The sequence below is a fragment of the Cibotium barometz genome, chromosome 1 (assembly GCF_041138505.1).
Source record: "Cibotium barometz isolate CiBa-2024 chromosome 1, ASM4113850v1, whole genome shotgun sequence".
NCBI lineage: Eukaryota > Viridiplantae > Streptophyta > Polypodiopsida > Cyatheales > Cibotiaceae > Cibotium > Cibotium barometz.
In genome coordinates, this window is record NC_141046.1 from 81,626,238 (window position 1) to 81,698,326 (window position 72,089).

Below are 72,089 nucleotides of genomic sequence, written 5' to 3' on the forward strand. Positions count from 1 at the left end.
CCTCTCAATTGTAGGACCCCCTTGACCGCACGGAGTTTGAGCAGGCGATTGCTATCCTACTTGGTTGAGAGCTCCAGGCCACGCCCATCACTCACATAACGGACCGCATGGAAATCAACATTTTGTGTCCATATCTTAAGGCCAAATATCGACCATGGCAGCTTGAGCATCCACCCAGAGAGCATAGCGAATACCATCAGCCACCCGTCGTTGCTTGCCCCATCACGTTTGAACTCATGGGCAAGCAGCCAGAGCCTGGAGGCACCCCTTCCTGCTCAAACCCTTCATCTAGGAAACCTACTGCAAGGTGCCCCGAGCACTCCGCATCAGCCTAGACTACCTACCCATAAGAATATGGTGGGCATGGAATTTATTCCACGGGGAGCAGACGCAGAACTTGAAGCTGCAATTCAATTTTTTGTGGTTCGCTCCTCCGACGACGTAGCAACCATGCACTGAAGACATAATGATCAAGCATTTCAATGAGTTGATCAAGTCTCAGACCCAGCCATGATAGTGCGACGATCAGATTTTTCAACTTGATCATCACGTTAATGGATTCCAAACTAGGACCATTACCATGAAGGCGCGCAGGGCTTGGCCTTCAACATTAACAAAGGGCCAACGCTAGATATTATGAGCGCATAATGTGGATACTCGCCTAGAGACTGCAAACATTTGAAGATATGATGGAGACTACATTTTGGACCAGCTATAGACTCTTCCATAGAGCCCCCTTACGCCAACCTTACGTCGTGACTTCATCCTAACATATTCGATCTACTACAAATAAATCCGGCTAGCTCTAAGGATAGACTTGAATTAGAGAGGGGCTATGTTAACCACTCTGGTTAACATTACTTTTGTAAGCGTGGCTACACTCCTTGTAATTTATCTTCTCTAACCGCGCTAAGCTCTTAATGTAAAAGAGCTCTACATGGGATGACCGAGCTTACGGGCTTATGTAATGTCGGTCATAGAAAGAAGTTGTACATAGAGCTAGGAATATTAGTTTTGGGCCACCCAATTGTAAATGGGCGGTCGGCCATTATAAACTATGAGCTCTTGTATATAAGACATTTATGAAATATGAAAAGGGACAATCCCATTAGTCTCATTTGAGTTTTTACTCCTCTCTCTCTCTCTCTCTCTCTCTCTCTCTCTCATTTGAGCTTGTGGATGTATGCTTGCTTGCTTGCTTGTTGGTGTGTGCTTGTAGGGATGGTGATGCTCTAGTTCTCTCTTTCTCTCCCCTCTCATTACTCTCTACTAAGTCCCTCTTAATGCATGCATGTGGCATGAGTTGAAGGTTGAGCTTTCCATATCTCCCTCCTTCTTGCTCTCTACCTAGCCATTGAATCTCTACTTGGGTGACACAAGTAGAGGTGGACTGAGCCCCTAGCGGCTTCACATTGAGGAGTTAACCCTCATGGCTAAGTGCAACTCTCTAGACTCGACCCTTGCATGTTGTTTCTTTTCTTCTCTCTCTCTCCCTCTTGTGTGCAAGGTAGTATGTTAGGATTAACAATGTCTAATCCCAAAAGCTAATATGAAGAGGGAAGGTCTTACCTCAGTAGAGGCAGTGTCTAGTGCCGTACAAAAGATTCTTAATTATAGAGAAAAAAATGTTGAATGGAGAGGATAGAAGTGAAGCCAGAACATGGCATGTTCTACTATTGGACTCAGAGGTTCAAAGCTAAGCATGATAAGAGGTCCAATCTACATGGCGCAGAGGCTCATTAATAGTGAGCATGGCTCAAAGGAAGATGCACATAATTCAAACACTCCCAAGCATGGTCCTTGGACTCAACTCAGAGGCCATGGGATCTGGTTACATTACCTCCCTGAAGAGCAAAGCCCCTTGAATAGAATCCATGTGAAAAAGCAGACTAAAAAGAAATGCATGTCATTTTGGATTTATAATCTGACCAAAGTACCCTACACAAATTATTGAGAAAATAAAAAGGATAAGTGGGCTTTAGAAAGCGTAGTTATCCCACTTTTCATCACTATCAAGAGACGATGATTCAACAACGAGACTACCATGGCACCATCTTTGTTTGTTGGGGGCTCTAGATCATCGTCTAAGTTAGTGTAAGAGGAAGTGGCTACTAGCTTAGCATGATGTTTTTCTTGTTGTTTACACATATTCTTGTGGCATTCGTCAATAGTGTGACCAAGATATCCCATACTTCTTTCACAGTTTTGGTCAAGTCAAGATGATGTAGGTGATTATCTGATAGGCCAATCCCTATTATTGCCAATGCACTCTCATTATTTTTCATCCAAGCTGCATGACGAGTTGCATCATTGGACTTGCTCAGGCTCTTCAATGGTAACAATATTCCACACACTTTCATGCATGAGAAAAAGCTGCATCTTTGTTTTTCATAGAGCAAACCCAGTGCCAGAGAACTTCTCAATGGAGATGACATATTTTTTGATGCCAATCGAAGCCATTGGTTTTCTTTCTGATGCACCGAGCTAGAGGCTTCCCGCACCTGCTTTGTGATGATGATGATGGCTTTAAACTTCACCCTTCATTAAAATTGTCAACCTTCTAAACAAACCATGTAAGTGCATGCTTCACCTATAAGCCGATTCCAACAGTTGATTCAAATAGCTCATTTGAAAGTTGACTCAGATAGATGATTAAGGTACGATGATCTCTTTGTTTGTAAAACTTATCATCAAACCCTTGATGACACACGGGAGCGATCCACAATCGCTTCTGTCAATGCTGATGAAGTTGACCACGACTCGATGAAAGTCATTGCTACACTTGATACCCTCCCAGATCGTAAACTCGGCATGCAATTTGTGCTCCTAGTCGACCAGTACCTTCATGAACCCTAAAAGGCCTTTGCCTCACTTTAACACCTTGAGTGTACGTGTAGATCCCCAACACAACACGCCAACCTTTGAGCATGGTTAGATTTCCCCTTTGTGGCATAAATATGCAAAGAAAACGTGCCTTGCTATCTCCCACAGGTAGCCAAAATCTTTTGCCATGGGAAACGTGGGTCTCCCTTGGCAAACCACCTCTTCACAGTGCCCATGCTAAAAATTAACTGCCTAGTGGATAATGTATACAAAGCCTTGGGTCTTTTACATAAACTGTACATACTATCTCTAACCCATTGGCTTGTAAGTTTTATGTGGTACCCATAGGTGAGACTCAAGAAGCAATCATCCTTGGGGAGGGAGATGGGTCAAGGATGCTCCAAGTACAATCAACTCAGCTGACAACACACCTACCCTCAAGCTTCCCAAGGGCAAGATAACAATGATTCTACGGGACAGGGAGTTCACCAAATCCACTCCTCTACCCGCACCATTTGCTTCCACAACGGGTACTCTCTCACCCCTAACAATAACTAGTAAGTCTTCCACCCCGCCCTTGAACTTCCACTAAAACTAAACCCACCAAGAATATGGATTGGACTCTCAACCAAGAATGATCTACAATGGTGGTGGCAAGCCCACATATATCCTATGGTCCACACCAATCTCATATTCTTGGAGGCATGGAAAACTCTTGGAAAACCCACACTTACACAAGAAAACACTTACATTCAAATTTCACATGAAATGTTTTTAATGAGTGATGGGTATTTCACTGTTCCTAAAATTTCTATAGGAAATAATGAGTTCGAGTGTAGATTTCATGTCATGGATGCAAGAGCACTCCAAGGCTAGATTATCATTGGAAAAGAGTAGATTGATGTCACTCACTGCCAAATCAATTAGCGAGAAGAAACGACCACCATGGAAGTCAACAGCAAAAAGGCCACGATCCTCTTGTGCCCCCAAGAGGACATCATACACACACCCTCACCCTCGACTACCCTTCTCCCTCAAGTCCCATCCTCATCACTAGCAGTCTCCCCTGTTTTACCACACCCTATGCCTCCCCAAAGCTGGTCAAAAGGGCACTGTTGACACCCTCCAACAATGACCATCAAGCCTCATCTCGTTGACATTCCCCCTCAACAATGACCATCAAGCCTCATCTCGTTGACATTCCCCCTCAACTCTATATCCTCGACCACCCACACCACAAGCACCTCAACCTCTTACCTTTATCATGACAATCAATGGTGGGTGCCTAAGAATCTTCTTATAGCTCAAGGATTCTATAATGGCTACACAAAACTCTATATCCTCGACCACCCACACCACAAGCACCTCAACCTCTTACCTTTACCATGACAGTCAATGGTGGGTGCCTAAGAATCTTCTTATAGCTCAAGGATTCTATAATGGCTACACAAAACTCTGGACCACAAAACGGCCATCTCCGAAACCCAAGTTCAAGAAGCAAACCAAGCTAACAAAAACCAACCCTAAGCCAAAACTTCAATGTTGACTAGCTCCTGACCACTTGCTGAGAGCACTAGGCTACTATGAAGGCAACACTCACCTCTGGCTCTCAAAAACTGCCGCATGTGCTCATCCACCACCACACAACAACTCCCCAAGGAGCTACGACACAAGGCCTAACAGCTGAAAGTTAGGCAACCCCAAGCACAACAAAGCCAACAACAATGGGTGCCTACCCACGTTGTCAAAGCTCAAGGCTTCCATGAAGGCAACATATACATGTGGCTCCCAAAGCCACAATCAAAAGCATGTCCTCAGCATCATCGATAACCTACTCATAGCTCTCACAGCCTCGTCAAACAAAAACCAAGAAGCCTCGTCAACCAACGGGCCTTCATCACTCGGTAATGATAGGTGCCCAAACATCTCTTAGACACCCAAGGCTTCAATGATGACAACTCCATCATTTAGATCCCATGGCAAAAGCCTCAACAATTGGTCCAAACCACACAAACCAAGCTAGTACCTGTCCAATCGACGCAAATGGTTGGCGACTAATGGGCAAGCAAGTCCCCTCTTCATCAACTAAATCCTATGGACTTGCCCACACACAACCCATGGGCACTCAAAAGCTCAAAAGGGGGGACCATGGTGGGTGCAAGCCTGGTCAATGGTACAACCCATCACCTAGATCTTCTTAATCACCCCCACTTCGCCCAATAACTGTGATTCATGCCTAATCCTTCCTACCCATACCCTCTTCGTATGCTCAACATCTCTGGATCCTCGCCATCAACTGCCACTCTTATCAACACAGGATCCCAGTTCCATGATCTATAATAACAGAAGAAGGATCTATAATAACAGAAGAAGGCAAACCACTGAAAGAAAAAGAGAGAAAACCACACCCCAATCACTCAACACCCACCACGAGAGCCAAGATACCCATTACGATGTCTTGATGAGATGCTAGAGCTACATGTACATCACCATCCAATACAGCATCTCGGAGTGCAAGCAGTTTCCATGTGAGTTACCTCCTTGTTTCTCCGGAATTCCCCCCTCGCTAATTGCTTACTAACACCATTTTTTTACTAATCCCTCATTCACGCCACCACCTACCACTTGGATACTGGTCATTAAGTATTCTGTGCTAGTCTAATAATTCACGTACTCTAACTCCTCTTAAGAGAATGTCCAGCTGCAAAGGCCCAAAAAAAAAGAAAAACTACCAAAAAACAAAATAAAGAGTACTACTGGGCACATACAAGAAAACAAATTCATCAGAGCCCATCAGACTAGCTAGATACTTAATTGTCAGTGCTCTAGTAACTTCTTTTCATCTTACTAACTCCCCCACCCCCTCTCATTTCTAGAGAGATAGGAGAACCAACCAAGTGCGACACTTCCTAGCATCCCTTGACAACCTCTTACCAATCACGAGGACGCGATCGAGTTTAGGAAGGGGAGTGTGTTAACCACATATTGGTTTTAACACATTCCTACAATAACTATGCCCACGCACTTATGTAATGGGTGCCCGGACTATATTGTAAATCCCGTCATTTGATGAGGGAAACGCCCTAAAGACACTCTCAAGTATTGAACTTTCAAGGACAGACAAGAGGATCTTGGTCAGTTGGCCAAACCATAGAGAAAAGCATTGTACTATGTTTTGGGCGCCTTGGGTCACTTACTCCTGGGTAGCCTAGTGGAAAAAGGCTGGAACTATAAAAGCCAATTTCTCTTGTTTGTAACTCATTCTCCCATGTATGCAATAGAAGTGGAGTGTTCTCTCTCCCTCTCTCTTGCAACTCTAATCTAGCATGTGTGGTGTGCTCAAGGTTAGGGTTTGGAAGTGATTAGTGCTAATCACTTGTTCTCTCATGCTTCCCTCTTGCTTCTTCTCTCCCTTTTGCTTGAGTGATTAGGCTACTATCGTGATGGTCTTCCGCAAAGATCCCACATGATCTTCGCGCGGCGAGAGAGGTTACACCACGTGTTGGATTAGCAACCGCCTCGGTGTAACAACGAGTGCAAGAGGATAGCAGTTGACGAGCGACTATGGTGGAGCTCTTGAGCATAGCTCGAGTTCGACGGATTGGTAACTTCCCACGACACATTAGGGTGAGCTTATCAGCCATGTAGCTACCACTAGCAACATAAACACAAAGTGTGGAGCACAAGGACTTACCTTTTGATACAATGCTAAAGGAAAGGGTGTTTAATAACAATGGGGTAGAGTATATTAACATAAGGGAAAAAGTAGATGAACTCATAATAAGTAAGGTTATTTTCAATAATCATGTAGATTAAGCCATTCAATTAATATAACCAAATTGATCTCTACAGCTCTGAAATATTCACATGAATCTCATCGATGAGATTGGGCATAATACCTCCACAAAGAACTAAATTCCTACTTGCCCCAACATTATAATAAAGTGCTAAAACCCTATCTTCTAAAATAAAGATCCTTAGCCACATAACAGGGATCCAATACTAAAATCCCCAAAGATAAAAATAGATATCGATATCTTTATTAGTACCGCCACCACCACCCACATCAGAAGATGATAAAGAGGGAGATAACCCTTACCACTATACTTATCCAATTTATTTTCCTCTTACATCTAATCTCATCCCTTCACATGCATCCACCCCTAACAATACTGATGTCTAACCTACTAACTTAGAATCTTCTTCTAGAGGGAGATAACCCTTACCACTATACTTATCCAATTTATTTTCCTCTTACATCTAATCTCATCCCTTCACATGCATCCACCCCTAACAATATTGATGTCTAACCTACTAACTTAGAATCTTCTTCTCTTCACTTTAACTTTCCCACACTGACACCTTGCCCTTGAGGAGTCACCGGATAGTGGGGCAAACAACAAGCTCTTTCACAAAGGTAACACTGCCCTCACACATTTCTTTACAATCATATTATCTTAACAAATATATTTTGAAAGAATTACCACTTGAAAAATATGAAGATTTGATAACGGTTAATAATCCAATGCCTGACATACAGCCAAAGTTGTTTTAATAAAGATAATTCCCTTAAACCCTATAACAAGAATTTTTGCAGAAGCTTACAATATAGCCCCCAAAAATATCCCTTAGATGCCACATCCGATTAGGGCCTCAATGCCAGAATGGGAAGAGCTAATGCCTCTGGCATGGGAAGGTTCATTGTGGGAGACTGTAGTGGTTGGTATGCACAAAGCTCACCAATCCATATTTATAGGATCTACTAGAGATATGGATGGTAATGTTTATGATAACGTATAGCTACAAACGATGGAAGAAGTAGCATCCACCAGTACACGCAAGGGGATAGAGAGAGTTGATGATAGCCCCAAGGTAGGGCATCCAACTGGAATCGGAATTGAGGAAAGAGTTCTTAGCCATTCAAGAATGGGCATCAATGACACTCGGAGTGGATCCATTCTACATGCCAATGAAAAGAAGGTTTTCTCTGACAGAGTTTGCAACAAAACAAAAAAAAGGAATCTCATGTTTGTTAACTTTCCTTTATTTAAGCCAAAAAGATTTAACAAGGGCTAACACTTCATTTGATCACTGAGTGTTAAGGGCTAACACTTTCTCTGAGCACCGAGCCATAAGCAATCCAAAATCCTCAAGAGGTGGTAGTAAGTGATTTTGAAATTTGAACCAATCAAAACAAAACAATCCAAATCTCCAAAGAGTTGGTAATCGATCCCAAATCATCAAAACACAAAACCTAACCCCAAAACTCCATTAAGAGTAATATATCATGAACCAATGGAAAAACATAAAAATAATGGTGGTGCCTAACTCCCAAGGGGGCCACAAACAACTTCATTGACACCATCAAGCACCCCCAAGGTTCAACTGGACCACCAAGATTTGTAGCATTCTTATTCTTTTGCACCACACCACAACATTAACGCACCAACAAAGTTGATGGTGGTGGCATCAAAGATATCATCATAGATGAGCAATCGATTTTCTTGATATCACTCATTATTCTCACAAGGTAGAAACACGTGAAGCTTCTACTTCAATTGTACATCTGTAACATAGTAATCTTATACTTGGGCATAATTTTAAAAAAAGCAAAAGGAATGGTGAAAAAAGGTCAAAGGAAACAATTGTGCTACAAAAGAGAATTCCTTTGAAAAAATGTCAAAGGAAAGCAGTTATGCTAGAAAAGAGAGTCTCTTCAAAAAAATGTCAAAGAAAGCAGAACATAAAATGTCGTAAAATAGTGAACTTGAGTGGGAGTAAAACTAAAGAAAACAACCTAGAGGAGGGCAAAAGAGCTAAAGAATAGTACTGGAGAAAAAACCCCAAGTCAAGGAAAAGAAAGGTTAAAAAATGTCTAAGATCATGTTGTTCATGTTGGATTCACATCCCCAATTCACATCGGATTTGACCACTCAAACCCACATGTCATCAAAATTACCCCTTCAATTGGGATGAGTCCATGCTAGTTTATGTCAAGTTGGACTTAACTTGGTCAAACCTAATATCTACCACATCATCAGAATCGCCTCCATTTGTTCATGCCAAAATTCAAATTCTAATCCATGTCGGTTTGAAATTGGACATGGTCACTTGTTTACAAAACCCACATAACACATGCAAGCAATCACATATTTAAAATCCCCTAAAATTAAAGCACATATTTAGAATGCCTCTAAAATTAAAGTTTTACATTTTTCTACATAATTGTTAACTCCCTTTTGTATTTTTACATTTTTGAATGTTGAATTTAAAGCTCCCTTATGTATATATACTTCAAATAGTTAGATTGTATGAGTATTTTTAGAATCCCCTATGTATGTAAATGTCACATGCAAGTTTTACATTTTTCTACATAATTGTTAACCCCCTTCCGTATTTATACACATGCAAGTCCCTCTATCAAAAAAACACCCCCTCCATGTGTCACATTTTTTTGAGACCACCCTGAGGTTTGAAACCATGATATTTTTCAATGTTTCAATTCACTCTCTACAAGCTACATGAACCCACTTATCCAACTCCAATCCATTGTGAGCTAAAGTTCCTTTATGCCAGTTTTGACTGGTCAAACCTATGATTTGCCACATCATCAAATCCATATTTGTTGGCTCACATCATGTTTAAATCTCTGCACTATGGAGCTACCACATCACCATCAAGGAACCTGTTTGACTGCTCACATGAGTGAAATCCAAATTATTGGGTAGACCGCTGATTTTACCCATTTTAACTTCGCATGAGCTAAAATTTTATTTTAAAAAAACATGTGTTTTTTTGTAAACGTGATTTTGAAACTCTATATTATTACATTGTAGAAGTCTATGTAAAACCCAACACCATCTTGATCTCTAAAGCAATCAAGGCGATGCCACATGCTTATAAATCATTAGAGTGAAGAAGATGCCCAAAAAACACATGGCTCTCTTTCATCTCTTTACATTACATAAAAGTGTGAAGGTGACCATTATCTTCATTCTTGGTTTCACAAACATAGAAGGGAAGAAGGATCGTGAAGTCCTCTTCTGTTCTATGTTTGTCTTGCTTCCATTTCTCTCCATTGAGTGGGGATAGAGAGAAGTTGAGCTGGTTTGCTTTTACTCACCTCCCCCTAAAAAACCCTTAAATTAAGAAAAACTAGGGTTTTTCTAGCCTCCGCAATCAAGGTTTATTTTGTAGAACCAAGTTCTTTAGCTTTCTCTTTAAGCCTAATTTTTCCTTTTGCAACCAAACCCCCACGTTGAACAACTTTTTAAAACCTTGCCACCACATGAACCAGAAGGTTGCATAGTGGATTGTATCTATCCCAACCTCTACACAATTTTTTTAAAAAAAATCCCCATCTTTTAAGCTTGATCTACTATTCCATAATGCTTCCTTCATGCCTTTCTTCATAGAGTCCTTGTTTGTGCTAAGTCCAACCCTCTTTTTAGTTGAGCACTCCACAAAAAAACATTTGTTTGTGCTAAGGCCAACCCTATTTAAAGTTGAGCACTCCACATAAATCATTTGTTTGTGTTAAGTTCAACCCTCTTTTTAGTTGAGCACTTCACATAAAACATTTGTACACTCACCAAATATGCAAGACTAACCAAATTTTCAGGACCCTCTTTTCACTTGAGCACTTCACATAAAACATTTTTACACTCATCAAATATTAAGGACTTAATCCTTGCGTAATGATCTCAAAGGAAGGCACTCACCAAAGATTAAGGACTGTATCCCTACACAAAGAAAGTACATCCAAAGATCTCAAGGGAAGGCACCTCCTAGCCCTAAGCTTGCCCAAAAGAAGCCAAAGAAAAGTGGCTAATGGATGTCCTAGATCCATTTCCCAAGACTGAAGTGACCACCAAAGGCGAATAATCTACTCGCATGATGTTGTGCAAAGTCAAAGGAGCCCTGGTCTAGAAATAGGTCAAGATTGACTAAAGAACTAATACAAAGTGACCTATCTATCAAAAGAATGCCTCTGAGTCCTCCACACATCGGAAGTAGCAACTTATCTTAATAAAATTGGCCTTGAGGACTCCTAGAAGAAGAAGAAGAAGAAGAAGGACTCCTAGAAGAAGAAGAAGAAGCCTAATACAAAGTGACCTATCTATCAAAAGAATGCCTCTGACTCCTCCACACATGGCGGAAGTAGCAACTTATCTTAATAAAATTGGCCTTGAGGACTCTTAGAAGAAGCCATGGGGCCCTAGATCTTCCACTCACATTACATTTCTTCATATATACATATGACATAAACAACAATATGGGAGGTGCTGATGTTGGATGACACGAAGAGAAGAGTAACCCTCGACAAGGAAGATTTTTGAAGATCTCTTATTCTCCCAATAATTCCTTAAAAGTTCTATAGGAGGTAGGGAGCCATGGTTGAAGTTGAGGACATCATCCCCACCCACAGGGCCTCAACACAAATGGAGGTAGGGAGTCATGGCCGAAGTCAAGGACATCATCCCCACCCATAGGGCCTCAACACAAATGGAGCCACATTTGAGGACATTCAAGGTTCTAGAATTAGCTAGCAGACTGAGAGCTTACTTTTTTAACGCACCCAAAACCCAAGGACCAACACAACTAAGTGTACCACTCACTATTTTGGCCAAGTTGCATGAAGGCAAGCTAGCTAACTACGCAGATATCTTCACTAATGAACAAACTCTAAGCCTCGTGTAGGAATCTGGCTATAAAGTCAACTTTGCCCAAATGCTAACCAAAGTTTTATGTCATGTAACGAGGGAGTATTTGCCACCTCCAATGCCTCAACCGTAGATGGAGAGATCTTGGAAAAACAAAATCTATTTTGATAAACCAAAATTTAGCCCTCCCCCCAAGTGACAAAGGATAGATACACCTAGCTCTTCAAGGACCCCATCCGAGATATCCCAAGGGGAGGCAAACACAACCACTTCCCCCTTCACAAGATTCACAACAAGAGCAGATCCACTCCCCCCCCCCCCCCAAAGCGACAAAGAACAAATACACCTAGCTCTTCAAGGCCCCATCCATACCCCAAGGGTAGGCATGCAGCCCTCCACAAGATCCACAAAGGGTAGGTAGGCACTCTCAGCCACGCCCCCCTCCACAAGATCCACAGCAAGAGTAGCCACCATCCCAAGGTTAGTTGCACTACAAGCCTCCCAAAGGGGCCATCCAAACCCCAAACAACTCTAAAGCAAGTCATTGATCATTGATTGATCTCTTGCCGACCATATAAACTCGCAAGATGCCTTCACATATCTAATGGACCATCTGTGGATCTCAAAAGTTGAGATCTAAAGGTGGGTCGAGCTTGCCAGCCATGTATGTATTCAAAAGCTATCTAATCCACTGACAATAAGAGGGCCATGATGAGAAGTAATATATGAAGAGCTTAAAAAGGCAAGACCATCTAAGAGATGCCTATGAGAAAGGACAACTAAGCTAAAAGACGAGCTCAAAGAAGTAAAGAAGGCAACCAACAAACTTGAGATTCAGTTTGGTGACAAACCATTGCCTCAGATGATACTCTTTTGGAAAGAGGAAGATCCCAAAGGATGAGAAGGAAAACTCCTTTGGTGGTAGTAGGATCACAAATAAGATCCAAAGAAGGACAATCTGAAGCAAGCTAAAAACAAGGGAAAAGGGACCAATGATGGCTCAAAGGTCAACAAAGCAAAGGTCCCAGCCTTGTCCTTAATATCCAAGAGTAGCAAATGACTTATCCTTTCTTGGGACCTTATCTCACCACCATCAAAAGCCCCTTCAACACAACCGAAGTCTGCTTGTTGACCTAATACTTGCAAAAGTTGTTTGCCAAATGGGAGGCTAACAACCCAAAGCACACAGTCCACATGGGACTGCAGCCCAAGTGGAGGCAGCCCTATCTCTTACGAGATGCGGGAAGAATACATAGCTATGCAAGGAGAAGTGGAGGCCGACCCAATGTTCTTGATATGAAGAGAAGGTGGTCCTAGTGCCCCTCCTAAAACTTTCCATACTTAAACGGCCCAAGCCACAACTTCGTAGGAAGTACAATAATAAATACTACACCAAGGTGTCCGTAGTAGCTACCTAGAGTTTCTCCCACCTCGTGATGGTTGGGTGGAACCATGTAATCAATGTCAATGGCCAATGGTATAGGCTCTCATGGATATACCTTTACCATATAGGCGAAGGCATGCATCGAATGCATTCGAAGAGGATTTCATGTGTGTGGCCGGCATGTGAGGCTTTCATGTGTATGGACATGACCATCTAAGTACTGAGTAGCCAACGACCAAAGCGGTTGCTTTAAAGGTTGCCCTGCCGAGAGCGTGTGGCCAGTCTTGCCGTGTTCTCAACAACAATACCTTCTCACTAAAGCTGGGGGATTATTGATGAGAATTGTGTACAGCAACTTTCTGAGGAGGATCTTGCTCAATGGAGCTTGCTTGCTCACTTACTTTTGATGGCGGCCGTCTTCCACTCGCTATGAGGTGAGTTAGCAGAAAATGACCTTGTAATTCTCTAATTTTCGAGCTCCTTGCAACTTCATTGGTGCCCTCCCTGCTTGCCACAACTCCTTTTAGAAGCTTTTGAAGCCTTTCATATGACTCTCGTGATGAAGGCTGATGCCACCTTTGCTTGGGTATGATGCCTCCCCCATGCATGGATATGCTGATTCCACGGGTCGTGTTTTCGATGCCTCCGATTCTTAGATGCTGATGTTACATATCATGTTTTTGACGCCTCCCATGCATGGATGCTGATGTCTCCAATGCTCGGATGTTGACGCCATCGATCATAGTCTTGATGCCCCTAATTGTAGACGACTATGATGCCCGTAATTGTAGATGTCGATGCTTCAAGTCACAGTTTCGATGCCCTTTATGATAGTGCTGATGCCTCATATCATGCCTTTGATTCCTGTTGGTGTTTAAGTTCTTGACTTTGATGCCATAACTTCTGGTTTAATCTGTTTGATCACAACTAGGGACACGTAGATGCCACAATGTTATGATTTGATGCATTTGATTATAACCACTGATGCTTGGATGCCACATGCCATGCTTGGATATTGGGAAATGAGATTGTAGCTCTTAAAAAAACTGGGGCAAATGGCTGGAACTGGCAACTTCAGCAGTCTTCGCCCTTCATGTGCAAGAATTCGAAGTGCTGGAGTGGGAGAAATGTTGGATCAGGGTGTTGTCTTGTCCAATAGGGTGTTACAGCCAAGCTTCATTTTAACAGGGCCTGTTGCTATCTTGTGGGACATTGAAAATTGTCCTGTCCCAGGTGAAGTCAATGCTGAGATGTGGCAGGAAACATACGCATGGCGCTTAGGGTCCTCAAAGGGGCTGTTACAATGTTCTCAGCTTATGGCGACTTCAATTGCGTAGATTGCGAGAAGGATGTCAGAGGACAGGGGTAAACCTGATTGATGTTCCTAAAGGCAAAAAAGATGCATCAGACAAACTCGATCAGCACCTATTCTCATGTGCTACGGAAGCAAGGGGATGTGGCTATGAATGTTGAAGTGGCATCAACCGAGCCATGGGTGCAACCGGGGGATCTGCAAGGATTGAAAGGTCAGCTTATGAGGCTTGTGAACTTGAATGGAGGCAAGCTACGTCTGTGCAAATCCCATCAGAATACTGTAAACTATTTGGGAGACCCCTCTATCTTTCTGAATATGGTTCCTCCAAACTAGTCCATTTGATAGAAAGGATGCCAGATGCCTTCTTTATAAAGGGTGAAGGTAATAGGAGAATCTTGTCAACGACAGGAGTGACATGGGTAAGTTTGAGAGTCGCATGGGAAATGCGACTCTCAAACGACAGGAGTGACATGGGTAAGTTTGAGAGTCGCATGGGAAATGCCACCGAAGGGTCGGGGCTGTTGGCATTATCATCTCCAGATTGGGCATATATGTGCATATTTCATGCTGTATCTGGCCAGATTTATGAGGCCATGCATTCATCTTATTTTAGATATTTTTCTGCTATTTTTGTCTATTTTTCAGACATTATTCTAGTATTTTTTGCATAGTCGGCCAGCCCACTGTTTTTATGCTGGCCGACCAGCTCTTGTCCAACCTATAAATAGGTGGCTTGGGTTAGCATCATTAGCACCTCGTTATTCAGCTATTGCTGTTGGTTGTATGCACCTACGGGCAGCCCTCGTGCTCTACTTCAGCAGATAACAAGTTTTCTACTTCAGTTCTTTTGCACATGTGCTTCTTTGCAAGATCTATTTGTTGTTTTTCTGTTTTACAGCCATTCTTTCATGGTATTTGAGCCCAGTGTTGCAAAGGGACCTACGTTTTCTACATCTACTGCTGAAGGCAAAGATCCACCGCATCTACATCTACAAAGGAGCTGCGTTTTCTGCTGTGGACCTGTGTTTTCCATTGTGGAGCTGCGTTTTTTTTTCCATTGAGGAGCTGCGTTTTCTGTTGAGGACCTGCGTTTTCCACAGAGGTGTTGCGTTTTCCACAAAGGTGCTGCGTTTTCAACCTGAGATCTGCGTTTTCAGATCTCAGCCCCGTATTTTGGTGCCGGCCTCTACAAGATCACCAACTTCTCTTCTCAGATTTCTTCCTCGGAATCTCATCTTCATCAGCTTTTCTCTCCCTCCCATGCCTTAGTTTCTATTACAGATACTTCTTTGTGGCATTCATGTTTTGGTCATGTGCCTATTGCCGCTCTGCAAAAGCTTCATTCCAAGCAACTTGTAAGTGGACTTCCAGAGTTGAGAGCTCTCCCACACATTTGTTCCTCTTGCATGATGGGGAAACATCACAGGGAGTCCTTTCCAGAAGAGGCTACACGTAGAGCTACTCGGAGACTTGAGTTGATCCATACAAACTTGGCTGGCCCTATGGAGGTTGAGTCCCTTGGCGGGGCCCGTTATTATATGCTCTTGGTGGATGACTTCACACGGAAGGTATGGGTGTGTTTCTTGGCACGGAAATATGATGCATTTGCCAATTTCAAGTCTTGGCTTCCAATGGTTGAGAACCAATCTCAAAGCAAAGTTTCATTCTTACGAACTGACAATGGTGGTGAGTTTGAACCTTTTGATGATTTTCTTACTTCTAGAGGCATCCAGCGGCAGACAACTGTTCCTTATACTCCCCAGCAAAATGGAGTAGTGGAGCGGAAGAACCGAACAGTGAAGGAGATGGCTCGATCCCTCTTGCATCATGCGAGTCTTCCCTCTTTCTGGGGTGAAGCTGTGGCTACCTCAGTTTATCTCATCAATCGCTCTCTCACAAAGGCGGTCGATGGGAAGACACCAGAGGAGGCGTTTTCTGGACATAAGCCCTCCGTCTCACACTTACGAGTTTTCGGTTGTGTTGCGTTTGTACATGTGCCAGGTCAAAAGAGGACTACACTTTCCCCGAAGTCGAAGAGGATGATCTTTACGGGATATAGTTCGAAGTCGAAAGGATACCGCTTTAGGGATCCTGCGTTGGAGGACATCATCATATCTCGTGATGCTCACTTTGATGAGACCCTCTTTGGATTTGATTCCTCTTCGCCCATGTAGTTTTCTGAGGAATTTGATCCATTTCCGCCCGATATCGGTGAATTTTCTTTGCTCCCATCAGGCACTTCATCACCCCCTGTGCCTCCGGTGACTTCGGCAGCGATTCAGCCCGCTGTTGCTACTATTTCAGCCCCTGTTTCTGCTGTTTCCAGCCCCATACAGAGTGCTGGACCGTCTTCCGGAACTTCTCAACCAGTCCGGACAGCCTCTACATCATCTCCCACACGCTCGGACATCTCTTCTTCATCCCCGGCTGCCCCGGGTGCGTCCATTACAGCTGCGGATACTTCCTCTTCCACATTTGTGAGGAGGGCTAGTCCACCCCGTTGGGTCCAGCAATTACTTTGGGATTTTGGCCTTTCTGACAGTTAGTTGCATGACCAGGTCTCTACTTCTTCATCCGGTCTGAGGAGATCTTCTCGGGTTCCCACGCCCACAGTGAATTATGCTCTTATGAGTACTTTGTAGACGATTGATGAGCCCGAATCTCCAGAGGAGGCCCTTGCCCAACCATAGTGGCGACAGGCTATGGAAGCCGAGATGTCCTCTATTGAGAGGAATCATACATGGGATTTAGTACCACGGCCTTTACATCGACGAGTCATCGGTGTCAAATGGATCTTCAAAGTCAAGTTTCATGCAGATGGTACTTTGGATAAGTACAAGGCCTGTCTTGTTGCTCGTGGATATGCTCAAAAGGCCGGCGAGGACTTTGATGAGACATTTGCTTCTACAGCCAGGTTTACTTCCATTCGTATTGTTTTGGCTCTGGTTGCTCGTTTGAGATGGCCTGTGTTCCAAATGGATGTTAAATCTGCCTTTCTAAACGGTGATTTAGAGGAGGAAGTTTATGTGGAGTAGCCTCCTGGTTTTGTGATTCAAGGACATGAGGACCATGTTTACTTGTTGAAGAAAGCTCTTTATGGTCTCAAACAAGCACCTCGTGCTTGGTATCAACACATTGATGCTTTCTTGTTATCTCTTGGTTTTGAGAGGTCATATGCAGATCCAAACCTCTATGTGCTTCTTTCTGATGGGGATATATGCATCATTGTGCTTTATGTTGATGACCTCATTCTTGCAGGCTCACAGATTGAGTTGGTCACTCAGGTTCAGTCTCAACTTTCCCTCACGTTTGAGATGACGGACCTTGGCTTACTTCATTATTTTCTTGGTCTGGAGGTTTGGCAGAGAAATGATTGCATCTTCATTTCCCAGGAGAAGTATGTGAAGAAGTTGCTTGCAACTTATGGTTTGACAGATTGCTCTCCTCTCTCGTCCTATGGATCCCAATGCGAAATTGTCTAAGGAGGATGATACACCTTTGGTGGATTCCACAGAATACCGGCGGTTAGTTGACTCCTTGCTTTATCTTGTCAACACCCGACCGGATCTCTCTTATGCTATGAGCGTACTCAGCCAGTTCTCTTCAGCAGCTCGGAGATCTCATTGGCAGGCAGCTTTGAGAGTGCTTCGGTATTTTCGTGGCACATCAGATTATGGCATCACTTATTCTGGTGGTTCTTCTTTGGTGGGCTTTACGGATGCTGATTGGGCTGGTTGCATTGATACTCGGAGATCTACTACGGGATATTGTTTCATGCTTGGTATAGGATTGGTCTCTTGGAAATCTCAGAAGCAGAGGACAGTTGCTGCTTCTTCTACCGAGGCTGAGTACAAATCCTATCTTCTCTCCGCAGCCGAGGCATTATGGATACATCAAATTTTGGAGCATTTATGTTGTGCGGATGATTTCCCTGTTGTCATCTTCTCGGATTCTCAGAGTGCCATTGCTTTAGCTCAGAATCCTGTGATACGTGGCCGCTCCAAACACATTGAGGTTCACTATCATTTTGTTCGGGATTGGATTGAGCTGTTAGAAGTCATCTCCTGTCCAGTTTTATACACCAGGGCCTTTGTTGTGGGTGTGCCCGCCCTTATGAGGAGTTTTATCATTTTTCCTCACTCCTCGTATTTTTTCCCTATTTTTTCCATTTTCCAGTGGTGTGGAGGGATGCCAGAGGTTGGCAGGAGCATTGAGTGGCTGGCCGACTGGCCCATCAGCAGACATGTGGCTGGCCGACTGCCCAACAGCAGTCGTGGACCTCTGTACTGCTGGCCGACTGGATGTATGCAGTCGTGGGCCTCATTTATTGCTGGCCGACTGTTGATGCAGTCATGGAGTGCCTTTTTCAGCAGGCCGACTGCTCATATGGGGGCATATAAATAGGCCCCCAGCCCCCATACCATTTGTGTATCATACCCGAGATTTTCTTGTGTATATAGAGCAGAGCTACACGCCTACATCTCTCTCTCTCTTGTGCTGTATTTTTCTGCATGCGTTTTTGCTCGTGTGTTCCCAGATCTGGTCATCATCTCCGTTGCGTATTCTGACATGGTATCAGAGCCTAGGCTCTAGATAGTTCTTGGGATTTGTGTGAGCAAGAGGGGGACTGTTGTGTGGCTGATTGGTGGACTGTTTTGGGCTGATTGGGAAGAGAAGGTGCAAGAGGAAGGCGGGCTAAGGTGCTGGACAGCCACTTGCAGGTTTTACAGATTTTTTTTCCCACCCACCCAACCTTTCAGGTTACCCCCCGCGATGGCAGATTTACTAGAGATGGCCGAGAGGCATGTGAAGATCCCGACACTCCCCACGTTCCCGGTGGACCGTCAGTTGGACGGGAGTAACTACGGCATATGGAAGGTTATGATGGAATCTGTTCTGGAGTCTTACGACCTCGCTGATTTCGTCATTGTTGGTGTTCCACGGCCGGAAGTAGAGGAAGGGGAGTTACCGTCAACCCGAAAGGACCGGGAGGCTCAAACACAGATGTGGGATTGTGTCAACGCTAGGGTCCGTTCGTTTATCTTTCTCAACTGCACACCACAGGTAATCAATCATGTAAAGCATATGACGTTGGCCAGAGGTATATGGCAGCATTTGGCCTCTCTTTACAATAGGGTATCGCCCATGAAGAGGATTTCCTTGGAAGTACAGATGCGGGTTATGAACCCTGCAAAGTCGTCGACGATGCGGGAGCATATTAACAAGCTGCAGGCTCTTCAGCAGGAAGTTCTTCAGGCTGGGAAGGAGATATCGTCAGAGGACATGGCCATAACGTTGCTGTCACATTTGCCCTCTTCGTACTCAGCATTTTACTCGTCTTTGATTACTAGTGGCAGGCTCAGCACCATCACGTGGGAGGAGCTTGTGCCCATGGTCCTGGACCAGGAGGAACGATTCACGAACCCTCCTCAGGGTGGAGGTTCAGAGGCCTTAACTGGCCAACGGTCGAAAGGCCGTAACTCGGGCAAAGAGAAGGCTTCATCGGAGAAGTCTTCTGAGAAGAAGTCCGACGCTGATCGCGAGAAACTGAAGGCAGAGAGGACCTGTAATGATTGTGGCGAGAAAGGCCACTATTGGAGGCAGTGTCCCAAGCGGAAGACCGAGAAGGAAGATGCCTCAGCAGCAATCATGAAGACTCCGGCTTTTGTGCACCTGGAGGTGATGGACACCGATGTTTCAGGCAGGGAGGAGATTGGAGGATTCTCCGCAATGGATTATCGGTAGTGGATTTTAGATAGTGGTGCTTCCAGGCACATGACTCCTTCCCGCTCTGGTTTACAGGATCTCTGCAGGCTTTCTGGTCATATTCTTACTGGGGACACATCCACTATCCCAGTTCACAGTGAGGGCAGGATGGAGATAGTTCCCGATGGCAGAGGGGGGAAGCATTCCTCTCAGGTGTTGTATGTTCTGTCACCTGGTTTTCATCTGTTGTCAGTGCATCAGGTTTGCAAGACTGGCATACGGGTGGAGTTTGATGAGCATTTTGTTGCTCTCCAAGACAAAGCAACAGGCCAAGTGGTTTGGGAAGGCGGAGTGGAGAATGGAGTTTACAAGCTTTCAGCACTCTCTCTCCCAGGTCCTCAGGTTTGTGATGAGTGGCAGTCTGGTTATGGCCACTTAAGTGTGGATACGTTGCAGGTACAGGCTTTCCGAGAGCAGTTGGTGGATAGCTTACCAGTAGATGGCAGCAGTTGGCAGAAACTCTCCAGTACTGATGTTGGTGGTTCTTGTGTTCGTGAGTCAGAGGAAACTGAACAGGTCACTTATGCTCTGATGTCTCGTAGTATTCGGGACAAAGAACCTCCAGTAGATGAGGATGTTCTTTCCACGGGGACCTTTCGGAAAGCCAGGCAGGTGGCTTGTGATTACTTGCAGAAGGAGGTGGTTTCTCCAGGCTTTGTGGTTCTGGATTCAGAGGGGGTGGTTGATAGGTTTCAGAAGGCCTTGCGTGGTCTTCATCAGGTTTCCAGGACTTGTTTTTGCACCGTAACAGGTGTTGATCCTTGTGAGTAGTGTGATGCCTCTTTGACTCAGACACAGAATGGTTCATTGATCTGGTTGATGGACACCAGATTGGACGGGAGCTTCCTGATGAGGCAGTTGAGCTCATGGTTGCAGATGACTCTTATGGAGGCAGGATTGCATTTCCTGTGGTTTCTGCGGCATGCGAAGGATCATGGACTCTTGTACACAGGAGGGGGATTGTTGGATGGAGTCCGACTCCACGGTTGGAGTGACTCAGTTTGGGGAGGAGATCCGGACACGAGGAGATCTACTTCAGGCCCAGGAGCAGTCTTACAGAGCAGTAAGAAGCAGCCATCTTTTGCCTTGTCGAGCACAGAGGCAGAGTACCGGGCTACTTGTGATGCTGCTTGTGAGGTGGTGAGGATGCAGAGGTTGCATTGCAGGTTTGGGCTTCCACTGGAGGAACCCATGGTCATCCAGAGGCACTTTGTTCGTGAACAGATTGTTGCTGATGACATCCTGCTAGAGTTCTGTTCGACAGAGGACAGTACGGTGGACCTCTTCATGAAGTCGCTCTCTCGGGATTTGCTTAGGCGGCACCCCAGCTCCCTGTGGTTGGTTTCACAGCCAGGAGCTGAGAGGGGGTGTTAGAAGTCATCTCCTGTCCAGTTTTATACACCAGGGCCTTTGTTGTGGGTGTGCCCGCCCTTATGAGGTGTTTTATCCATAGTGATAGGGGGACGGCGGGACGCCCACGTGGGACGTGGGAACGCCGTCCCGATTAACTGCAGTTGCGTAACGGTGGCGGGATGGCCCGGGGGACGGGACGAACGGGACGTGACCAGGGGACGGGCGTCGTTGTTAGCTGGGGACGGGGGACGTCTGCAACGGCGCAACGGCGCCAAAAATCGAGCCGTTTTTTTTTCGGGTAACGGCTACTAGCCGTTGGCGGCTGGCCGTTTGAGAGTTTGAGAGAGAGAGAGAGAGAGAGAGAGAGAGAGAGAGAGAGAGAGAGAGAGAGCTGCCATATGCTATATAATGGGCTTCCTGCTACTCCTCTTCTACTCATTGCTCAAGCCTTCCAACTTCCAAGACTTGAGTACCTCTAGGCTCTCCACCATCTCCCTCTCCTACTCAAGCTTTCCTCTCCACTATCTCCCTCTCCTCCACCACCTTCCTCTCCACCCTCTCCTACTAGACTACTTCAATCTTCCCTCTACCTCTTCTCCTACTCTACCCTCTAAGCTCTCTCCACCCTCTTCTACTAGACTACTACTAAGTTACTAACTATTCATGGCATCCTCTTCTCGTGCGGGCGGTAGGAGTAGAACGGATGGGTGGTCATGGTGGGATGAGGTCAACTTCGAGCCTCCTACTCATGCGGGGGGTGCACGTCCATGGACATGCAAGCTTTGCCCATATAAGCGTGTGGGTGGGGCCAATAGGGTGAGGGCCCATTTGTTGCATGAGCCCGGTCATGAGGTGAAATTTTGTGAGCGGGTCACACCGGAGATAAGAAAGGAGCTTCTTGCAAAGCTTGCCGCCCATCAAGCTTTGAATGCAAGCCAAAGGGTGCGGGGAGTGGATCCCAACACTTATGTCACTCCAACCCAAACATCAAGTTCTACATCGGGTGGTGGTGCATCTTCATCTACCCCTCTACCACGTCCTCCTCGTGGCACTACTCGAGGCTTCACACAAGCCGCCTTCTCAATGCCGCAACCTAGTCCACCCTCTCTCTCGTCGGCAAAGTACTTTTGAGGGGAGTTGGGATCCCAAAAAGAAGGAGGAGGTTGATGCCGCGGTGGCCCGCTTCTTTTTTCATGACCACATTGCTTTTCGTGTGGCACGGTACGTATTTCACTCACATGATTTCATCATCATGTCTCACGAGTCACGATTCACGAGTCACCATTTTGCCATTCTAATTACTTACCCTCTTTTTTTTTGAAATGATAAATAGGTCCGACTACTTCAAAACGATGGTGAAGAAGATTGGCGAGTACGGTCCTCACTACACACCTCCATCCTCCGAAACCTTGCGGACCACTATGCTTGACAAGGAGAAATGCCTTGTTGAGCAAGCGGCGGCAAACACAAAGAGACAATGGGCTCGCAATGGAGTCTCTTTGATTGCAGACGGATGGAGTGACACGCGGAAAAGGTCTATCCATGGCCTTGTGGCATACTCACGGGGGGAGATGTACTTTGTCTCCTCACATGATGCTTCAGGGACGGGAAAGAGTGCGGATGTACTTGCTGCTGAGTGGAGTAGTGCTGTCGAGATTATCGGCCCCGAATGTGTGATCGGTTTCGTCACGGATGGTGAGGCGACAAATAGGGCAGCGGGAGCTATTCTTGAGAGTATGTATCCTCAAATCACCGTCTCTTTTTGCATGGCACATTGTCTCAATAATCTTTTGAAAGATATTGGGAAATTGTCATGGATTGAATCGGTGATTGATGATGCATGTGCAATTGTGACCTTCATCAACAATCACACATACCTTCGATCCGAGTTTGGGAAGAGGTCCACAAAGGTCCTTCTCAAGTACTCGGACACTCGCTTTGCATACAACTTTCTTATGTTGCATCGCTTGAAGGATTGTCAGGGTGCCGTGCGGCAACTATTCTTCAGTGATGAGTTTTGCTCCTCATCTTTTGCACGTACACAGATAGGGATTTCATGCAAGAAAAAGGTCGACGATGCTGATTTTTGGGAGGACCTCAAGCGCACTGACGCCATGGTGCATCCCATCGTCCACTTGCTCAGGATTGTTGATGCTATGCAGCCATGCATCGGCAAAGTATATGAAGCCATGGACCAGATGATAGAGAGTCTTGAGAAGCTTGAGCCAGACGTAGATAGATATGAGGAGATCCACTCGCTTTGTGTGGGGAGATGGAGCTCATATTCCTCTCCTTTACATGCAGCTGCTTTTATGGTGGACCCAGAATTTCAGGGAAAAGGGCAGGAGGGTGATAAAGAGGTGAGCAACGGTTGGAGACTCATCTTGGATCGCCTCACGCCGGATGCAAAAATCAGGCGCAAAATTAGAGACCAGCTCTCTAATTACAGGGCATTTCAAGGCTCATATGGATGTGCAGATGCGCAGCAGGACAGATTCAAGGTTGGTGCAGCATTATGGTGGGAGGACTTCGGATCAGATGGACTAGAGCTACAACAGTTGGCGATCCGGATCTTGAGCCAGTCCGTTAGCTCTTCTTGCCTAGAGCAATTATGGTCCTCCTTCAGTCACATTTCATCAAAGAAAAGAAATCGGCTTGGGGTGGAAAGAGCTAATGATCTTGTCTTCATTAGCGCAAACTTGCGCATGCTTGGCAAGAGTGCAAGATGCAATGCCGATACTTTTACACAGTGGGAGATGGAACAAGAGGAGACAGCTACAACTATTGCACAGGAGGGTGGGACAGATGGTTCTCATCATGAGCCTTCATCGGATGACACAACCCCCATCCACACTTCACGCACTCATGATCATGAGGCTAGCACCTCTCTTATTGGGAGCGCAGAGTATGAGAGCGAGTGACTTATATTTTGTATCGCCTAGGCGCCAACATCTTTTGAGTATATCTATTTAATGTTATCAACTTTAAAGTCTTTCTTTTCCGACTTTGCAAGTCTTGACTCTTGACTCTTGCACCTCGTAGCGTAATTAAATTTTAAATGTAATGTGTATCATGATTCATAACTTTTGGAGTTAGAAAGCTTGTTGTTATTGATTGATTAATCTTGATTCTTTACTCCTCTAAAATTAACAATTTTGAGTGCCGTCCCCACCCCCCGTCCCCGTTCCCTACCTTTAGCCGTCCCCGTCCCCGTCCCTATCCCCTGGTAACTATGGTTTTATCATTTTTCCTCACTCCCCGTCAAGGTTGATGTGTACGTACTGTACGTAATGTACGGTACGTATTTGTACGTTGTTCCGTACAGATAAAATTTTTGTGTACGTAAAAATACGTACCATTGTAAAAAATATCAATCTATATGGCATTTCATATCAAAATAAACATAAAAAGATCCAAATACATTTTAAATTGTGAGAGAGACCTACAAGACAATCTAATAAGGTCTTTGCTAATACGCATTTGATTAGTAATCACAAAACCCTTGCCGCATGTTGTAAAACTTGTTACTTCAGAAATCAAACATCAGATACCAAAACCATTTTTCAATCAGATGACAGAGATCAATCTTCAATCACCAATCACCACTCTTAGAAGTTAGCTCTATATAAACTGATGAATCAGTGTTCACACAACAAAAGTCTCGACTCTCATCCATGTCAAAAGGCTGCAAATGCATCAAAACAAACTGAATACAATGCACATACTACATAGCAAGCTGCAACACTACATCATAGAAATGTCCTCAAAAGGCCCATAAGGGCTAGTCCAGAGTCTAGACTCCACAATGAAACGTGATCTAAGAGTCAAAACTCCTCATCAGATGATGATGATGACGATGCACCAGAAGAGAGCAAGTCCCCATCTGTCAAGACATTGCCCTCGTCGTCATACTCAGGCTCTGCCATCACGGGCACATGTGATGATGTGAAAGATGTATCATGAGATCCATGTGCTACATCATCATCTCCTGGCTCACTCTGAGTATGAATGAGAGTGACAGCCTCATTCGCCCGAGTCCGCTGCGTACGAACAGGCAGCTTCCCCCGACGAATGCTCCTCCGTCTAGCGCTCTCTGAATCTGCAGCCTCCTCACGCAAAGGTATCGCCAAAGCCCGTGCGCGTGACCTTGTGACACGACGATCGATGCTCTCCAACTCTCTATGAAGGAGTCGTATAATATCTGCCTGCTCGTCTCTGACACGCTGTCATGGCCCTGTGAAAATGGAGCAGGACAAGTGTGGGCATGGTGGTTGCAGAGTCAGAATATTTTATGATTCACATGGGGGGTGCCCGGACAGTGTTTAAAGATGTGTGGACAACCCTAGGTGTGAAGGGGGAACATTAAAACATTAACTTTTAATGTTTATAAAAGTTGCCCCTAGGCCTTAGTGGCCCTAGGGAACTTATTAAGTTGGGCCCTAGGGATTAACTTGGGAAGGAGGTTTTCTCTCTCTACACTCTCTCTCCTCTCTTTTTGGGGAGTCGTGTAGCAAAAGGAGAGGCTTCCTTCATGCGCATGTATCAAAGCGTGGAAAAGCACAGGAAGGGGAGGCGACTGCTGAAGAGAAGTGTGCTGCTGTTTTTCTGAGGCAAACCAGCCGTACAGCACTGTACGGCCAGCGCTGGACTCTCTCTCTCTTTCTCTCTCTCTCCCCTGTTGCTGGCGGCGCACAGGCTGTTGCTGGTTGGCTGCGCAGAAGCCCAGTACAGGCTGTGTATTGTGTTTTCCAGCAAGTACACACTGTACGGCTGCCGTACAGTGTACGGGCAGCCTGGTACAGAAGGTACAAGTGCTGCAGGTGGTGTTTACAGGTGCTGGACAGACTTGTGCAGGCTGATTCAGGCTGGTACAGAAGTGGACAGCAGGCTGTTTTTGCAAGTACAACGCCTGGCACGCATCCCGAGGCGGTACAATCAAGTACAGTGCTGATTTTTCAGATCTGTACTTTCAAGGACAGCATAGGAGTGAGCATCAGGAGGAAGATACAGGCAAGTGCAAGCACATGTGTGAAGCAGGATTGTGGGTTCAAGTGCCTGCAGGCACAGATTGGTGCTGTTGCTTCCTCCAGAGTTGTTTCACGAGCTGAACTTGGTAAGCCTTGACTCTGTTCATCCATCTCTCTTTCTATTGCTTGATGTCTGCTACAGGTATGTGTTATCTGGCTCCTTGTGAGAGGAGGAGTATAGCAGATTGACAAGAGATTAAGACAGGGATTGAACAGCACATGTATGTTGAGCTGAGAAAATGTATCATGCTTATGAGTTATGCCAGATGTATGCCCATGGCTGGCCTGCTTTGTGAACTTGGCTGATCAGAGGGAGGCACAGTGTGTTGCTTGAGGACACAGATCTGTGTGCATAGATCCTCTGTGCTAAGAAGGATTTGTGGGCAGTCAGATTGGACTACAGGTGTAAACTCTTGGCTGGTTTTTGTTTTGTACTCAGCCATACATATTATTTTAATGGAATAAAGAAATACCGCAAGGGGCGCCAAGCTTTGGGGCCAACAGGTGTCGCTGTGTATTCAGATTTGGGCACTCTAGCCCCAATCTGTGTTTGGTTTTTCATCTAGACTACAAGTGGACGAGTGTTAGCTCTTACCGCACTCTGGTTTTCTATCAGAGGCCGGTTTCAAGGTCCCGTTGCCGGGACCAATCATCAACTTTCTGAAGGGGGTGAGCTCGTGGTTGCTTTGGAAAAAAAAAGCCATCGCTGAAAATTCAGCAATCATGTCTGATACAGAGGAAGAGTACTTCTATCAAGAAGAAGAAGAGCAAGAGTCTTCTCCTGAAAGAGATGTATCTGAGGATATTTTTGCAGGAGAACAGGCTGCAGATGTTGAGCCTTATGAGGATGTAACACAGCCAGAAGATGTGCATAGTAAAGAGGATGATGATGCTCGGTTCAAAGATCGCTTGGCTGGTGTTATGGATACTTTTCTGCAGCTCACTCAGAGTGAGAGATTTGCTGAATTTATGAGATCTCGCACAGAGCCCCGCACAGAGCCCCAGAAAAAGAAGAAGAAGGTTCGTTCGAAGAATCTTTCTCATGGTCATAGTGGTACCACTCCACAGGATCCATCTCCTGCCCAGTTTCCGAATATGCAGCATGCTTTTGGTGCTAACCCACAGAGTTCCTTCTATGGACAGCCACCTATTCCTCAGCAGAACATGCATCCAGGGTACTTTGGTGGTGGCTCGGTGTTTCAATCCATGACTGGGGGTTATCCTCAGGGAGGCATGGGTATGTATGGGCCTTTTGGAGCCAATTTTCAGCCTGGCATGCAAGGGAATATGTATGGTGGTATGCAGTCCGGTATGCAAGGAAATGTGTTTGCAGGCATGCAACCTGGGATGCAAGGCAATATGTTTGGTGGCATGCAGCCAGGTATGCATAATGGAATGTATGGAAACATGGCTGGAATGTATGGTATGCCTGGTGTTGGAATGGGAAATGTTGACCCAATGATGGGTATGAATGTTGGGGGCAGCAATCTTACAAAACCACTTCCATATGATAATCTAACGCCTATGGGCAAAGCGAAGGATTACAAGGAAGGGGGAGCTGCAGTGACGTTTGACACTTTTAGTGGGGCCAAGGATAAATTGAAGGCACTTACCTTTTTACAGCAGTTTGATGCTGCTTTTTCTGGTGGGAATTATACAGAGTCCTCAAAGGTGAGGAAAGCTGCCACTTTTCTCAAGGGCAATGCTTTGCAGTGGTGGTCTACTCTTCTTTTGCAGGGCATAGCACCCACCACAGGGTTCAATTCAAACAGGTTTTCTCTTCCGTATGGCTCACATCTACATTTGAGGTGGATGTTATGACAGCATGGCACAAGCTGGATGCTTCAAAGTGTGATAGTCTGGAGGATTATAACAAGAAGTTTTGGGAAGCTTTACTCCCAGTGACTTCTTATCGTGCCGTGCCATTATCTGAACAGGTTGAGAAGTATTGTTGTGGGCTGCCCAAGGAGGTACGAGATTACTGTATAAAGACAAGAGTAACGAACATGTCACAGATGATTGAAAATGCTATGACAGCTAATGCGTTACTCACAGGTGGTTCATCTGGGTTTAAGGGCAGTAAGAAATTGAGCAAGAAAGCTGAAAAATTTGGGCATGCTTCTCGTGATGCTAAAGGGTCTACAGAGACAAAGTATAAGAAGTTGCCAATGCCCAAAAGGACTTCTGAGGAAAGACAGGCTTTGAGAGATGCTCAAAAGTGTTTTTACTGTACCGAAGAGGGGCATATGTCATTCAATTGTCCCAAGAGAACGTCCAAGAAGGATCCTGACAATAAAGGAGAGCCCAAGCCAAAGAAACCAAAGCCTTCTGCAGGCTTAGTTCCTGATCTTGTGGGGGAGCAGCTAGGTGGTGAAGCTACAGAGTTGTGCAGGGCATGGGGCAAAGTGAGAGATCAGAATGCTTTGATCTTCTTTGACACAGGTGCTAGAGCCAACTTCATTTCACCAGATTTGGCTGGCCGATTGGGGATTCGCGCAGAGGAGATGGGGCCGTTACATGAGGCAAATATGGCTTGTCCAGGGTATGCAGAACCCGTTACTCCTATCATTGGGAAGCTTCGGCTTCATTTGCAGGGTTATGTGGACAGCGAGGAGTTCTTCATCATGCCTTTGGATGGTTGTGATGTTTTGTTGGGGATGCCATGGTGCCACAGGGTACATGCGGTGGTGGATACTTACAATAGGAAAATTACTCTGACTCATAGAGGGAAAGAGCATGTATTGGATGTAAAACTCAAAGGGGAATCTGTTCCTATTGTATCCGCTTCGGCGATTTCATCAGTAATGAAAAAGCATCTTTCCGCGTACTTGATTTATGTAAAGGATGCACAGGATGATGAGTCTAAGTCTAATTTGTCAATGTTAGATAAAGACAGGGCTGATTTCTTAAGTGAGTTTCAAGACTGTTTTTCCGAGTCATTGCCAGGAGAATTACCTCCTGAGAGGCCAGAAGATCATGCCATAGATCTGATTCCTGGTAGTACTCCACCGAATAGACCGCCGTATTGTGTTAGTGCAGCCCAACAGGAAGAGATTATGAGTCAGGTGCAGGAGCTATTGAATAAGGGGTTGATTCAGCCTAGCTCATCACCCTTTTGCTCACCTGTGCTCTTAGTGCAGAAGAAGGATGGTTCTTGGCGCATGTGTATTGATTACAGGGCGCTGAACAAGAATACCATCAAGAATCGATTCCCCATACCGAGGATCGATGACATCTTGGACCGCTTACAGGGCTCCACAGTTTTTAGTCGTATTGATTTGAAAAGCGGGTATCATCAGATACGCATTAGACCCGAGGATGTGCATAAGACAGCATTCCGAACCACGTTTGGGTTGTATGAGTTCTTGGTTATGCCCTTTGGTTTGACAAATGCGCCTGCCACATTTAACAGAATGATGGACAGGATTTTCAGACCTCATAGAGAGTTTGTGGGCACATTCTTTGATGATATGATTGTGCATTCACAAACTGAGGACGAGCATAGAAGGCATTTGGCCATTGTGTTTGCAGAACTCAGAAACCATAGGTTGGTGGTTAATGGCAAGAAGAGTGAGTTCTTTTTGCAGGAGATACATTTCTTGGGGCATATAGTGTCTGGTCATGGAGTCCGTATGGATCCAGCAAAGGTGGAAGCAATACTTAATTGGCCAGCTTTGAGGACCGTGCATGATGTACGCAGCTTTTTAGGATTGTGTTCCTATTACAGGCGTTACATACGGCACTTTGCTGAAATTGCTTCGCCTCTTCATGCTTTGACGACGAAAGCAACTCCGTTTAGATGGGCTGATCGGGAAATTACAGCATTCAAAAAGCTCAAAGAAAAGCTTACTTCGGACCCAGTATTGGTGTTACCGGACCTCCGAAAGGATTTTGTTGTCCAGTGTGATGCATGTGGAAGTAGCATTGGTGCAGTTCTCATGCAAGAGGGACATGTGATAGCCTATGAGAGTAGAGTTTTGCAAGATGCCGAGAAGCATTTGCAGGTGTATGAGAAAGAGATGTTGGCTGTAATTCACGCTCTTTCTACATGGAAACACTACTTGCTTGGGGTTGATTTCACTGTGCAGACAGATCATCAGACTTTGCGATATTTCCTCACGCAGACTAAGCTTTCCGAGAAGCATATGCGTTGGGCAAACTTTTTGTCAATGTTTCACTTCCAGATTGTGCATGTGGAAGGCAAAAAGAATGTAGTGGCAGATGCTTTGTCACGCAAGCCACAGGTCTCTGCAGTTTCACTTGCTTATCATCATGAGCTTGATGAAATGAAAGAGCAGTATGTCCATGATGAGGATTTTGAAAGGTTGTATGATCAGACGTCTGAGGGTCAGCGGCATGAGCATTACACTCTCAGCGATGGATTTTTATTGATGCATGGCAGACTGTGTGTTACCAGGCCATTGCGACTCAAGGTCATGATTGAAAGTCATGCTCCACCGTATGCAGGTCATAGAGGGATTGACGCCACGGTCAAAGCAGTGGAGACTTTCTTTTATTGGCCAACCTTGAGAAGAGATGTTGATGCCTTTGTGAGGCAATGCATCGTATGTCAGAAGGTAAAGTTTGACCGTCAGAAGACACCAGGGTTATTACAGCCTTTACCTATTCCGGATAGACCTTGGGAGAGCATTGCCATGGATTTTGTATTTGATCTTCCACGGACACAAACGGGAAATGATGGCATCTGGACTATCATATGCAGGTTCAGTAAGCAGGCTCATTTCATTCCCGTGAGGAAGACAATTAAAGTGGATCATATGGTGAAGTTGTTCATGGCGAACATCTTCAAGTATCATGGCTTGCCTACGTCTATCATTAGTGACCGTGATCCACGGATGACGAGTTTGTTTTGGCGAGGGTTGTTTGACAACATGGGTACAACTCTCAAGTTTTCATCATCATTTCATCCACAGACAGATGGTCAGTCAGAAGAGGCTAACTCTACAGTGTTGGATCTTCTCAAGTGTTATGTGTCAGAGCACAAGCAACAATGGGAAAAGTATCTTCCTTTGGTGGAGTTTGCATATAACAACACTGTACATAGCTCGACAGGCAAGGCGCCTTTTGAGATTGTAGAAGGAGGGAAGAAGGTACCACCCATTTTGCATACAAAGGATAAGATCTTTGAAGCTGATCAGTATGTGGGGAGCTTGGATGAAGCTTATCAAAGAGTTAAGTTGGCCCTCCAGAAAACTCAGCAGAAGCAAAAGAAAGCCGCAGACCGTCACAGACGTGATTTGCAGTTTGCATTGGGTGATTGGGTTCTTTTGCGTTTTGAAAAGGCTAGACTCAAGAAGATGAAGGGTAAAGAGCGCTTATTCCCTAAGTTGAGTATGCGATATTATGGGCCTTTTCAGGTTTTGGAAAAGATTGGTGAGGTAACCTATCGTTTGAAGTTACCAGATCACTGGAGGATTCACAATGCTTTTCACGTGAGTCTTCTTAGACCTTTCCGTGGGGATGTGCCTGAGGATGTATCAGATGAGGCTCAGCCGGAAGTTGAGGAACTTGATGAGGTTCTGATTCCAGAGCAGATACTGGCACATAAAGAAAGGAAGGTACGAGGTAAAGTTTCCCGTCGCTATCTTGTGAAGTTCAAGAACTATTCACCGATGGATGCGAAGTGGATGGAGGAAGGTGACTTAACAGATTCACCTCAGGTTTTGCAGCTTTATCTCGATGCCTTTGAGTTAGAGCCGACTCTTATTGTGGCTCATTCAGGTTCAGCAGAGCATGGGTCTGGAGCATTACCTGATGCTCAAGAGGGGGGTAGCACCTCCACTCCCTTGATACAGACAGGCTCAGATGACATCTAGAGGTCGCTTGGTGCAGATTTTATCTCATCCGAAGGTACTGAGGCTGACAGTACATCTGTTTATGGGACTTCTATGATATATGTGTACTAGTCACATGGAGATTTTTGTGGATATGTATGGTTCACAGTGGTATACAACTTGGACTATTACTATGCCATTGGTTTGCAGTGAATGTTGATACATGTGTATGGCTCAGAGAGATTGGGACGCTGATCTTGCCATATTGTATATTTCACTTTTGATATTTTGATGCATCACCAGAATGCAATCGAGGACGCTTGCCATCTTTCAAGAGGGGGGTATGTCATGGCCCTGTGAAAATGGAGCAGGACAAGTGTGGGCATGGTGGTTGCAGAGTCAGAATATTTTATGATTCACATGGGGGGTGCCCGGACAGTGTTTAAAGATGTGTGGACAACCCTAGGTGTGAAGGGGGAACATTAAAACATTAACTTTTAATGTTTATAAAAGTTGCCCCTAGGCCTTAGTGGCCCTAGGGAACTTATTAAGTTGGGCCCTAGGGATTAACTTGGGAAGGAGGTTTTCTCTCTCTACACTCTCTCTCCTCTCTTTTTGGGGAGTCGTGTAGCAAAAGGAGAGGCTTCCTTCATGCGCATGTATCAAAGCGTGGAAAAGCACAGGAAGGGGAGGCGACTGCTGAAGAGAAGTGTGCTGCTGTTTTTCTGAGGCAAACCAGCCGTACAGCACTGTACGGCCAGCGCTGGACTCTCTCTCTCTTTCTCTCTCTCTCCCCTGTTGCTGGCGGCGCACAGGCTGTTGCTGGTTGGCTGCGCAGAAGCCCAGTACAGGCTGTGTATTGTGTTTTCCAGCAAGTACACACTGTACGGCTGCCGTACAGTGTACGGGCAGCCTGGTACAGAAGGTACAAGTGCTGCAGGTGGTGTTTACAGGTGCTGGACAGACTTGTGCAGGCTGATTCAGGCTGGTACAGAAGTGGACAGCAGGCTGTTTTTGCAAGTACAACGCCTGGCACGCATCCCGAGGCGGTACAATCAAGTACAGTGCTGATTTTTCAGATCTGTACTTTCAAGGACAGCATAGGAGTGAGCATCAGGAGGAAGATACAGGCAAGTGCAAGCACATGTGTGAAGCAGGATTGTGGGTTCAAGTGCCTGCAGGCACAGATTGGTGCTGTTGCTTCCTCCAGAGTTGTTTCACGAGCTGAACTTGGTAAGCCTTGACTCTGTTCATCCATCTCTCTTTCTATTGCTTGATGTCTGCTACAGGTATGTGTTATCTGGCTCCTTGTGAGAGGAGGAGTATAGCAGATTGACAAGAGATTAAGACAGGGATTGAACAGCACATGTATGTTGAGCTGAGAAAATGTATCATGCTTATGAGTTATGCCAGATGTATGCCCATGGCTGGCCTGCTTTGTGAACTTGGCTGATCAGAGGGAGGCACAGTGTGTTGCTTGAGGACACAGATCTGTGTGCATAGATCCTCTGTGCTAAGAAGGATTTGTGGGCAGTCAGATTGGACTACAGGTGTAAACTCTTGGCTGGTTTTTGTTTTGTACTCAGCCATACATATTATTTTAATGGAATAAAGAAATACCGCAAGGGGCGCCAAGCTTTGGGGCCAACAGGTGTCGCTGTGTATTCAGATTTGGGCACTCTAGCCCCAATCTGTGTTTGGTTTTTCATCTAGACTACAAGTGGACGAGTGTTAGCTCTTACCGCACTCTGGTTTTCTATCAGAGGCCGGTTTCACGCTGCTCCACGTCGCCCTCAGTAGAGGTTGGCACCATCTTCACATGGGTCGGATCTGCCTGTGGAAAAGCAAAATCCGACAAGTCAGAACCACAAGAAATGACTTATATTGAAATGTGTCAAAAGACGTACGACAGTTAAATATACCTGCTTGGGTGCCCCCAAAGCATGATAATCTCGCACGAGCTTCATGTTAGCTCGGCAATACACTAATCGCTCCAGCTGAGCGGTACTAAGTCGATTGCGGATCTTCGTGTGAACCAAGGAGTAGGCACTCCAATTGCGCTCACAAGCACCAGCAGAACAATCCTACGATCACGAATCACGATACGATTTCGGAGTCAAAACCCTTAATGAATCAAACTTTAAAGATGGATGCAATTGTGAAAGAGTCAAGAGTACCTGCGAGAGGATTCGGAGAGCAAGATGAGTCAGCTTTGGAAGACCTCGTCTTCCATAGCTCTGCCACCACGTGAGAGGAAATTTCGTCGCCTCCTCTCTCAAAACCACCGCTCTAGCAAAGGATGGTCCTAGATTGTTCATAAAACTCACCATCTCTGCATCAACCTCAAGTTGCTCATCCTCGTCGTACATTATGTTGATGTACTGGTCTTTCTGCGTGAGCAGAGTGCTCTCACTAAACAGCTCTGGCTTCTTGTAGAAGGGATGAAGCAATGCAGCCATCCCATGAATGGGACGGCTCATAAATGTCCATCGCCGCTCTACAATAGCCAGGATGTCACCACGGCTACAAATTGACAAGCCAACATTCCAACAGTCATTATATAATATAACTTTAAACATATTGTTCATTGTTGCAATGTGCATATTATTTAATATTAATATAATCAACCAAGAACAATATCCAAGTGTACACTCACTGAGACTCCGTCAATGTCGTACAGGTGGCAATATGGCGCTTCATCTCCATGAAGAGATGATAGACCAGTCCAAGAGTAGAGCCCTCCATATCTGTGATTCGGAGGAGGACATGGATAGGCTGCAATGCCACCGTCAAGCTCTGTACCTCTGTCCAAAAGGCCTCGTCAAGCACTTTCCGCGGAATGTATCTAGTGGCCTCTGTCTGTGCATGGTGCATAAACCTCCATTTCGGGTCCACCACAGTCTGTAGTAGTGGGTCCTGCAATCTAAAAAGCCTCTGCAAGACCAAGAACATATAAGAAAACCTGGTCTTCGAGGGTCGCACCATATCAAGTGCACTATGGCTCCTGAAGATGGCCAAAGCCTGATGTTTTCTTCGGAAAAATGTAGTAATCTTCATGGCATCTGCAACATTAGGTTGCACCCATGGCAACTTTCCAATATCCTCCATCAGCAGGTCCAAGCAATGTGCAGCACAAGGAGTCCAAGCAATGCGAGGAAACTCTGCCTCGACCAATTCACCCATACGCTTGCAATTTGAAGCATTGTCTGTCACCACTTGGACCACATTCTCTGGCCCAACATCCAAAATTGCCTGTCTGATGTGGTGATAAATAAACTCAGCACTGATGGATTCTCCTGCCTTTCCTGCATCCACAGCCCGCAAGAAGTATGTGCCAAGACATGAGGACACCAAAATATTGATAATGTGTCGTCTACGCATATCACTCCAGCCATCAGATATGATGGTGCACCCAAAAGACTGCCATCCTGCCTTGACAGGTACCAATGCCTTGTCTATCAAGGCTTTCTGCTCTTCAAGCATCGTGGTACGCATTTTGTTATACTCCACCCCGGACCACGAGTCTGTGTGGCCAACCTCTGCTATGGCCCTCACCATTCTCTTCCATTGATCAGTCCTCAGTACATTGAAGGAGATGTTGCACTCCACAAGAGTGCAAGCAATCTCCATCTCAGCCACTTTTTGTCTCTCTTTCACCCACGAAAGAGATGACACACGTGAAGGCAAAGTACTCTGTCTCAGCACATGTGCATCATCATCCTCATCACCCTCCTGCATGACACGGGCCCTCTTTCTGCCCCCTGTAGACTGGCTATCCTGTGTGGAAGAATCACGACACGAGAAATTGTGCTCGTGAGCTCGAAGTTGCAATACTTGCACTGCCATCTACGCGTGCCAGAACCAGCTTGGGTCGGCGTATTAATAACACGGATGACATTCGTGTGCTCCTGCCAGTAGGGGTTGCATGGCTTCGGCATATTGGATCCTGGAAGCTCTGTGACACAAACAAAGAGAGAGAGAGAGCTTAGAGCAGAGTACATACTCCAAAGGAAGAAAGAGAGAGAGAGAGAGAGAGGGAGAGCGTAGAGCATACTCCAAAGGAGGAAAGAGAGAGAGAGAGAGAGAGGGAGAGGGACCCCGGACTCGGGAGGGAGTGAGAGAGAGACGAGATTAATCATGTAGTACATTGGCAGAGAGAGAGAGAGAGAGAGAGAGAGAGAGAGAGAGAGAGAGAGAGAGAGAGAGAGAGAGAGAGAGAGAGAGAGAGAGAGAGAGAGAGAGAGAGTACAGTACGAGACAGAGATGCATCATGAGGGACCAAGGCCATGAGCGAGAGAGCGTGTGAATTACCTGGTTGCAATGTGCACAGTGTGCAGAGACGGAGCGAAACAGAGCACTGTAGGCGAAACAGGCGAAATTCCAAAACAAGGCCAAAATCGCACGTTGAAGGTCAAAAAGGGGGTTTTTTTAAAAAATAAACGTACGGATCGATCCGTACGCGTACGGATCCGTACAGTACGTTACGTACGGCACGGATCGATCCGTACGCGTACGGATCCGTACAGTACGTTCCGTACGGTACGGATCGATCCGTACGTACGTACGGATGCAACCCTGCTCCCCGTATTTTTTCCCTATTTTTCCCATTTTCCAGTGGTGTGGAGGGATGCCAGAGGTTGGCAGGAGCACTGAGTGGCTGGCCGACTGGCCCATCAGCAGACATGTGAATGGCCGACTGCCCAACAGCAGTCGTGGACCTCTGTGCTGCGCCGACTGGATGTATGCAGTCGTGGGTCTCATTTATTGCTGGCCGACTGTTGATGCAGTCATGGAGTGCCTTTTTCAGCAGGCCGAGTGCTCATATGGGGGCATATAAATAGGCCCCCAGCCCCCATACCATTTGTGTATCATACCCGGGATTTTCTTGTGTATATAGAGCAGAGCTACACGCCTACATCTCTCTCTCTCTTGTGTTGTATTTTTCTGCATGCGTTTTTGCTCGTGTTCCCAGATCTGGTCATCATCTTCGCTGCGTATTCTGACATGAGCTTGGTCTTCTTCGACTTGAGTATTGTTCCACTCAGGACAATCTTGCTGACCTCTTCACCAAACCGCTCCCTCGAGCTTCTTTGGAGGTCTTTCTTCAGCGTGCTGGAGTTGGTCCGCCCATCTGGCGCTGAAGAGGAGGTGTTGGCATTATCATCTCCAGATTGGGCATATATGTGCATATTTCATGCCGTATCTGGCCAGATTTATGAGGCCATGCATTCATCTTATTTTAGGTATTTTTCTGCTATTTTTGTCTATTTTTTAGACATTATTCTAGTATTTTTTGTATAGTCGGTCAGCCCACTGTTTTTATGCTGGCTGACCAGCTCTTGTCCAACCTATAAATAGGTGGCTTGGGTTAGCATCATTAGCACTTCATTATTCAGCTATTGCTGTTGGTTGTATGCACCTACGGGCAGCCCTTGTGCTCTACTTCAGCAGATAACAAGTTTTCTACTTCAGTTCTTTTGCACATGTGCTTCTTTGCAAGATCTATTTGCTGTTTTTCTGTTTTACAGCCATTCTTTCAGGGGCAAGCGTTGGGAGATGGTGAAGATTTCACAGAGGACGTTGTCCTCTTGCAGCACCACCCAGAAATGTATTCAGACAATGAGAAAGTAAGTGAAGCCGACGAAGAGGATGCTGAAGGGCCAGAGATATTGCAGCGTGCAGAGGCAGAGGAGGTCTCAGATGGGCAATAGTATATTGAAGAAGTAAGGTTGGAAGTGTTTAGGCAGGAATTACAGGAGCTTCTGGTGAGTCATGCGTGCAAGATCCCTCTTTCAAGCTTCCAGACACTGTATAAACAGACGTACGCACGAGAGGTGGACGTCGCATTTTTCGGAGTTGAAGAGGTTGAAGAACTATTTGAGAAAATGCAAGATGTGGCTGTGGTGAAGATAGACCAAGCAACAATCCGGAAGTTTCTTCTTGCCAAACACAGTGCATAGCTTGAAGTGAAGGTAATAGCAGTCATGAAGGCATGAGAATTGGTTTGTGTTCATATAATTGTAACAGTTTTTATTGTTGCCAGTCTATCTTACTCCCAGTCTGCAGGTTAAAAAACCACTGGGAGATCTGTACTTTCCTGGAGCCCAGGACGTAATAGGCTCTGTTCCACCCATTCCTGCTGCTGCTCTGCCTGACTATGCCATGGTCAGCCGCACAGGCGGGATTGGGTGACCCCAGACCTATTCTTTTCCCCTTCATTGTGCAGGTTTATGGATTACAAGATGCATCGTTTAGATTTCTGTTGTGATTAACTCAATATTTCAACATGATTTCTGTTGTGATTTCTGTTGTGATTAACTCAATATTTCAACATGATGTTTTAAACTATGACTTTTCCTTTATTCAACAGAACCTGAAAGTTACTCCTTTCCAAAGAGGCTTGTGTTTTCCCATCAGATCAGTCTGCTGTTTTGTCCTCAAGAAGATTTCTGAGCAATTTTTCATTTTAGTATCATTAGAAAATGCCTCAGCCATGCAGGTGTTGTTGACATGTTGTGAGGTGGAAGAGTGGGCCCTTGGGGTCCAAGTCCCCTACAAATGGCTGGCCCATGGGTGACAATAGCCCAATGACACTTTGGCCTTCCCTATCCCATGGACACTGGTGTTGCTAGTTCCATTCCTTGACGGTTTCGCACAATTTGGGAGAATGACCTTGACACTCACAGGTACCCTTCCATGTGGCCATTTAGCTTAATAAGTTTATGGGGCATTTTAACACCATTACGTCATTCAAGAGGGTTACAATCTTGTGTGGACTGGCATGACTAACGTGTGCCGGCGGACATGCAGGGACATATACAACTGACTCTGACCACCCCTAGGCAGTACGACGACTTGACCTTGGACAAGGGCTCAGAACATGCCTTGTGTCCGGCCTCAGGGCCTTGCACTTGTCCTAAAACAATCATGTCCATGGCATCCAAGTGCGGGATGCACATGGCATTCCCTCTTGCTTAGTGTGACTGCTTAGCCTCCAAGGAGTCCATCAACATAGTTGGGTAGTCACTCAAACTTCGTATTGAGCCAAACCCCTCTGTGTGTCCCTCAGTTCTGGAACTTTGTGAAGTTACGACCCTTCTTATGGCCGGAGCCATGCTTGAAACGGTGGAGTACAGTACCATGTTTTCTTCTTGGTCGTTTACATCTGGCTTGGACTCATTTTGACCCTTTCTTAGAAGTGGACCCACACTCTCTTAAATCAACTGACGTGAAAAATGTCATGCATGGTCCAACTAGGGAGAAGTCAAAGGGTGGGTGAGTTCAAGCACATGCATGCGTGGCATCACAAACCTAAATTAAACTCTACAAAGCTCTTGTTTGTCCACCTCTCCAAAGAAATGCATCACAGCTGCATCATCCATTCAGCCATTGCTTTAGATTAAGCTTGATTCATTGGACGATTTAGTGTTCGGGGGTAGGGGGAAGGAAAGGTAATCCTTTCTCTAATATTCTTCTCGAATGCATGCTAGTGAGTATGTTAGCGATGTGAGGTGAGAGGTGGGACGATGACCCGTGGTCCAACACGACGTTGTGACAACGTTCTCCCGGGAGACCGACGACGGAAATGGCTGCCCAAGAAGCATTGGAGCTCTTGAAGCAGTGTGCTCAAGCTCGGCCATTGAAAAGATCCCTACGACGGTTATAGCTTGCTAAGGTAATCACTTCTGAATGTGCACTCAGAGTTGCTTATTGTGCCAATGGCATGAACGCTTGAGCTAGCTTGACTTGAATGTTGAAGTTGCATGTAGTTCTGCACTGAGGTATCGTTGCTACTGTGAGACTAGGATTTTTGCAAAGAACTAGCTATGGCCACTCAAAGCATGGAGTGACAACATGGGTGTAGGAGCACCATCCATGAGTAGCTATGCTCTTGTTTTGACGTGGAGGAAAAGGGATGCAAACACTTTGTGTTCCATTGTCACTAGTCTCAATATTCTTGTTATGATGCTAATTCAGCATGTGTCTTTAGCTGTAGAAGCGCTGTGGATTCTAAGAAATCAGCATGAGACCACTAATCAGACAAGGATTAAGAAACTTGAGAATCAGATTGCCTTGGAGAAGCTCTCTGATGCAGAAGCAGTGGAGCAATTTGTTAGGAGGATTAAGAACTTGTGTGATTAGATGGAAGCTATTGGGATCACAACAATGTTGGATGTCCAGTGGTGTGTGAACACTTTAGGTGTGAACACCCTCTTATTAAGAGAACATATGATATATAAAGGATTGTACATGCTGGAAGTATAATCACAATACAATCATTGTTGTGCTGTGCACCAGCTCTCTCTCTCTCTCGTGTGTGTGTTATCACATCTCTGTGTGTGTGTGTGTGTGTGTAGTGCGACCTGCTCCCATGGCACCTTTTCTGTAGCGCGACCTGCTCACGCCACTGCCTTCAGCACACACACTGCATGTTCGCGCCCATGAGGGGCTGCTCTGCTGCTCGCGCTGCCCCCATGCCTTCTGCTCGGGCTGCTCACACTGCACTACGACAGCCATAAGGGGCTTGCTTTTTGCCCCCTTTCTCTTTTTTGCTCCGCGTCCCTGCTCTGCTGCTCGTGCTTCCCCCATGCCTTCTGCTTGGGCTGCTCACGCTGCACTACGACAGCCGTAAGCTGTGTGCTTTTTGCCCCTTTTTACTTAAGAAAACACAGTGCATAGTCCGCATCCCACCCAGCCACCCAGCCACCCTTGCTCAGGCCCCCAAGGCAGCAACTAGGGGGAAATAGCCACAATGAATCTACAGGAGCTGGAGGCATACATCAAGACAGTGGAGGACAACACCAAGAAGACATTGGGCGAACAAAAGAAGTTGCTGGACAGGGTCCTGAACCAACATGAAAAACAGTTGGAAGGCCTCCGCAAGGAGATACAGGGAAAGAACAACAAGATTGAAGAATTGGCAGCACAGGTGAACCGCCAGGAGGAGGTGATTCAGATGTTGAAAGAGACCCAGCTGCAACAAGGAATGCTAGAGGTTGCCCCAATGATAGGGGAACTCTAGGCAGAAATGGAAGCCCTAAAGGCTACGGTCAAGGACCATACAGTGGAGGAAGGGGAACTGAATATTCAGGAGGGTCTAAGGATTGACTTGGAGCAGTTGAAAGCTGCGGGAAGAACTGCAGACCACTAAGAAAGATTGGGTGGAGGTGGTGAAGAAGCACAAACCCCCACAGAGCATCATACATGAGACTCTCGAGGAGGAGAAACGCAGGAAGGATAGGGCCCTCCATGTGCGAGTGTGGGGGCTTCCCCCAAGGAGGATGCCATGACGCTTTGCCAGATGCTAGGAGTGGACAGGATCTCCCCCCGCTTTTGCAGATACATGGAGGGCAGGCAAGGATATGACACGAGAGCGGGCCCTCATCATTAGATTCCCTGATGCCACCAGCAGACATGCCTTCTTAGACAGGCGGGCTGCCCTCAAGGGCACACAGGTGTACATGGGAGATGATCTCACTCCAGTACAGGTGGCACACTGGCGTGAGGCGATGGTGATAGTTCATGAGGCCCGTAGAGCAGGCAAGTGGGCTATCTACAGAGATGGTAGGGTCATTATCACTGAGTGTCGTCCCAAATAGGGACGTGGGGTCTATGAGACCAAACACCTGAGGTTAGCAGTATGGAACTACAATGGCATGCTGTGGTTGAATCCAGGAGGCTTGAGTGAGATTCTCACAGGCAAGGATGTCATTTTTTACACAGAGACTCATCAGAGCCTTGAGAGGGTTTTACCATACATAGTCGGGTATGAGTGGGAGTCAACTTTCCGAGGCGAGACCCGCACATCAAGAGTACGTGGCTCTGGAGGGTTAGTTGTACTTTTTAGATCCCATCTTTGACAGATTCTCAGCAGGTCCGGAAGGACGAGGATGCACATGGTATCTTTGGGTGCGGCTACAGCTTAGCAGTGATAGAGTCATCCACATTGCTGTGTGTTATTTTGCACCACGCCACTCCCCTAACGCTGCACAGCATGGCGAATCACCGTACTTACCATTATATGGGGATATCATGGAGTTGTCATAGCTGGGGGAAGTCCTCCTGCTCGGGGATTTCAATGCCAGGATGGGAAGTCAGCAGGTCCCAGTACTCGATCTAGATGACCCTATCCGACTACAGGAGCTAGACATCACTGGCACAGGACTGCAGAGATTATCATAGGACTGTCTGTGAGGAGGTCACAGTGTATGGGAGATAGTTCTTAGAGCTGGGAGCTACACATGGTCTCGTTATCTATAACAGGATGTCCCAATGGCCCTCCTCCGACGCCCTCACCTACTTCCCTCACTCAGGAAGTAGCACCGTGGACTACCTTATGGGATCTCCGGCTTTGGCACACCTTCTCCCCGACTTCTCCATCCCACCACCCCCCTTTGAAGCTGACCATGCCTGCCTCTCTTTCACTCTTACCTGCACACCACCCGTCCCTCCACCCCCCCCCCCCCCCCCCCCCCATCTCACATTACACTCAGGTCCTTTTTGATCATGAGCTTGATCTTGTTTACTCCAACCACATCTACCGCCAACTCCAGGATGTGGAACCTACTGTCCCCCTATCCACCCTTACATCACAGCTCACCACCATACTCCACACATCCGCCATCGCTTCTTTCATCTGCACGCGGCAGTCTACCGCTAAGCCACCTTGCGGTTCCATGCCCCAGAACTGTTGGTATGATGACAAATGCAAGGCCACACGCTCCCGTCTTAAGCATGAGGTACGGATTGGGCAAATCACGAAGCACCAAGCGCAACGGATTTTTCGATGGCTCACCCAACGCAAGAGACCGGAGTTCTACACTCGGAAAGAGGATTGAGTTATACCGACTTTTCTTAGGGCCGAACTGCAAAGAGGCCTGGAGGAAACTCTGAGAACATCGCCCTCCCACACCTATCACCTGCCCGGACACATGGCACTCCTATGCGCGCTCCCTCTTATCATATCCCCCATCAACCACCCCTACCCCCACCACCAGATCCTCGTCCCACCACCTCCACCTTCTTCACAAAGGGCATGGTCCTCAAGGCCATTCGTAGACTATGCAATGGGCGAGCCCAGGATCATGAGGGACTCACTGCCAAGTACATCTCACATGCTGATGATACCCTGGCGCTCCTACTAGCCTACACGTTCAATAGAGCCCTTTGTGAAGGATTTCCACCCTCTTGGTCCACCAGCACCATCACCCCCATCCTCAAAGCCGGAGATCCACTTGATCCTAATAATTACAGGATGATCATGATTGGCCACACATTGGCCAAACTCTATGGATCAGTGCTAGAGGCGGAGCTCAGTTCATTTGCAGAGAGCCAGGGATGTAGAGCCTCAGGACAGGCTGGCTTTCGGAGGAGCTACTCTACTCTTGACCACATCTTCACCCTCTGTGCCATCATCGAGGAGGGTAGAGCACGACATCAGAGGATTTACTGCTGCTTTATGGATTTCCGCAAAGCTTTTGATACTGTACCCCGAGCCCGCCTCCTGCACTGTCTACAGGAGATAGGAGTGCCATTTGACATGGTTTGGAGCATCATCACCCTCTATGAGTCCGTCATCGGACGAGTGAGAGCCTCAAGAGGTACATCGCAAGAGATTTCCAGCACTATTGGGGTGAAACAGGGCTGCCCTCTATCACCCACTCTTTTCGGCCTCTACATTGATGAGATCTTGAGCTTCATTGACGGATTAGGCGGGGCTGGTCCCACACTGGCAGGCATATTGATCCCCATACTACTTTATGCAGATCACATCGTCCTCCTCTCAGAGGGGCTTCAAAGACAGTTGGATGCCTTACCTGACTTTTGCACTCAGCGGGACCTCTCTATTAACCTTGGTAAAACCAAGGCAATGGTCTTCAATATCCCTTGCCCTTCACATCTAGATTGACCTTCACATATAGAGGGGATCCTGTGGAGATTGTCTCATCCTATGTCTACCTTGGTGTCACTTTTAGTGGCCCACGCTTTACCATGGTTCCCGCAGCACATGCCAGAGTGACACGGGGATATGCAGCCTTGAGCTTACTTGAGCGGCAGTGCTTCCAGGCACATTTCCAGGAGCCCAAGACAAAGGGCTGGCCTTTTGACACCCTCGTCACAGTAGCCTTGATGTATGGAGCGGCCTTCTCAGGGCTAGATTTATCCGATGAGGATTGGCAACGAGTTGAGAGGCTCCAGGTCATGATGTTCTCCCGTATGATCCGTAGCAAACCATGAGACTCGCGGTGGGTGCCCGGGGGACTAAGGCCTTTGACACACTTGTTGATACCATCAATGCATATTAAAACACTTAAACATGGCCATAGCCTTAACACATATCCATCATCACTTTGCATAAAACATAAAAGTCGGACAAAATATCCACAAATGTTGAAAATGGAGCTTGCACGTGTGACACCGCATAGAGGCCGGAATGGGCCGACCCCCCCCCTTGGAGTATTTTATTACCCAAGGAGAATAATATCATGTACAAGCTTTGAGGGCCTTACTCTCCCCAGAGGAGATGCCGGATTATCCATATACAAATGCCATAACACAACCCAACACGAAGCTACCAAGCCGGAACATAGGCTGTAGAAATGCCGAGCCAACAATATAATCCATATACCTCCGTGTGGGTATTGATTCTTCCCCAAAAACCACGGGTCTTCATGCAATAGAGCTGGTACAACAAGTACAACTCTCCATTCAGCCGGTACAGAAGGTACAATGGCTGGCACAGCCGGTACAGTGGTTCGTACAACCGGTACAGTGGCTGGTATAGCAAGTATAGCAAGTACAAATGCTGGTATAGCATGTACAATGTCTAGTACAGCAAGTACAGTGGCTGGTATAGCAAGTACAGAAGCTGGTATAGCCGGTAGAATGGGTGGTATAGCAAGTACAACAAGTACAAGGGCTGGTACAGCCAGTACAGTGGCTGGTACAGCAGGTTCAAGGGCTTGTACAGTGCCTGGTACAGCAAGTACAAGGGCTGGTACAACAAGTACAATGGCTAGAAATCATAATAAATGATTAAATACCCTTGCCTTCAGTATTTCTTTGTGATGGAAGCCTCCAAAACAGTCCCCAACAGCCGGTATTCTTCATGGGCAGCCTTCAAGAGAGAGAGAAAGAGAGTAGCCATCATTAGGGCAGCTTGTAACGGTGGTAGATGCTAGTTTGCAGCAAGAGAGCCTCAATTAATGAAGAGAGAGGGCTCCAATTTATAGATTTGGGCCTCCCATGAGCTAAAATGGCAAGAGAAGGCTACAATGACAAGTGGAGAGCCACACAATAGCTGAAGTGACAAGTGTGAGGCCACTTGTCTCACTTTGATCCACTTTCTAACAAGTGTCAGGCCACTTGTCTCACTTTGGTCCACTTTCTTGCCACATGTCCCAATCTAAGAGATGGGTCCTTCCATAAACTTTATCTCTAAAAATATCCCAACTAGTAGACATTCTGTCTCATAGGCACTTTGCCAACTCTTGGTATCTGCTCAATTCCAGATGTAATGACGCGAACAGAATTTCCATCGGAGTCGGGCCAAAAATTTCAACTCTCCTAAATTTTAGGAGTGTGGTCCTTTGTATTCTAGGATAATCCCCCATTCCCAAAGCTTGTACTTTCCAAATATTTAGACATCCTGGAGTCCACCAGACTCCTTTCATACTGGGAAATGTCCAAGCTGGTGACATCCTCCCCAACTTCTTAAAAGTTGTCCGCAACTTTAAGCTTCAAGCCATATATTCAAGATATAATCATGTCCCATCAAGTGGGTGAGACGAAGTAGTCTCAAAAATCCAATATAATGGAAGAATCCATGTCCCAAAGAAATGAGTGAGACTAAATACGTCTCCATAATACCAATATCAAAATCATGTCCCAAAATAAATGGGTGAGAATTCCATGGAAGATATGCTAGACACAGGCACAAGAGCCAATTGTGTCTCAATCACCAATATCAATGAGATAATCATATGAGGTGCTAAGACACTTAAATAAGTGCCATGCACAAGAAACTAGTGCCTCGCACAGAAACATGTGCTATGCACACAAACTGGTGCCATTCAGGAGTACAAATCATGGTGGCAGAAAAGCTGGTTCTCCATAGTTCTGGCAATCCTTTCTCCCAATCCCAACAGTTTTCATGTTCTCTCATACAATCTCAACTCTGATCAACAAGCATGGTGTGGAAACAATGAAACACTCACTCCACAATCGCAACACGAATCCACGTGTATGGTGGAGTGTTCATTGAATTGCCCTCTCAGAATCCCAACATGAATCCACATGCATGGTGAGATGAACAATGAACCTCTTGGCCTCTGTATGGGGAGATAGTGATTCCAGTAAGTCTAGATATCATAATCCAAGCTCAAAGCACACAAACATGTGCCAATCCACATGACCCTTGGCGTATACATAAGTCCCGTGCCAACCAGGCGTCATGTCCAATTTACACACTTGCACTCCGTGTTGGTACTCTGACCACACACCTTGGATGAGAGGTGGGCTCAAGTAACAAGATAAAACAATCACTCGCAGGCATAGATAACCTGGTGTTCCATAAGCATTTCTGCTACACATAGTTTATAGGCATTTCGGCCACCAACTCACACTATCCTCTCAAGTGCCCATGTTCCCTTCCATCTGCTCTGGTAGACATTCTGTCATAGGCACTTTGCCAACTCTTGGTATCTACTCAATTCTAGATGTAATGACGTGAACAGAATTTCCATCGGAGTGGGGCCAAAAATAGCAACGCTCCTAAATTTTAGGAGTGTGGTCCTTTGTATTCTAGGATAATCCCCCATTCCCAAAGTTGTACTTTCCAAATATTTAGACATCCTGGAGTCCACCAGACTCCTTTCATACTGGGAAATGTCCAGGCTGGTGACAAACCATCAGTCCCACACCAGATTATCTAGGCAGAGTTTGTTGCAGTCCCGATGATAGTGGATGCACTCTTCCAGACAGTGACGTAACTCCATCGCATCAGTCACATGGATCCCCGGAGGTACTCGAGGCTTGCTTTGCAGTCCTTAAGACAGCTAGCACTTGAGGGCCACTCTGGAGTATGGTACGCACTAGTTTCCACTTGGTTCTAAGTATATGGCTCCGCATGGACCCGCTACCCCCCCTTCAGTATAGTTTGGACTCCCCTTTTCTCTGGTTGTCTCACGAGGATACCAACTGGGTTATCCGGTTAGATCTTCTCAGCCTCTACACCCATTGCACATGGATCACACCTCCGGAGCTCCCCATAAAGATGCACTTCTACAAAGATCACTTCCTCACACTCACTGAGGATGGATTCATCCAGCAGCCGGGCTACTTGAGTGTTTACATGTCCCATGCCATGCGGATTGCGATTGGCCAGATACGGGTTTCATCCCACCGCCTTAGAGTGGAGACAGGTAGAGCTGAGCGCATCTTTAGAGCCAGGAAGCTCATACGGAGACCCAAAGAGGAGAGGATCTACCGATTATGCCACACAGAGGTTGAGACGGAGGAGCATTACATATGCCGCTGCCCAGTATACTATGAGATCCGCGGGAGGTTTCACTGTCTATTTCGTGAGGGATTCGGTCCACTCTCGAGGATCATTGACTTCCAAGACCAGCGTTGCCTAGGCCTCTTCTTGCTTGAGCTCCGCAGACACAGGGACACCTTCTTGAGAGAGCTTCGGCCCTAGCCACCCTGCCCCCTCCCTCGCCAGCCAACCATCACCAGTTTCTTTCGGACCCAAGAGGTGGAGGACACCGATATAGTGAATCTTGTGGACCCTCCACGAGCTGCTCCGGACCTACCTCGCCCGAGAGGAGTTACCTCGGACCGAGCCTGTGCACTCTAGCGTGCCCGATGCCCCTGGCCCTCCTGTCGGCCACGATCACCTCATCAGCTCCAGATCTAGGACATGCTCCACCGCCATCGAGCTACCTTTCCATGTGACATAGCTGAGGGAGACCTTTCGGCCATACTCATTAGCCCGATGCTTGATATTTTGGAGAGTGGTATACCATCTACTCGGAGCTGATGTTGCTCTCATGTTTCTATAATCTTAGTATTCCATGATCAGTTTCCATGGACAGTTCTATATCACCCGAGTGAGATAGCTATGTTTATGTTTTCTTTCTGTTTTATTTTCCATTCCATGATGAGATATGTCATGGACATTATTGTATCACTTTGGTCTCATAGGCCCATTGGGTCTTTAGTAGACGCTTAATATATCTTTCTTTCTTTCTTTCTCTCTCTCTCTCTCTCTCTCTCTCTCTCTCTCTCTCTCATATCCCATCACTTATTGTACACTATAACAAGTTCTTACTAGTTATTTCTCAAGGTTCTCAAGATGTAATAACACACACACACACGAGAGAAAGAAAGTTATATTAACGTCTTCAAAAGACCCAAAAGGTCTGTGAGACCAAAATGATGTATACAGTCTCCATGAAATCTTGTCATGAATGAAATAAGAAAAATCAAAACTAAAACTGAAAGCTGAAAGCTGAAAGCTGAGAGCTAAGATCTCAGACTCTGAGAGTATTCAGGATGAAAAATCAGGTGAGTGAAGGCCAAGCACAAGAGAAACACAAACCTGGGTAGAAGCAACTGGCGGGGGAATCCAGAACAGGGTCCTGTGTCTGATAAATTTAACCAATCCTAGAATGACACGTGGTGATGTGGGAGAAGGAATTAGGGTTAGGTCATGTGGGAGACATACACAGAGAAACAAGGGAGAGAGAGAGAGAGAGTTGTGGGGATAAGTCAACTCATCAAGTGAGTGTGTGACTCCCCTATCACACATGTATATTGCACTAGTACACATAGTGCACTTAGTACATTAAAAGTACTAAGCGTACTATGTACTATAACTTATGGGCTTGTACACACTATAAGGGTGGGCATAGTGCCTTTACCCCAACAACCTCCCACTTAAAGGCAAAGTGCCCTTAAGTAAAGGAAAAGAAAAATCAGCATGTACATGATAATATACAAGGCCATATCAAGGCTGAAACTGGCCTCATCCAATGCCCATCAAGTGTCTGCAATGAGCAAACCGCTCCGGAGGCAAACTCTTTGTCAACAGATCAGCCGGGTTGTCATCCGTATGAATCTTAACAAGCTGAATTTGCTTGTTCTCTATCATCTCTCTGATGAAGTGATACTTCACATCCACATGCTTCGTCTTTGCATGAAAGACAGGGTTCTTTGCCAACTGGATGACACTCTGACTGTCACAATGCAACAATGGAATATCCCCTGTATAGCCCAAATCAACCACTAACCGAGATAGCCATAATGCCTCCTTGCAAGCCTCTGTGGCTGCAATATACTCGGCCTCTGTAGTAGATAAGGCAGTGCACTTCTGCATCCTGGATATCCATGACACAGCACCTCCTGTGAATGTAAACACATAACCGGTAGTAGACTTCCGGTTATCTGGATGACCGGCATAATCCGAATCCGTGTAACCATGCACTAATGCATCCTGTTTGCCAAAGCAAATGCACATATCCTGTGTGCCCTTCAGGTATCTCATGACACCTTTCACTGCTTCCCAATGCTTCTTGCCAGGGTTGGCCATGTATCTAGAAACCACTCCCACTGCAAATGCAATGTCCGGCCTAATAGCAACCATGGCATACATGAGACTGCCACAAGCTGAAGCATACGGAATCTTGGCCATATCAGCCCTGTCTCTATCTGACTGTGGGCTGTCCATAGCACTGAGTTTCACATATGGAGGCAAAGGAGTACTAGTCTTCTTCCCCCCGTCCATATTGAACCTCTGCAAGACTTTGCCAATGTATTCCTTCTGAGACAAATACAACACATGCTGATTTCTGTCCCGAAGTATCCGTATACCCAAGATGTGGTTTGCATCACCCAAATCCTTCATATCAAAGGTTTGATGCAGCCTCTGCTTCAAGGCATCCATCTCCTTACGAGATTTCCCGACAATCAACATATCATCAACATACAAGATGAGGATCAATAGACTGCCATCCAAAGCTTTCTTGGTGTACAAGCAGTGATCTATGTCACTTCTCCTGAATTTCTGAGATTTCATGAATGTATCAAATTTATGATACCATTCTCTTGGTGCCTGTTTGAGCCCATAAAGACTCTTTTTCAGCTTGCATACAAGCTTCTCCTTTCCACTCACTGCATAACCCTCTGGCTGCTGCATATATATCTCCTCATGGAGATCACCGTGAAGAAAAGCAGTCTTCACATCCATCTGAATCAAGTCCAGATCGTCATGCGCAACCAAAGCCAACACAGCTCTAAGTGTGGTCATTTTGACCACTGGAGAGAAGATCTCATCAAAGTCCACACCATATTCTTGCTTGAAGCCCTTAGCCACTAACCTGGCTTTATATCTTGGCTTTGCATCAGATGCAACTTTGAGCCTGTATACCCACTTGCATGGCAAAACCTTCTTGCCTACAGGCAAATGCACCAACTTCCATGTACCATTTTTGTGCAGAGAATCCATCTCTGACTTCATGGCACGCTCCCATAGAGCCTTGTCTGCCCTCTGTAAAGCCTCTTTATAACATGAGGGCTCCCCACAGTCAGTAAGCATCAAATAGTCAACCCCTAGAACAAACCTGTCAGGGGCTCTGGAGGGTCTTGTGGACCTCCGTACCCAATGACCATCATTTGCAGGTTGCTGTCCAGCCTGCATATCACCCATTGGTGGCTCCTGTTCCATGCCATAAGGCTGAAATATAATGCCCGGTATGTCCTCCAACTGTGGTATATCCATAGGGATATCTTCTGCCATCTCTGGCTGTCCATTTGGACCATTTTCAGCACCATTTAAGGGCTGATTTTCCTGCTGTAATGGCTGATTTACAGCCCTTTGTTGTTGTCCATGATGTCCATCATCATCAAAGATGACTCTGCCAGGCTCCTGTTGCCTTGCAGGCTCCTTATACATGCATGTTTCATAAAAAATGACATCATTGCTGCGTATGATCTTTCTATTCACGGGATCCCAAAGTCTATACCCCATTTCACCTCTGTCACCATATCCTAGGAATATGCATTTGTGAGACTTAGGATCAAGTTTGGTGCGCATTTCCCTGCGTATGTGCACGTACGCAACGCAACCAAACACTCTCAAGTGCTTGTATGACGGAGGCTTCCCTGTCCATACTTCTTCTGGCACTTTCCCACCAAGCCTCGTGTTAGGTGACCTGTTTATAAGGTGAACGGCTGTCATAACAGCTTCAGCCCAAAAACCATGAGGTAATGCAGCATGTGACAACATAGAACGGACCTTCTCCTGTATGGTCCTGTTCATCCTCTCTGCTGTCCCGTTTTGTGGAGGATCATAAGGAGTAGAGAGCTCCCTCTTGATGCCTTTAGCATCACAAAAGTCCTGAAACTGTTTGGACATGTACTCTCCACCATTGTCGGAACGCAAAGCTTTCAGTGTTTTGCCAGTTTGATTCTCAACAAGAGCAACAAACTTCTCAAACACTGAGAATGTATCGCTCTTCAAACGAAGAGGATAAACCCACACCTTGCGTGTGGCATCATCTATAAAAGACACAAAATATTTTGCCCCTCCCAAAGAAAGCTGAGGCATCTCACATACATCTGTATGCACAAGCTCTAACTGAGCATCTTTTTGTCCAAGAGCTTTCTTGTGGGGGCACTGTAGTTGCCTACCATATATACAATGCTCACAAAACTGAAAACTTGAAAACTTTAGAGAAGGCAAGTAACCCAAACGAGACAATTGCTCCATTCCTTTGACACTCATGTGTCCCAACCGGCTATGCCACATAGAGATTTCCGGCAGCTCGGTTGCATTTACATTAGCATGGTGACAAACACCTGCATGCATGAAGTAAAGAGTGTCCACCTTAGAGCCTCTGGCAACAACCAGTGAGCCCTTACTAATTTTCCACTTTCCACTACCAAATGTGGTAACATAATCAGCATCATCAAGCTGTCCAGTAGAAAGCAGATTCTTCTTGATCTCAGGCACATGCCTGACATCATGGAGCATAAGCTGTGAGCCATCTGAAAATACAAGCCTTACATCACCTCTGCCAAGAATCTTGCATGCATGGTTATCACCCAAATAAACCACTCCTTCATTGCCAGCAGTATACCTGACAAACAAGTCTCTGCAACCTGTGACATGAAAGGAGGCACCTGAATCAATGATCCATGAGTGCATACCATGACCACCTGTAAGAAGTGAATGGGCATCAAGTGAAGACGTAAAGAGGACCTCATCCTCACTGCCACCTGCATGTGACACATTGATTTCTTCAATCTTGACTCCACTTTTGCCCTTTGGCTTTACATCTTTGGCTTCATCCTTCTCTTTGTCTTTGCCTTTTCCCTTTTCTTTTTGATCATTTTTCCATTTGTAGCATTGCTTTTTAATGTGTCCCTTCTTGCCACAATAATGGCATTCCAAATCCTTTTTGGAGTGAGACTTGCTCCTTCCCCGTTCTTGGCTTTTTCCCCTTTGCTGGGATCTCCCACGTGCATTCATTGCATTGGACTTTCCAACAGAGTTGTTCTTCCTGTTCATCTCTTCTTGAAGAAGAGCACCCTCAACATCTGCATATGACAGCATAGCATTCGAATTGCTAGTGGCTGTCCTGAATGTGTCCCAACTCTCTGGCAAAGTGCATAAGAGAAAAGTGGCTTTGAACTCATCGTCCATCGCCAACTTTTGATTAATGACCTGGCTGACAATACCATTAAACTCATTTAGATGGGCTATCATAGACGCCCCTTCCTTCATCTGAAGGCCTATGAGTTTCTTCAACCAATACACTTTGCTTGAGGCACTTTGTTGGGCATACAAGTCCTGCAATCTCTGCCACATTCCCCAAGCTGTCTTCTCTTCACGAATGCTGAAAAGTAAAGAGTCTGACACAGACAACATGATAGTAGATCTTGCCAGCTCATCCATATCTTCCCACTCTTCAGCAGTAAGAGAAGCGGGCATCACACACCTTTCTTTGATAGGCTTGTGCTGCTTTTTCTGGAGCAACACATTGTAGCACTGGGTTTGCCAAATATCATAGTTATGCGAGCCTTCAAGCTTCTTGATGTGAAGCAATGAAGAGCTCTCACCTGTGGTTGCCATAGCAAAATGCAACCTGTAAATGCCTGACTCCCTGCAAAATGTGCAAACACTGCACCAAAAGCACACAAAGTGCTCACAGTTTTTTTTTTCTCCCAAGCTTTATCTCCCACTGCGGAAGCACAAATGCAACTTTTCTCCCACTTTATGTGATGAAAACACCAAAATCTGGTTGCTGCAGATTTTGAACAGCACCTCAAATGTGCTCTGTTGCTCTTCCAAAGTACTGTACAGCAGTACCAAGTGCTCACCCATGATGTACCAAACCTGTACCGACAAGTACAGCAGCTGAAATTGAACCTTTTGGTCACTCAAAACAGTGTACAGCCATGCCAAAACTTGCACAAAGCTGTGCCAAATCTGTACCAGCAGGTACAGTAGCAATAAATGCTCTCCTGGCTGTCCAAATGAGTGAAAATCAGACTTTTACAGTCCTGTACACTGCCTACAACAGTCCCGAACAGAAATTGGGCAAAAGCCCCTTGACTGCAAGCTGATTTTTGAGGATTCAAGGCATAAATGTCTTGCCTGCTGCTTTGCCAAGCTCAACAAGCATAAAAACTTGAAAAGCCCCTTGATTTAAGATCAATTTCTGATCATACATGGTAGATTGACGCACATGAAGGCATCCAGAGTGTTCACGATGCTTCCCCCTGGCCACATATACATCAAATACATGAAAGCCCCTTGATTTACAGGCACATTGAGTGCTTGTAAGGCATCAACACATTATCCACAGCATCAAACGCGATTGCCTGCATGCAAATCAACCAAATCGGCACAAAAGCCCCTTGATTTGCACTGCAATTTGCTGCAATTTTGCCCAAATGTGCGATTTTTCACATCATACAGCATGTATGAGTGCTTAATTGCACAATTACATCAAAATCCCCAAATTTCGACATTCAATTTCCTGCGAATTGATCCTGATTGTGACCAATTTCTTGCAAATTGATCCTGATTGTGACCAATGTCACCCAATTTTGCCAATTTTGCTCAAAAATTGAGCAATTGGGCACCTGTACCTGCTCAATTGTTGATTGTACTTGCTCAATTGCAAATCCCAAAAAAAAATTGAGGAAAATACCTTGTAATTTTCTGATTTTTCTCTGATTTGCAGGAAAAGGAGGGTTTGCTGATGCTGCTGCAGAATTAGTGCAGATGAAGGACTCCTTTGCAGCAGCCCGTGCGAATCTCTACAGTTCTCTGATGAGACCCTTTTCTGTGCCAAAGTGTGCTGCAGAAACCAAAAGGAGGTCTTCCTTCTCTGCTTCGTAGCTTCAGCGCACCATGGGAAGGTTCTCCTGAGGGGTTACAGAATCGCACGGAGAAGTGTCAAAGAAATTGATGCCAAAGCGAGCAGCTTCATGGACAGAAGCAATGGCGTCTTCCTCCTTCACGGTCCCGAAAACATTACCGAGGGGGGAGGCACCGAAACCAAGCTTGCTGACAAGCAGCCCCGTGCGGCCAAGCTCAGTGTAACCCAACCCCAAGCTCGCCATCGCCAAAAGCTTTTCAGACAGGAACTCCACGCTCTAGCGCCATGCCGACTTGCTCGCTTTCGAAATTCGTACGTGCGCTGCCCAGCGCTCATACGCGTTTTCGCCAGCCGAATCGCCTAGCTGCCGCCGACTCACGCTCAACGCCTATTATGTCCGCCTGGTTAATAACGTGGTCAGTTGAGGGCGCCGCTACACGTTGTTGTACGCAGCCTTCTACTGTAGCACACAGTCGAGCCAGCAATCGTCAAAGCAAGCTTCTAGCGAAGACCAGCACAGAGGTGGTTCTGCCTACAGGGCGCCTTCAAGCTGCTGGCTGCTCTTCCGTTCAGACTGCCAGTGCCGTCTGGGTAGCTCCAGGAGTGACTGGCTCTGATACCAGTTGATGTGGGAGAAGGAATTAGGGTTAGGTCATGTGGGAGACATACACAGAGAAATAAGGGAGAGAGAGAGAGAGAGTTGTGGGGATAAGTCAACTCATCAAGTGAGTGTGTGACTCCCCTATCACACATGTATATTGCACTAGTACACATAGTGCACTTAGTACATTAAAAGTACTAAGTGTACTATGTACTATAACTTATGGGCTTGTACACACTATAAGGGTGGGCATAGTGCCTTTACCCCAACACGTGGCAAGCTGGCAGTGGACGGGTATTAAAACCCTGCAAACTTTGTAAAAAGGGTTCGAGTCTGTATTGTCTATTTTGAGTTCTGTCTAGCTAAAGCAAGTTAACTAGTGAGCCCTTCTTGGCTAATTGTACTCTCGTGATCATTGTAACACAATCATTCAGTTGTACAATGACCTCACTCATGAATATAATGGCAAGCTTCATTGATCGTATCTTGATTGCATTAAGAGAGAGAGAGAGAGAGTTAACTTCCACGACCAGTTATCAATCTGCGAATGCATCTAGCGAGTACCTATAGAAGTCTATAGGTGATAGCTACGGCTATCTGGCGATCCGGGCCCAATCCTCTCTCAAGCTGAAGAGGAGTAGACTGCTAGCACGGTGAGCTGATCCTTCGGGCAAACACACCGAGCACCGAGTGCCGAGTACAGGTGCTAGCCGAACCCCGAGAAAAAGCTATGTGATGAGGAGTGGAGTTGCTTCTCGGATCCCTGGGAACTCATTGATGAAGTCAAAGAGCTGCGAGAAAGATTGGCCAGAATGCAACAGAGGGCCATTTGGGTGAGAGGAGAAAAGGAAAGAGAGATTCAAAAGATCAAACTAGAAGGAAATACATCCATGCAGCTATTCAGATATGCACATCACATGATTGAGGCCTTGCTGGAGATGAAGGATTTAATCTTGTAAGAAAACAAGGTTTTGGCAAAAGTGATGAATCATCTGCCACCTCCACAAGAAGTACTTTATGCACTTGGTCCTCATGATGATGTCCAAGAAGCACAGGATATAGTGTCTAATAAATGTAACCAATTCTAGAATGACACGTGGCAAGCTGGTACTGGCTGCCAAGATCCTAGACGAGTATAAAAACCCCACAAACTTTGTAAAAAGGGTTCGTGCCTGTATTGTCTGTTCTGAACTTTGTCCAGCTAAAGCAAGTTAACTAGTGAGCCCTTCTTGGCTAATTGTATTCTCGTGATCATTGTAACGCAATCATTCAGTTGTACAGTGACCTCACTCATGAATATAATGGCAAGCTTCATTGATCGTATCTTGATTGCATTGAGAGTGAGAGAGCGAGAGTTGGTCTGTTAACTTCTATGAGCGGTTAACAATCTGCAATCGCATCTAGCGAGTACCTATAGAGGTCTATAGGTGATAGCTACCATTATCTGGCAATTCAGACCCAATTCTTTCTCAAGCTGAAGAGGAGTAGACTGCTAGCACGGTGAGCTGATCCTTGGACAAACACATCGAGCACTGAGTGCCGAGCACGGGCACTAGCCGAACCCCAAGCAAAAGCTCTACCAACGAGAGACCGTCTACAGACCGTAAGATAGGGCTTTGATGCTTATATAAAGCATTGTACATGGTGGAAGTATAATTATAATACAATCATTGTTGTGCTGTGCAACAACTCTCTCTCTCTCTCTCTCTCTCTCTCTCTCTCTCTTCCACCGATCCATGTCTAGGACCAAGTCACCATGGCTCGATCTCTCCAATGCTTCTTCCTCTCACTCTCGCTTAGTTGGAACCATGTTCACCTACATGGTATCAGAGCATGGGTGAACCCATCATCACACGTGCGTTTTTTCCTCCATTCAGCCTTGCGTCTTTCTCTACAATGCACCATCGTGCACTGCTCATTCAATGTTGCATTTTTCCAGCCCACCATCCATTCTGCTGCCTGCCACATGATTCGGTTTTCTGATGCACACAGGATAAAGCTGTGTTTTTTTTTGCTGCTCCCTTCATTGTTGAGTTTTTTTGATGCGCATATGATGGCCTTGCGTTTTCTTTTGGCTGTCCATACACAGCCAAGCGCTTCTCTTTGCCGCCTCTTCATCATTTTGTGCTGTTCCCTGCTGTAACCAGCCGTACATGCCACCCCTTCATCATGGACTGTCCCCTGCTGTCTCTGGCATGCGTTTTCAGCATACAAACACCACCCTAACAGGATCATCTCTTCTTCAAAAACAGTCAACCATTATGTGCGTTTCTTCCTAAATCAGCCATGTAGGCATATGCTCACTTATGGTAGTGCTATGTGTGAACAGGGCTTAACCAAGGGCACTTTTTCCCATGTGGTTTTTCCCCTTGGACATCAAGTGTGAAAGGACACTCTAACATATAATATTTTGTACTTCTATATTATATGGATGTGGCACACATGCAAGGGTTGACTTGCATTTTGTGGATACCACACTTTTGGCTCTCCCTCTCTCTCTCTCATTTCTGTGTGTGAGCTTCTCTACCCTGCACCTAACCCTAATGTGCAGGTTTGTGTGTGAGTGTGTGAGTCCAACACCCAACATTTGGCATTTGGTATCAGAGCTGGGAGCTGGCCCTGGAGTAGTGCCTATGGAGAATCTGCAGAAAAACCTGCGAAATTCCGTCGACGCTGTGTTTTTCCGTCGCCGTCCGTCCGTTGATTCCGTCGCTAATCCACCGTCCGGCCACCCGAAACGGGCGGCACTAGTGGGGAGCCCACCACCTCCGCCCAGCCTCGCGGGCGGCACCACCTCTGCAGCCGGCAGCGATACTCTAGCGCCCGCTCTGATGTTCCAGGGATAAAGAAAAATTTGCTCTCCGTCTCAGCCATAAACGACCAAGGTTTAAAAGTTGAATTTGAAGATGAGAAGTGTTTGGTAAAAGACCCATCAAAGGGTTATGAAATAGTCACTTCTGGAACACGATACAAAGGCTTGTATAGGCTGGACAGCTATGACAAGCGCACTTATGATGCAAATATAGTGGTTGCCCACACTCCTGCTATGCATGATGCAGAGCTATGGCATGCTCGTTTTGGGCATGTAAATTTTCAGAGTTTGATGCTTTTGTAGAAGCATCATATGGTTGATAATATGCCGCCTCTTGAGTCTCCATCTAGACATGTATGTGAGGGGTGTATTTTGGGAAAGATGCAACGAAAACCATTCCCCAAAGATGGAGCTGTTAGAGCTGAAAGTAAATTACAGCTCATACATAGTGATGTATGTGGTCCAATGCGGACACCATCCAGAGGGGGGTATCTTTACTTTGTCACATTCATTGATGACTACTCCAGGTTTGCTTGGGCTTACCCTTTGAAAGCGAAAGCAGATGTGTTTACATGCTTTCGACACTTTGTAGCAATGGCTGAAAATATGTGTGGATGTAAAGTCCAAACACTCCGCTCGGATAGAGGTGGAGAATACATGTCAAATGCATTCAAGGATTATATGCTTCAAAAGGGCATCAAACACCAATGTACTGTGCCTTATACACCGCAGCAGAATGGTGTAGCTGAAAGGAAAAATAGATCTCTCATGGAGATGGCAAGATGCATGGTGAAAGCACAAAAGTTGCCTCACAAATTTTGGATGGAAGCTATAATGTGTGCAACTCATGTGTTGAACAGGTGTCCAACAAAAGCTTTGAAAACCATAACACCATTTGAGGCTTGGATAGCCGAAAGCCAACAGTGGATTATATGCGTACATTTGGGTGTTTGGCATATGCACATGTGCCAGAACAACTCCGAACAAAGCTAGATGACAAAGCAATCAAATGCATTTTTGTGGGCTACAGCAATGAGAGCAAAGGATACCGTCGTTATAATCCAACTACACGAAGGATTTTTGTCAGTAGAGATGTGGTATTTGCTGAAAATTCAGAACAGCCCATGTACAGCTTGTATAAAAGCAATGATACAGGCATACAGGACATGTTTAATGGACTTTTACCCATTGCAATTAGGGGAGATTCAGATCAGCCAGCCCCTACACAAGAAAATCCTCATGTAGAACTTGTGGAACAGCCGGCCATTCAGCCCCCTTCTATGGAAGAAGTGGAAGATCTTGTCAAGGAAGAGCAAACAGCCATAGACACAGCCAAGTCAGTGCCAAGATGGTTGCTGAAAACTTTGCAAGAAAGCAAACTTGCATCCACTCACAGGTAGAACAAGGGCTAGTTCCAGCCATGCTTTGAATGTACATAGTGGGGAGTCTGCATTCGCAGGGTGGTCTCTTTGATTCAGAAGAACCTTCTTCTTGTGAAGAAGCACATGAGAATGAGCATTGGTTGCAAGCTATGCAAGCTGAAATTTCTTCTATCATGAAGAACAATACATGGGATCTTGTGGAATTGCCTAAAGGCAAGCATGTAATTGGAACAAAGTGGGTGTACAAAGTCAAAAGAAAGTCTGATGGTACTATTGACAGGTACAAAGCAAGACTTGTGGCAAAAGGCTACTCCCAGAAAAAGGGAATAGATTATGAAGAGACTTTTGCTCCTACTTCGAGAATGACCACAATAAGATCAGTGATTGCATTGGCTGCCCATAAAGGATGGAAAGTGCATCAATTGGACATCAAAACTGCATTCTTAAATGGGGATTTATAGGAGGAAGTATATGTAAATTAGCCCATTGGTTTTGTAGTTCCTGGTGAGGAACATAAAGTATGCAGGTTGCACAAAGCATTGTATGGGTTAAAGCAAGCTCCAAGAGCTTGGTATGATAAGATACATGCTCATCTAACCAGCCAAGGTTTTGAGAATAGTCCAGCTGAAAGCACATTGTATGTGAAGAAAACCGATGCCGATATTCTCATAGTCATCTTGTATGTAGATGACATGCTCATTACAGGTACAAGCAAAGCACAAATTTCAGATTTCAAAGCTGATTTGAAAGCTGAATTTGATATGTCAGATTTGGGGCCTTTACACTACTATCTCGGCATACAGTTTATGCATACAGATGATGGCATTGTACCCTGCACCTAACCCTAATGTGCAGGTTTGTGTGTGTGAGTCCAACACCCAACAAGCCATATCACCACTTGATAGCTTCCTACAGCATGGAGGTACACAGGAGCAACAAGCTGGAGAACCTATCTGGCAGATCTTGCACGTAACCGAAGGTGATATGTTTCAACTGCGGCATACTTGGTCACATTCAAAATGAATGCAAGAAGAGACAAGCATATGACACTTTAGTTCAAAATTAGAATGCCATGGTATCTAACCTTTTAGCTATGGAGGATCAAAATGTTTTCTTGATAAATTCATAAACATAATATATACACAACATATCATAAAATGAGACAGTTAAGAATCTCAAAAATCCAAGGCACTTTTTTGTTGGATGAAATGCCTTTAAATAGGCCAAATACATTGAATTTATGACCTCAGAAGTTAAAAAAATGCTATGAAAACCCTTTCTCCTATATGTTGGTGCTACATCCTCATATGCCAAACCTTATGGCATGAGGGGTAAACCTTGTCTTGTTGGGAAGCAAATACAACATGCATGATTTGCATCATGAGTCCAGCAATGAATGCCTTGAAAGAACAAGTCCATAATTGACATGTCTCCTCATGCAAGGAAGAGCCTCCTGTGATTTATGGAGCTGGCTGAAGCAACACTTCTGAGTTAAAGAAAGCCTTCCTCTTCAAATGAAAGGCAAATAGGATAGAAGGACCATCGAGTGCTCCTATTGCAAAAAGCTTGGACGTACAGAAGTGTTTTAAGAAGCTGGCCAAGAGCAATCAAAGGATCATGCAAACTTGGTGCAAGAGCATGAAGATGAAGATGAAGCTGAAGTATCTATGACAGCTGAAGACAAAGCCCTCACTGTCATGGCAAATCTCTCTTAACGAGGAAGATTATGATTTGGCTTTCTAGTCCTTTTTGTATGAGTCAAGGGTTCTCTGCTTGGGATGTCTCCCAAAATCTGATTGAATATTTTGGATATATTTTTATTAAAGCCTTGTTTCTAAAAAAATCTTACTTTCCCTACTTATAGCGAGGGGGGTTGTCTATGGATAGACTGATGTAGACATTATGTATGGTCAAGCTCTTGTATTAGGCCTGACATGAGAGTTTCAAGTGTTGGCATCATTGTGTTCTTTTGTATCACATAATACAGATTAGAGTCCAAATCATCATACTAAAGGTCTCTCTCTTAGATGACATTCCTTCACTTTGAAGGGGGGTTTGTTGTATATTTCTGAGTCTATTTAAGTGTCAAGTGGTGTGTGAACACTTTAGGTGTGAACACCCTCTTATTAAGAGAAAGATAGGGCCTTGGTGCCTACATAAAGCATTGTACATGGTGGAAGTATAATCATAATACCATGGTTGTCACGGTACGAAAATACGATACCGTACGAGAATTTTTGGTACGATATGAAATTTTCGAATACCGTACGATAAAATACGGTTTTTATTTTTTACACTTACAACCTATGGAGCTTCAAGCTTGAATGTGAGGGAAGGTTGGGAGGGGAGGAGTCTACAGTGCTTGAGGAACCAGAACATGGATATGTGTCTCTCCCAGTTGGATCTCCTGATTGTCTCCAAAAAAGAACCTGGATGGGTAATTCAATACCAAAGGTCTCCCAGTGTAGCGTTTATGACTAAGGGACAGTCCTTGCACAAATACAAGCAGTGCATCTAGGGTGATAGGTTTAGGGACTCCTCTCTAGATCAAAATGGCCATGTCCAAATCTTCTTCCTCGTACATAACTTGAGAATCTAACTGTCTAGCCTAAGCAAGATTCTCTCATCCTACCAATCAAGTGTACACTACCAGTCTACCTCGCCAGATTTTTTAGGTCTCTCAACAACCCCATATGGAATATTGAGTAGACATGAAAGTTGCGAAGTATTGCGAGCATTTGGGATCTTCGTTAAGCAGGGTTTCTATATTTTTTTAAAGCATTTGGAAAAAATTTTTTTTCAAGGGAAAAAAAAACTCGTACCGTACGATACCGTACAATATTGTATGGTATCGTACCGTACGAACCGTACGGTACGAACCCATTCGTACCGGTACGAGAAACAACTATGCATAATACAATCATTGTTGTGCCATACGACTAGTCTTTTATATGAGATTCCATGGACACATTGCAAAACTTGTCTTAAAGGCCCGTTGGGTCTTTTGCAAGATGTTAATATATCTTCTTCTTCTTCTTCTCTCTCTTGTGTGTGTTATTCTCTCTCTCTCTCTCCCTCTCTCTCTCAGCTATGTCTATGTGTCAAGTCACCATGGCTTGATCTTTCCATCTCTCCTTCCTCTCACTCTTTCTTGGTTGGAACCATGTTCACCTGCAAACAAGGACCCAAGTTCTTGCATCTAGGCGCATAGGAGTGCAGCCCCAAAAGTATGGTGGTCTTTTACTTCTCTGAATACTCAGATCAAGGCTCCTTCCATTACTTTAGAGGATTTCAGTTCAATGCCTTTGGAGAAGGAGATGGATGTTGAACTGTGGTGATTGAACGTTCCTTGCAAGCTCAAAGAAAGACAAGGTTAAAGGCTATGTAACCCAAGGTTATATGTTTTAACTACAGCATACCTGGTCACATTCAGAAAGAATGCAAGAAGAGGCAAGCATATGACACTTTAGTTCAGAATTAGAATGCCATGGTATCTAAGCTATAAGCTATGGAGGATCAAAATGTTTTCTTGATAAATTCATAAACGTAATATATACACAACATATCATAAAAAGAGACAATTAAGAATCTAAAATATCCAAGGCACTTTCTTATTAGGTGAGATGCCTTTAAATAGGCCAAATACATTGAATTTATGCCCTCAGAAGTTAAAAAATGCTATGAAAACCTTTTCTCCTATATGTTGGTGCTACATCCTCATATGCCAAAGCTTATGGCATGAAGGGGTAAACTTTGCTTTGTTAGGAAGCATGCATGATTTGCATCATAAGTCCAGCAATAAATGCCACAAAATAAGAAGTCCATAATCCAAAAGTATGGTCAGACACTAAGCCTCCTCATGCAAGGAAGAGCCTCCTGTGATTCAGATACCAAGCCTCATGCGGCGAAGAGCAATGTATCCTAGAAGGTGGTATCCCACAACCATAGCAAGCAATATTGAAGCTTCTTTAACACCACCACCTAAAGGTATATTATGAATAGCGGGGGAAAGAGCTATGCTCTGACAACCAGTAGGCGTGTGACAATTGTACTGCTGTCCTTCGTTGTACTGAACTTTGAGAAGGAGCTCAAAGGTGTAATAGTTATAAGAGATGTACTTTATCCAGGCTATGAACGATGGAAGGTGCTGCAACAAAACCCACATACCAATGCTCAGTAATGATGTGAAAAGCAGGGTAGATCAAATATATGCACGCTTCACAAATATGCTACCTCAACAAAAAACCCTCCTGCCAGCATAAAAGTGAGTAATATCACTGAAGCCACAGTAGTTGCTTTTTTTACGTCCATCATTATTGCCCCAATAGCAATCCCTAGACCCTGAAAAGAGAATGGAGCCACGCTGTGATGAAAAACAATCTCTTGATGTGCAGGTCCCAGTTTTAACCCCTGGCACTGTAGGGTAGATTAAAAAAGAAAAAACTTTGTAATACCTGTGCAGTAATAGTGCTGAGAAAGATGGTCAACAATGTGAGGAAGAATGCCGATAGGGTCGGTTGCAAGTGTGTCATGAAGTAGACTATTAAAAGAAATACAACTGGCAGGCAAAGATTTAACAGAATGTCACCAAGGGTGCGAGCCATGAAGTAAGCACTAAGCCTGTACATATCAGAGGCCCGTTCCTTTGCTAAGATCACTCGCTCTTGGGGGAAAGTGAAAAGTGCTGTAAAAAGTGGAAAGAAGCCCCAAAATGTTGATATATAGAATACCAGTCCTACCTGCATTTTTCCCAGGATATGTTGGATCAGTTAATGAGGCCTTCACCCAGAAAGATCTTAGTATCTTTGCACAAGTTGAAAAGACAGTGACCAGCCTACCTGATCTGCAACATCTTTTTCTGTCTTAAGGTCTGAGTGCCACCACAAGCTGCCCACAATGAGCGAGGTAGCTATGACTTGCGATATCTGTAACGAGCTCAAGTATTCATGCCGCCTTTCCCTTAGGCCTCTCATAAAAATGACTTGGAACTGTAACCACCATGAAGAGCTCCATTCTCGCTTTGTGGAGACCCCTTTCGTAAGCTCAATTGGAATGCTCATCTCAAGCAGTTTACTCCTCTCAATGGGTTGTAAACTAATCTCATAAGAATCAGAAAGGTACTGCAACAAGAATCAGCATTGGTCCATCACATATATGGGGGCCACACCTTATAAATGCCACACTAAGAGAAACACTCTTAAGGAACCTAATGCACAATCATATTTGCAGTGTACTTGCCGTACTTCTTTGGGAAGTTGTGTCGAGATAGCGTTGCCATCTTCGCATGCACTAGCAACTTTTTGGTTCAACTCTACTGGTATGGACATGTCAGCAAGATTGCCACTTGCAAGGTCTAGCAAGAAATCGGCAGGATTCATAGCTAAAAGAGGAGAGAATCCTATAGAAGAGAAGTAATCCATGGCCACTCCTGCCTTTCCAAAATAAATCATTCGGCCTTCGGAGAGCAATATCAGCTTGTCAAACATGTAAAATAACCTGCTTGAGGGTTGATGGATGGTTGTTACCACAGTTCTTCCAACCTACATAACAACGATACATTTAAATCAAGGTTAACATGTGATGAAAAACATGAACAATGTCAATGTAGCTCATAGTTTGCTACTGGCCTCAGATAGCTCCTGTAACATTTGGACCATCCGTAGAGCTGTTGTCGAGTCCAATCCAGAGGTGGGTTCATCTAGAAATAGGAGAGAGGGATCGATCAAAATTTCATGGCCAATACAGACTCTCTTTCTTTCACCTCCGGATATGCCGCGCTGAAAAGGGCCACCAATCATTGTGTCTTGACACCTGCAAAGATGAAGGTTCAGGGAATCATATACTGGTCTTGTCATAGTGTATACCTAGAGATATCATGTTAAGGCCTTTATGTCACATACCTTTCAAGGCCAAGCTCAGAGACCACCTCCATTGCACGCTCTTCTTTCTCTTTCTTTGACATGGTTTTCGGTAGCCGAAGTAAAGCGGCATATACCAAAGTCTCTTTCACAGTCAAATGTGGATAAAGGATATCGTCTTGCATAACAAATCCCATTCTGATTAAAAAAAGAAAGGTGCAATGTAGTCAATTGTCTCTTTTATAGACGAACGTGGATTATCATCTTGCATAACACATCCCATTCGGATTCCTGAAGACATGTCATGCCGCGTACAGCGGACCAATGGCTAGCAGCAGTCACAGCGCCCATCACATGGCAAATTTATTTGATGTAAAAAAGAGGGCACCTACTAACCTTTGTTTTAGGGCCTTGGAGTATGGCAGGTCATTATAGGTGATGGTGCCGTCTTGATTTGTGTTTCCTCGTCCGCTCAATAGGTTAATAAGGGTTGTCTTTCCACTACCCGATGGCCCCATCAAAGCCAACATTTCTCCGGGCAACACATAGCCTGTGATACTGTGAAGAATCTCCTTCTCTTCGGCCTTCTTTTCAGATAAAGTTTGGCTCCTCAAGCTTAAAGAAGTCTTTTTGATCGAAACTCTATACGTGACATCGATGAACTGCGCACAAGACTAGATGAGGTTAAAGGGTGTCTACGTTGAGCTGATGTTGCAAAGAAGGCTCCTTGAGATCAGGTTTCCGTATGCACTAACACACAAACCTTCAGAGATATGGGCAGGCGTTTAGGTGTGTTATGATCTTGAATGGGCATGCGCATCGCCATGTGATCGTGATTATCCTCGCACGATCCCAGTTCTAGAGTCATGGTTGCTTGCTTTCTTGCTTCCATCACTACAAAACACGAAGAAATCACGATTAGATGCTTAAACAGGAAAGCTTTAGGAAATTCTATTTACTATCACTCATCATCAGGCTGTGATCAATGGAAGTAGCTGCACTATGATGTTTTGGTTTATGCAATTACGTACACTCTAAGATTCATGGTGAATAAAGCATGATGCTATTATTAATCAACTTCACGATGCAATTAATTAATCAACTCCCAAGTCCGTTTACCTCAACTCTAAGCTGATTAACCAAACCATCCAATCAACTCCAAGCTTCTGATGAGCTTGCCATGGACTTCGATTGAAGGCAGATTGCATGCGCATCAAGAAAACCTTAAGAGCAGCTTTAATAGCGATTCAGAGCACGGCTTGCCTTGCACAGTAGGCTAACTTACCTATGGGCTGGTTATTTACACGTCGCCCAGTAGGTGCCACTCCTTAATCTTACTGCACTCGATCATGAGAGCCCATTTACTCATTAAATGTGTTTTGCCACGCTACAATACATTCAACCCCATAAACTGGGAAAGGTATCGGTGTCCCTACCGCGTTGGTAAAAATGCTCCATCCCTGCCTACCAAAATGCTCCATCACCTAAAATGCTCCATCACCTTACTTATCATTCTTCAATGCCACCACTCCCTAGCACATTTCATCTATATTATATGCACACTTCAAGCATACAATAAGCATCCTTGTTTGACATTAGTCTACTACATCAAATCACATTTTTGAAGCATATTATTTCCTAGAATTCCTTGTGAACTTTTTGGTTTCTATTTGTTAAATACACATTGTGAATATTCTCAAAGTAATGTCACATCCGTAGTCAAACATACATAAACGAAATAAGTTCCTCTAGTGTCATTTTCTTTTCTCTTTACATTAGGCATGGGAAAAGAAAGAGGAAGAGGAGTTGATGGATGAGGAGGAGGATCGTGGTTACTACATGGCAATCCCTTGTATTGAATGTGTGCACTTCTCTACTGAAAACCTCCTGATGTATGAATCTCATGTGCTATCTTACATACTCCTAAGTGAATCCTTTGACGTCTTTAATTAATTTATATTGTGGTCATACTAAATGATGCCTCTTTACATATAGAACTACATACATTCGTATATCAATAATACTCCCAACCTAATAGCAAAATGACACTTAAAAAACATAATTTAGTATTTGCCATGGGCCTAAAAAAACTCCATGTTTTCGTGGTAGTGATTTTTCATGGTTGAACATCCTCTTTCTTTTCTGCTTCTTTATAGCATGGAGCTGATGTAGAGGTAGGAGGCTTTCAATATGGAGTTGTTGATTTCCTCCTAGTGGCATAAGAAACCATTGAGTTTTTCACGGTCGTGAAAAACCCATTTATTTTTCACAGTTGACTTTTTCTCTTCTTTCTTTTGATTCTCTGGCATCCTTTGATTGTGTTGGGTGTTTGGAACCAATCATGCTTGGACTTCTCTCCTTTAGAGGTTGATGATAAGTGTACAAGTTATGGTATTAAGAGTGTTTGTTTAATCACAAAAGCTACTCTTTCGAAGTGAAAAAGGTGAGTGGGCGAGTTAAAGAGGAATGAAAATGAATATGTCAAAGTAATATGAGAATCTCTTTTTCATGGAAATAATATCGAAAAGGTTATGATGGTTTCAAAATATTACAGTGACCAATTGTTATCTCAACGAATGTGTATTAAAACTAATAATAAGAATTAGAACCAAAGTTGTTCGACAAGATTGGACAAGATTGATGAAGATAGCGAGGAAGTTTGCTCTCCTTATGGAATGAGGTGAGTCTAGGGCCTAGCTAACCTTGGATCTGGTCCTCCCGTTTGGCTTGGGTGAGGTCAATAGAAGTGGCATGGGTGGTGATTGGGCTTATTGCCCTTAGGCAAAGTAACCTGTAGGTGTCGGTCTCATTGGCTCAATGGACTCCATAGTCCAAGAGTCATGGAGTTAAACAAGAAGTGAGCCGATGTATCGGCCTACAGTTAGGTGGACCAGACGAGTCTGGTGCTTTCTTTCTAGCTTATATGAAGATTGAAAGTCCTTGTAAGAACCTTGTATTAGCATGTTACACAAAATATAGCATACTTGCATTATTGGTTTTATTTTCCCTACTTGGTTCTATTCTATGGTGTGATGAGAATGAATAGAATCAATGCTATTTAAGGTTTTGAAATTGTGTCCATGTGGGTTCTTATGCTATGTGTTGCCCTCTTGGGCTTAGTAGCAGAATTATGGGAACCAAGTGGAGGCAAGCTACGCGTGCCAAATGGTGCCACCTTGGGGCCTCACTAGTGGTATTAGAGTAGACCCATGGCTATAATGTTATTTTTTGGAGAAGAAGGTTGAGAATGAGAATATTGATTGTTTCTCTTTTAGGAATCATGGCTAGAAGACCACAATCATATCTTTTTAGAAGTCATCTACAACGAGTGGGTGACTAACTTGCGAGCAAGGGATGACATCTGCATTCGTCGGATCTTAGAACATGAAGCTAAGATATTTGGGGATAATGGGTGGGCTTCTTGAACCTGCATATGGGACGATCAATACCGTCTCTATGTTGTTAAGATCCCAAGTGACATAGAAATTCTTGTTCATAATATTATTATTTGTCATGAACTAGGTGAGCCTTATAGACCTATTAGGTTATAGACATTGACAATGCCTTGAAAAATGATGTCTTTTGTAGAGAAATTTTCGAGCTTAGACAACTCCACCCTGCCCATAAGATATTTATTCCGCGGAAGATTAGGATATTATGAGATCTCAAGGATTTTTAGAAAAGCTTAAGAATGTAATTCTCATAAATAAATAAGTTTTCTAGCTTTTTTTTTGAGTGATGTAAATGCTTTACATACATGAAGTTTTTTTACTTGAGAGTGGTTGTTTCTTGAAAGGTTGTTAAATTAGCTAAAGAATTTTGTGTAATATTTTTTTAATATAAATAATCATGACTCGCCAAGCTAGTGGAATTGTCCAAGGTGTTGTACATAATTACCTCCAAGATCTTTTGCATGGTGCCCACCAACCCGGGACATCCTTGGGTGAAGGATCAAACATAATGGAGACGTTGGATGAGTGGATTGACTCCATGGAAGAATATTTTGCCATGGATGACTATAATAAAAATAGCAAATCAATCATGGCTCACTTAAAGCGGTGTGGATTGGCCAAGACATGGTGAAAGTCAACATGTTAGACCCAGCTTGTTAATGAGAATAATTTTACCTAGGATCATATTTCTTAAAGAAATGTATTGCCCTATCAACTTCGAGTTAAAGAAGATAGATGCCTTTCTTGAATGTCAAAGAAGAGGTAGACCTCTGGTGCATACCATTGATAGGTTATTCGATTAGCAAAGTATGCACTTTCTATTACTGAGGCGTACCGATTAAGGCAGATCTTCACAGGATTGGAGCCTCCACTTAACTCCGAAATAAAGGATCGGCCCCAACACATGGTGGAAATCAACATGCCAGGCCTAGCTTGTTAATGAGAATAATCTTACCTGTGGGTATTCATTGGATTGGTGCCTCCACTTAACTCTGAAATAGAATCCCTCCAGCCGACCTCCATCTCAAATGTAGTACTCCAAGCTAAGACCAAAGAAGAAGCCATGTGGAACCAAGCTTGGGGCAAGCCTTAAACCAGTCTTACCCTTTGAGTAGAAAGCGTCCACTTCCTTCTCCTAGGAGTGGACAATCGGGCGCTAGCCAATGTTTCAAGGCCCCTTGGTTTGAAATACAAAATACCCCTTCCTCCTTTTCAAGTCTTACTACATAAAATTTTTAAAGGGCATAGGAGGAGAACTGATGTTATAAGTGTTTTGATAAGAATCACAAGGCTCGTGAGTGTGGGAGAACCTTGACTTCACCTCCCCCTCATTCTACTAATCGAGGTCTGCTGACCCCTCCAATCAATTTACGAATTCTATATCGCTCCTTAATGTCCGAAAATGCTTGGTATTACGGCTAGAGAAACTAAGAAGTCATTAAAGGTAGAAATGGCTAGTGGACGTCTAGAGTTCTCCTAGTCAGAGACATATGGGATTCCATTTCTCCTTGATGGTCACTCCACCTTTCAAGTTGTCAAGGTCATTCCTTTGGGAATCTTTCATGGTATTAAAGGTATGGATTGGCTTGGTAGGAATGATGTTGACATTCATTGTAAGACGGGGCATGTGTCTTTCCTAGATGGATCCTCTAGTAGAGTGCAAGGAAATAGGGTTCATGTGGCAAGGCCATGTTGCATGTGGTTAAAGAATCCCTTCTAGCCAAAGGTCTTCAAAAAGGATTAGTGTTATAAGCTATGAAACTAAATAAGCTGATGAAAAGTCTCCAAAATGGGAACCGCAATGGCTTAGTGAGTATTTGGACCTATTTCCACAGGAGTTTGTCCAATTCTCACCTAGGGAAGTTAATCATGAGACAGAGCTAGAGCTTGGATGGCCATGAGAGCTTATAGGATGTCAGCTCCTAAAGGTAATTCAGCTAAAGGAGCAACTCTCTTAGTTGATTAATCAAAGGTTCATTTAACCTAGTGTGTTGTCTTAGGAGAGGAAGCACCCGTTCTCTTTTAGGAGAAAAGGGATGGAGCCCTAAGACCCAGTGTGGATTACGTACGCCTTAACCAATGTAGTATCAAGAAGAAATATCATAGTCCTCGCATCAATAAGCTTTTTGATAGGATTCTTGGTGCCAAGTACTTTCTTAAGATAGAATTAAAATTTGGGTACTAGTAAATCATGATAACATTCCAAAAATTGCTTTTGATTCCCACTATGATCATAATAAATTCAAGGTGATGCCTTTTTTCAAAACCAATGCTCCAACTACTTTTAAATAGATCGATGTGTGATATCTTTCGAGAGCACTTATTGGTGGATGATTTTGGTCTTGTGTTCTTTGATGATATGTTAGTGTATTCTAAGGATGAACACAAGCATCAAATGCATGGAGGAGGGTTCTCGACACTCTATAAGATAGTATAAGTTGTATGCAAGAGTAAATGTACCTTCCTGATAGACAAGGTTATCTAGTTTCAAGGGAAGGGTCAAGCTCGGATCTTGCTAAGGTTCAGGATGTGATTATTTGACCCACTCCCAAGTCAACCAAGGATATTCAAAGCTTCTTCGGTTTAATAGGATGTCAAATATTTTTCAATGACCATGCCAAGATAGCCACACCACTTACTTCTTAGCTCAAGGAGGAGCTACCATTCCAACGCTCACTAGAATGTCAAAGTAGTTTCAAGAAGTTATACTTGCTTCTCAACCTATACTAAAGCTTCTTAACTTAGCAAACCATTTGAGGTGGTGACCGATGCTACATGACGATATTTCTATTGGTGATGTTTTGACGCAACAAGGCCATCCAATTGCATATGAGTCTGGAAAGCTTAAGCTTGAGGCATTACTTGCTACCTAGGATGACATAGATTTCAATTAACTACCAATCGCAAAAGCTTAAGTGGATCATCTCTCAGCATGCTCTTAACATTACGTAAAGGATATGGATTGAATTACTTCAGCAGTTTGATTTTAAAATTATATTTGTCTTGGTAAGGAAAATGTATTAGCTACTGATGCTCTTAGTCGTCAAGGTTTTAGTATGGCCATCTCTATGCTCTCTAATCCTCTTCTAGAGCAAGTTACGGGTCTTCTTGATTAAGATCCTTATATTCACCCAATCGTGCAATCTTTGATCTCTAATAGCAAGTATCCAAATCGTGAAGAATTTATCTTGGAGGATGGATGCCTATTTTTTCTGGAAGTTGGCTCCCAATGGTCATCTCTAATTATGGTTATGGTATGGACATTGGGTGTAATGGTAGTGGCCATAAACATTAGAGATTAATGGGGGCACATATGATTTTTTCTATTACTCAAGTAAAAGCTCAAGAATCTACTAGAAGCATGCACATAGCTCAAGAGGGAGCGTAGGAGATTCTAGTTCATTTAATGCACAGGAATATGTTGATTTTGAGCCCAAATGGGACCGAGATTCATGGTAGAGAATGTA

At 44.9% G+C, this 72,089-nt stretch overlaps 2 protein-coding genes and 1 pseudogene across 2 annotated transcripts; 1 reads left to right on the plus strand and 2 right to left on the minus strand.

Annotated features, from left to right (window-relative positions):
• The first annotated feature begins 21,664 nt into the window (after positions 1-21,664).
• Positions 21,665-24,225, plus strand: LOC147642499 (uncharacterized; annotated as a pseudogene).
• A 685-nt stretch (positions 24,226-24,910) lies between these two features.
• Positions 24,911-35,972, minus strand: LOC147642500 (uncharacterized). Its single transcript, XM_086807343.1, has 6 exons — positions 34,783-35,972; positions 34,304-34,649; positions 34,049-34,210; positions 33,903-33,960; positions 25,998-26,074; positions 24,911-25,527 (listed from the first exon to the last, which is right to left on the minus strand). Exons 1-6 carry the CDS (start codon positions 35,970-35,972, stop codon positions 25,129-25,131), a joined length of 2,232 nt encoding a protein of 743 aa, XP_086663469.1. The 3' UTR covers positions 24,911-25,128.
• Positions 35,973-62,896: 26,924 nt separating this feature from the next.
• LOC147642501 (ABC transporter G family member 22-like) lies at positions 62,897-66,402 on the minus strand. The gene is made up of 10 exons (XM_086807058.1): positions 66,290-66,402; positions 65,934-66,064; positions 65,567-65,832; positions 65,213-65,368; positions 64,940-65,123; positions 64,556-64,852; positions 64,151-64,432; positions 63,767-64,051; positions 63,546-63,653; positions 62,897-63,459 (listed from the first exon to the last, which is right to left on the minus strand). The coding sequence occupies exons 2-10, from the start codon at positions 66,060-66,062 to the stop codon at positions 63,196-63,198; spliced, it is 1,971 nt and encodes a 656-aa protein (XP_086663184.1). The 5' UTR covers positions 66,063-66,064; positions 66,290-66,402; the 3' UTR covers positions 62,897-63,195.
• Positions 66,403-72,089: the final 5,687 nt, after the last annotated feature.

Coding starts and splice junctions, on each gene's coding strand:
- LOC147642501 (XM_086807058.1), bottom strand. CDS start 66,062: ATGGAAGCAAGAAAGCAAGCAACCATGACTCTAGAACTGGGATCGTGC. Junction 65,369..65,566: donor TCCAAGGCCCTAAAACAAAG/GTTAGTAGGTGC, acceptor TTTTTTAATCAG/AATGGGATTTGTTATGCAAG. Junction 64,853..64,939: donor TGTTACAGGAGCTATCTGAG/GCCAGTAGCAAA, acceptor GTTGTTATGTAG/GTTGGAAGAACTGTGGTAAC.
- LOC147642500 (XM_086807343.1), bottom strand. CDS start 35,972: ATGGCAGTGCAAGTATTGCAACTTCGAGCTCACGAGCACAATTTCTCG. Junction 34,211..34,303: donor CTCTCCGAATCCTCTCGCAG/GTACTCTTGACT, acceptor TCGTGATCGTAG/GATTGTTCTGCTGGTGCTTG. Junction 26,075..33,902: donor TGAGGGCGACGTGGAGCAGC/GTGAAACCGGCC, acceptor ACTGTACGGCAG/CCGTACAGTGTGTACTTGCT.